This window comes from Ranitomeya imitator, chromosome 3, assembly GCF_032444005.1.
Source record: "Ranitomeya imitator isolate aRanImi1 chromosome 3, aRanImi1.pri, whole genome shotgun sequence".
Taxonomy (NCBI): Eukaryota; Metazoa; Chordata; class Amphibia; order Anura; family Dendrobatidae; genus Ranitomeya; species Ranitomeya imitator.
Window position 1 is genome coordinate 60,726,578 of NC_091284.1, and position 72,089 is coordinate 60,798,666.

The window sequence follows — 72,089 nt, forward strand, 5'->3', positions numbered from 1 at the left end:
GAATTATCTGGGCCTGATGGTCGAGTTCTGGTATAAGGTGTGCTATTCGTTTTAAGTGAGTGTGATGGATTGCTACATCTGGTGTAGGGATTTCAGATCTATTGTCTGGGATCTGGTTACATTCGATGATCGTAGGTAGCGGTAGGCAGAATTGTCCATCTAAAGACTCGATCTGGTAGTCAGTAGCTTTCCTGCCTGCTGTTGTCACAGTACCTGCACACGTCTTTAAGGAGTAGGGAGTGCTTGGCCCTTTGATGTTGAATAGGTCAAAGAACGTTGATCTAGCCAAGGATCGATTACTTTGATCATCCAAGATAGCATACAGTCTTACAGCTTGGTCTCTATGGCCCTTCGGGTATACTTTGACGAGGCATATTTTTGAACAGGACCTACTGTCTGATTGTCATGATCTGTACTTTTTTCCCTGTCCTGTATTTTGTATAATATGTCATGATGTGATGCGACTTCTCTTTCGTTGTATTTACTGTACATTTTGCAATGTCATGGGGTGTATGTAACTAACCTGTCTCCTTCCCCCAATACTTGCTGCCCTGAGCTATAATGTAATTAATTAAGCTTTGTCCACACCACTAGGGAAGGAATAGTCATTCTTCCTCACAGCAGGTGGCTAGTCAAATGCACATAATGAATAGACTAAGTGGAGCCAACCAGTCTAGAATCTTCTGCTGGACCCAACCATTGAATAGAAGGTGTGACCCCTACCCCTTCATGGGCGGATCCCAGGAACTCAGACAATCCATTCTTATTTTTGAGATCAGATGTGAGTTGATCCTTGAAGGAGAAGGAGTGGGGATTCTTAGCTGAGGCAAGACCCCATGTCCATCTGTGATTGCGGAAGCGAATGGGGCGAGACTTGAGCTGAGGACATATCTCGTCGCTCGTGGGATTGTTTTGGGATCCCTTGGACTCGTGTGGACTAATGCTTTGTTAGCTGGCACAAGGATTATCGGGAGGTGCCCCGAACCTGTTCTGTTGGACTAATTGTGGACTCTGTAGATCTACCTGCATGTGTTGTTCCAGCGTTCTTGATAATAAATCTGTTGAATCATCCCTTGGCCTGTTGTCCCTTCTTGCTCTGCCGTACACCCCGTCACACTATTATCCCTTTGCAGACCTCGGTGCATTGTGAAGTGATCTCTGGCGTAGCTGTATCAGTGTTCCTTTCCTCCCCGCCATGCTCACTGTCAGCAGGCGTGTTTTGTGTACTCGATGGAGCTGGGCCAGGGTGTAGAGCGGTGTTATGAACTGTTGTGCCACATTCTGTGCATTTTACACTGACCTTGCAATCCTTGGCGAGATGAGTTGTGGACGAGCAGCACTTGTAGCAGATACCATTTTCTTTCAGGAAGCTTCTGCGATCTGGCATAGATTTTCCTCTGAAGGCCCTGCATTTCAGGAGAGGATGAGGCTTCTGATGAAGTGGGCACTGCTTGTCAGGGTCCTGCACCTTTGTCTCTGATTGGGAGCAGCCAGCAGACCTGTAATTAGAATCTGGAGGAGAAACATAAGTCTTGTGTACTGCCACAGATGTTCTGCGTGGATTTGCAGGTGGTGATGGTGTGGCATATGGTATTGCAAAGTCAAAGCTGGGATCGTTTCTAATTCTCGCTTGTTGGTGTATGAAGTCTTACAAAAACGGAGAAGGGAGGGAATGGAACGCTGTGTTTGTATTTGTACGTGGAACCATGTGTGAGCCACCTCTCCTGTAGATTGTAGGGCAACTTCTGGACTATAGGGTTAACACCTCTGGCTGTGTCGAGAAATGCAAGTCCCTGTAGGTCGTCCTCGTATTTGGCAACTTGGACTTCCTTTAGCAAGTCGCTTAGCTCTCTAAGTTTCTGGAGACCTTTGTTAGATATTTTAGGAAAGTCATCGATCCTTTTGAACAAGGCTCTTTCTATTACTTCTGCTGAGCCGTAACACTCATCCAGCCTTTTCCAGATCTCTTTGAGGCCAGTCTCAGGGCGGTTTATATTAATGTCTCTGATCCTTACTGCGTGTTTGACTGACTCTTCTCCCAGGTATTTGACTAACAGGTCTATCTCTTCCCTGTGTTGTAGCCCCAAGTCTCTAATGACATTTTGGAAGGAAGCTTTCCAAGCTCTGTAACCTTCAGCTCGGTCAGTGAATTTCATGAGTCCCTTGGCAACCAGTTCACGTCGTGTGAAGAACTTGGCAAATTCTGTCGTGAACCAGTTGTCAGCAGAGTATACTGGTGATGGATCGCCCTGATAGTGATGTGAGGTGCGTTCGTACCTGTTAGTGTCCTCATGGTGGCGCCAGCCGGTGTCGTATTGCTTCGGCCTGATGTACGGTGTGTCAGCAGGGTGATCCACGATGGTTACCTGATGAGGGGCAAGGTAGTCATTAGCAGAGTTGTTTTGCCTCACATTTTCAAGTTTGTTTCTGTCCTGAGCCTCGTGACGACTCTCGCTCACTTCGCTGGAGGTGTCGTATTCTGGTTTTGGTACTGGTTCAGGGTTATAGTTTGGATCAGGAAGGTCATTAACATACTGAGATGTGCGTTGTGGTGAGTCTTGCAGTGGAAACTCCAGACTCGACGTACTGCTTTGGCTATGCAGCTTGGGATTTTGTGCGGCTTCTAGCGATTCTGCTTCGGTGAGGGCTGCGGCAGCTTCCCTTTTTGCTGCTAGGCTTTCTAAGGCGGCATCCACACGTGCCTTCTCTAACTGCGACCTTCACTCTTGATCGGCTCTTTCATCATCTATGCGTGCATTTTCTAACTGCAACCTTCTCTCATGATTGGCTCTCTCTAAGCGGGACCTTCTCTCTTCGTCATCTAGGCGTGCTTTTTCTAATTTAAGTTGCATCTCTTGGTCAGCAAAGCTCGCTCGTATTTTGGCGGCTTCAGCATTTGCGCGGGCAATGGCGACAGCGCTGCTGATGGATGTTGTCTTTGAGGAGACGGAAGTAATAGATCTTGTCCTATGCGATTTGTGAGACTTGGTGTCTTGGGAAAGTGCTTGGCTGTGCAGAGATTGCTGTAGCTGTATTTAGACTCTGAGTAGCCGGTGACTTGAATCCCACTAGTTGGATGGCTGCCGTTTCACTGTTCTGTCCTCACTAGCTGAGGCAGGCTCATACGTAGCTATACAGTCAGCTAAACCGCTATACCGGAGTCCAATAAGGAGACTGTGGTTGAGTCTGTGCTTTATTAAACGTAGTGGTATATTGATGCGGTGAAACTGTGAACAATGATATACATAGAATCAGTGCATGGTATAGAACAGATACATACTACACGTGATGTACATTATGCATAACATTTAGAAAGCTAGTAACTGAACTAGGAGTACAACTGGTTAAACTAAGCTAATATAGAGCAGAAATATCTATAGGAAGCATAAAGACATACCGGCAATGCAATCGCAAGGGGGATGAAGTGAAGCGTCTTTCCTTGAAGGCAAACTGAAGAAAGTGAAAGGAAAAATGGAGGGAAATGGAGGCTGAGCTACCATAATGCATTGCAAAGGAGGAGGAGAATCAGACATGGATAATACAAAAACAGAAGATTGAACTGCCAACATAACTCTGACCGCTAGAGGGAGCCAAAGCATCACAAACAAATAAAGATATGAATATCCATACTGAGAAACCTGCAATTATGCAAACAGATAATCAGGGTAACAATATTAGATGGCGGAGACAGAACAACAAATGTAAGGTTGATTGAAGTTACACCAATCCACCTTCTTACCCTTCTTGCTAGTAAGTAAAATTTTTGAGGGCATAATAAGAGATGACCTGACAAATATTTAGCAGGGAATAATATAATCACTAACAAAGAGAATGAACTTAATGAAAGAGAAGTTGTGTCTAACCAACATGCTGTGTTGCAGGAGTCCACACACAAAGACATGCGGGAGTCCAAACACAAGTTCGACACCATTCTCTATATTGTCTGTCTCTGACCCGAATTCGGCCAGGCCATTAGTCTGTGACTGCTGGACTTGAGGCTCGCGAATCTGTAACCTTCCGCTATCCATGATATGGCTCTTGATGCTGGTGATAGACTGGCTAATCAGAAGCCACGCCAGGAATCCTAGAAGGTAAGAAATTCATGAGCTTTCCTTCCAGCGGCCAGTGACTACTATCCTGGCGGGTGGCTCAGAGTTCTGCAAATCGATCTGCTCAACTCTTATTGCATTGGATATCTCCAACAGAAAGCTCAGGTTAGGGTGCAGTGAGCCTGAAAATGTTAAACAAGTAGAAGATACTTCAAGATAATGGCAACAACATGGTACCCTACTTCTAAGTCCCATAAGGGCACCTTCAGGTGATGATGAGGGGCTCTGAAACTCCACAGGTGGATAAATATTGATATTCGCTGAAGAAGATGTTATATTAGGACCTGTGATGAACCGCCAATGACGGCAGATCAAGTGACTGCTATGGGGCGCATGAGCAGGGGGGGGGCAAAGTTAGCGCCTGCACCTGGCCTCCCCAATCCACCCATCACTGCCTGCACTGGGCCCCCACTCTATCTGTCAGTGCGTGCACCGGGCTCCCCAGTTGTCAGCGCAAGCAATGATGATGGAGGAGGGAGCGTCAGCAGATGCTTCCACCCCAACATTCTGCCACAGCGTCTGATGTTTCAGAGTAGCGGGTGTGATGGCATCATTACAGCATGCCCATTATTTTGAAATTTGCTGTGCTTCACACCACACGCTCAGAAGACTGGTTCATCCAGTGGAACGAGAGAGGTGAGTATTGTTTTATTTTGTTTTTTCTTTTTAAATCAGTGACTGGTGGCCATAATAGAGTATGGAAGACAATGGAGGGTTCATTATATTGTATCAAGGACCATTGGGGGTGCATTATATCGTATGGAGGATTTTGGGGGGGTGAATTATATTGTATAGAGGACCATGAGGGGTTCATTATATTGTATGTATGACCATGGGGGGTGCATTATATTGTATAGAGGACCATGAGGGGTGCATTATATTGTATGAAGGCCCATGGGGTGCATTATATTGTATATAGGACCATGATGGATGCATTATATTGTATATAGGACCATGATGGATGCATTATATTGTATGGAGGACCATGGGGTACATTATAATGTATGGAGCACCATGGAGAGTGTATTATATTGTATGGAGGACCATGGGGTGCATTATATTGTATGGAGGGCCATGGGGAGCGGATTATATTGTACAGAGGATCATGCTGAGTGCATTATACTATATGGAGGATTATGGAGGGAAATGATACTATATGGAGGACTATATGGGGCCCATTATACGATATAGAAGGTTATGTGGAGCCATTATAATAATTGAAGGGCTATGTGGGGGCCATTATACTGCATGCAAACAATTATACAGTATGAACATTTGTGTGAGATCCATCATACTGTGTGGAGGGCTGTGTGGGGACAATTATATTGTTTGGAGAGCTAGTGAGGTCCATTATTCAGTGTGGTGAGGTGTGGGGGCCATTTTACTGTATGTAGGCCCATTATACTGGAGGTCTGTGTGGGGGATCACAGTTGGGGTATCATACTGTGTTTGGGTCACCATACTTTGCCTTGTGAGTTGAGGTGGGGTACAGTAGGGTCATTAAACTGTGGATGTGGAGGCTAATTTGGAGGAATTCATCATGGGGGTACCATACTGTGTTTGGGGGCACTTTTGTTGGCATCATACTTTATGGGGGCAGAATCTAGTACTTCAGCAGGAGGAAAGTTACTATGTAAAGGTTGGGAACTTTTAGATTAGAACTTTTTAGAACTTTTAGAACTCTTGCTGTGGGGCCCCATGATTTCTATGTACATCATCATCATCAGGACAATACCAAAACTAGTATTCACAAAGTCATACCTAGAACAAAATACACACAATCATATACTGAGGGGGATCCACAGTTTGAGATGCAGTTTTAATTAAAAACCTTAAAGGGAACCTGTGAGCAAGATTATGCACAGTCTCCTACAGACAGTGATAGGTTGGTGCCATTATACTGATTAAAATGGTACCTTCGTTGGTGAAATCTGTCTTGTGGTTGTTGTTTAATCTTTATTATCAGTTTTGAGTTAATGATATGCTCGTGCTCTGTGGCGGCCTGTGGGGGTCTTCATGTGGTGCTCTGCTTACATATGCACCTGTATGGCTTCTGACAGGTAACTGATCCCTCATTGACCTGCCCCCTATTTTACATAATATACATTCTATATATTGGAAAAAAAACACAGGTTCCCTTTAAGCAAAGGTTATAAGTGGAAAAGGTGAGAGGGTAGGACAGGCTAGTGACACTAGAATCCATGAATACTTAGCTACAAGGAAGCAAAAAGACAGTTGTGTCCTTCATTATAACACTAGGTCAATGAGGGGGGGCAAACAGACCACATATTCATCTAGTGAATACAGAATATGCCCGTATGTGATGTCATACAGATATCATCTCGTGTTTATCCTTCATTTGCAGGTCTTAACTCAAGAATGTCATTGTTGCATGAACTTGTTTTCTTTGTTAAAGTATCTTGATTTTACTTGAATTTTACCTACCTGAGCTGGTGGAAGAAAGTTTTTCTAATTTGGGCTGGAAAACATGATGATGTCTGTAGAAGCCCTCATAACTACAACTTTCCATCAAACTTCAAATAAAAATATTTGTTATAAACTTTTATTGGATTTTAGTGTTTTGTGTGTGTGTTTATATGTAACACCCCAGGGGACCGGATGTTACAGTGATGTTGTCTTCCTTTCGGAGAGGGCGATGTCATGCTTGAAGGCAACGGGGTTCTCTTTTCCAGGTAAGCACACACATGCACCACATTCTGAATCCAGGCCAGAAGGGGGAGCTCTGAACCTGGATTCAGGGGAGCGTCCCCCAACTTTATGTGCTCTGGCCTGGAGGAGGAGTTAGAGAGTTGGTCCAGGGAGACCAAGGAGAGCAGACATCTAGGAGAGACTTGGAGCAGAGAGCCGTGCAGCCAGTGAAATGCTGCAGCTCCAGGAAAGGATAGAGAACCTGAAGGGTGAAGTGCAGTGGAGCACAGAGGAAAGGAGCACAGGAGTGGAACAGGGCTCAGCAGGGGAACAGCGGCAGGACACCCTCAGAGCCAGAGCACAGCAGCTGGGTACCGGGAGCCCAAGGCCTTAGTGGCACTGTAGGACACTTGGCAGAACCAGAGGACTAAGAACTTTATGTGATTGGCCCACACCACACCTGAGACGCAGCAGCACCTGAAGAGCCCGGGGCATGATAGAGTCCCTATAAAACGGCTCAAGCTGCCTGTCGTGCAGGTACCTGACTTAGGACAGGGGAAAAAGAGGACGATGCGAAACGGCTTGAAGCAGCAGGGACCTCATAGGACAGTGCTAGTTGGAAAGGCTTATGGACATCACCTGGGGGAGGGATTCCCCAATTGCCCCCAAGCCGGCTGGACCATAGCTACACCTGTACCTGGTGCCCTGGACTGAGGCCTGCTACATCTTCAGTAAACCAGGTAAAGACTGCAACGCTGTGTCCTTTAGTTATTCACCGGCATACACCATCATCGCCACACACCTTAGGACCCCTGGGGACCCCGCTTCAGCTGTGGGAAGCGTTACCATCATTGCTGCGACAACATCCCCCAGAAGACCCCATTTAAAACAGTGTTGGTCCCCCTACTGACCGAACACCACAGGTGGCGTCATGACAGACTTTATCACAATTCCCTTTAAAGACTGTTCCCCTTTTTACAGTGAGTCTCAGGGCCATGGACCGGGTCTGTTATGAACTGGTGATTCAGAAACACAATGGACCTGGTGGTTAAGAGCACACAAGTGACCTGATAGTTACAAATAACCTAGGAAAAGCTCTGAGACGTGGGAACTCTGCTGACCGCAATACCTAATCCTACCACACCACACTAGAGGTAGCCGTGGAGCGCTCCTGACCAGACCTAGGCGCCTCGGGCACAGCCTGAGAAACTAGCTAGCCCTGAAGATAGAAAAATAAGCCTACTTTGCCTCAGAGAAATTCCCCAAAGGAAAAGGCAGCCCCCCACATATAATGACTGTGAGTAAAGATGAAAACACAAACACAGAGATAAAATAGGTTTTAGCAAAGTGAGGCCCGACTTACTGAATAGACCGAGGATAGGAAAGATAGCTTTGTGGTCAGCACAAAAACCTACAAACAACCACGCAGAGGGCGCAAAAAGACCCTCCGTACCGACTAACGGCACGGAGGTGCTCCCTCTGCGTCCCAGAGCTTCCAGCAAGCAAGAAAAACCAATATAGCAAGCTGGACAGAAAAAATAGCAAACAAAAGTAACACAAGCAGAACTTAGCTTATGCAGGGCAGACAGGCCACAAGAACGATCCAGGAGAGAGCAAGACCAATACTGGAACATTGACTGGAGGCCAGGAACAAAGAACTAGGTGGAGTTAAATAGAGCAGCACCTAACGACTTAACCTCGTCACCTGAGGAAGGAAACTCAGAAGCCGCAGCTCCACTCACATCCACCAGAGGAAGCTCATAGACAGAACCAGCCGAAGTACCACTCATGACCACAGGAGGGAGCTTGACCACAGAATTCACAAGAGTACCCCCCCTTGAGGAGGGGTCACCGAACCCTCACCAGAGCCCCCAGGCCGACCAGGATGAGCCAAATGAAAGGCACGAACCAGATCGGCAGCATGAACATCAGAGACAAAGACCCAGGAATTATCTTCCTGACCATAACCCTTCCACTTAACCAGGTACTGGAGTTTCCGTCTCGAAATACGAGAATCCAAAATCTTTTCCACAATATACTCCAACTCCCCCTCAACCAAAACCGGGGCAGGAGGATCAACGGATGGAACCACCGGTGCCACGTATCTCCGCAACAATGACCTATGGAATACATTATGGATGGAAAAAGAAGCTGGAAGGGTCAAACGAAAAGACACAGGATTAAGAACCTCAGAAATCCTATACGGACCAATGAAACGAGGCTTAAACTTAGGAGAGGAAACTTTCATAGGAATATAACGAGACGACAACCAAACCAAATCCCCAACACGAAGTCGGGGACCCACACAGCATCTGCGGTTAGCGAAACGTTGAGCCTTCTTCTGGGACAATATCAAATTGTCCACTACATGAGTCCAAATCTGCTGCAACCTATCCACCTCAGTATCCACACCAGGACAGTCTGAAGACTCAACCTGCCCTGAAGAGAAACGAGGATGGAAACCAGAATTGCAGAAAAACGGCGAAACCAGAGTAGCCAAGCTGGCCCGATTATTAAGGGCGAACTCAGCCAAAGGCAAAAAGGACACCCAATCATCCTGATCAGCAGAAACAAAACATCTCAGATATGTTTCCAAGGTCTGATTGGTTCGTTCAGTTTGACCATTTGTCTGAGGATGGAAAGCCGAGGAAAAAGACAAATCAATGCCCATCCTAGCACAAAAGGCTCGCCAAAACCTCGAAACAAACTGGGAACCTCTGTCAGAAACAATGTTCTCCGGAATGCCATGCAAACGAACCACATGCTGGAAAAACAATGGCACCAAATCAGAGGAGGAAGGCAATTTAGACAAGGGTACCAAATGGACCATCTTAGAGAAGCGATCACAAACCACCCAAATGACCGACATTTTTTGAGAGACGGGGAGATCCGAAATAAAATCCATAGAGATATGTGTCCAGGGCCCCTTCGGGACCGGCAAGGGCAAAAGCAACCCACTGGCACGAGAACAGCAGGGCTTAGCCCGAGCACAAATCCCACAGGACTGCACAAACGAACGCACATCCCGCGACAGAGACGGCCACCAAAAGGATCTAGCCACCAAATCTCTGGTACCAAAGATTCCAGGATGACCAGCCAACACTGAACAATGAACCTCAGAGATAACTCTACTCGTCCATTTATCAAGGACAAACAGTTTCTCCCCTGGGCAACGGTCAGGTCTATTAGCCTGAAACTTTTGCAGCACCCGCTGCAAATCAGGGGAGATGGCAGACAAAATTACCCCCTCTTTGAGAATACCCGCCGGCTCAGGCAAACCCGGAGAGTCGGGCACAAAACTCCTAGACAGGGCATCCGCCTTCACATTTTTAGAGCCCGGAAGGTACGAAACCACAAAGTCAAAACGGGAGAAAAACAGCGACCAGCGAGCCTGTCTAGGATTCAACTGTTTGGCAGACTCGAGATAAGTCAAATTCTTGTGATCAGTCAAGACCACCACGCGATGCTTAGCTCCTTCAAACCAATGACGCCACTCCTCGAATGCCCACTTCATGGCCAGCAACTCTCGATTGCCAACATCATAATTACGCTCAGCAGGCGAAAACTTCCTGGAAAAGAAGGCACATGGTTTCATCACCGAGCCATCAGAACTTCTTTGCGACAAAACAGCCCCTGCTCCAATCTCAGAAGCATCAACCTCAACCTGGAACGGGAGCGAAACATCTGGTTGGCACAACACCGGGGCAGAAGAAAAACGACGCTTCAACTCCTGAAAAGCTTCCACAGCAGCAGAAGACCAATTGACCACATCAGCACCCTTCTTGGTTAAATCAGTCAACGGTTTGGCAATACTAGAAAAATTATTGATGAAGCGACGATAAAAATTAGCAAAGCCCAGGAACTTTTGCAGACTCTTCAGAGATGTCGGCTGAGTCCAATCATAAATGGCCTGGACTTTAACAGGGTCCATCTCGATAGTAGAAGGGGAAAAACTGAAACCCAAAAATGAAACCTTCTGAACACCAAAGAGACACTTTGACCCCTTCACAAACAAAGAATTCGCACGCAGGACCTGGAACACCATTCTAACCTGCTTCACGTGAGACTCCCAATCATCCGAGAAGACCAAAATATCATCCAAGTATACAATCAGGAATTTATCCAGGTACTCTCGGAAGATGTCATGCATAAAGGACTGAAATACAGATGGAGCATTGGAAAGCCCGGATGGCATAACCAGGTATTCAAAATGGCCCTCGGGCGTATTAAATGCTGTTTTCCATTCATCGCCCTGTTTAATACGCACAAGATTATACGCACCACGAAGATATATCTTGGTGAACCAACTAGCCCCCTTAATCCGAGCAAACAAATCAGACAGCAGCGGCAAGGGGTACTGAAATTTGATTGTGATTTTATTTAGAAGGCGGTAATCAATACAAGGTCTCAACGAACCATCCTTCTTGGCCACAAAAAAGAACCCTGCTCCCAATGGCGACGACGACGGGCGAATATGACCCTTCTCCAAGGATTCCTTTACGTAACTCCGCATAGCGGCGTGCTCAGGCACAGACAAATTAAACAGTCGACCTTTAGGAAACTTACTACCAGGAATCAAATCGATAGCACAATCGCAATCCCTATGCGGAGGTAGAGCACTGGACTTGGGCTCATCAAATACATCCCGGTAATCCGACAAGAACTCTGGGACCTCAGAAGGGGTGGATGATGAAATAGACAGAAATGGAACATCACCATGTACCCCCTGACAACCCCAGCTGGACACAGACATAGACTTCCAATCCAATACTGGGTTATGGACTTGTAGCCATGGCAACCCCAACACGATCACATCATGCAGATTCTGTAACACCAGAAAGCGAATATCCTCCTGATGCGCAGGAGCCATGCACATGGTCAGTTGGGTCCAATACTGAGGCTTATTCTTGGCCAAAGGCGTAGCATCAATTCCTCTCAATGGAATAGGATACTGCAAGGGCTCCAAGAAAAACCCACAGCGCCTAGCAAAGTCCAAGTCCATCAAATTCAGGGCAGCGCCTGAATCCACAAATGCCATGACAGAATAGGATGACAAAGAGCAGATCAAAGTAACGGACAAAAGAAATTTCGACTGTACCATACCAATGGTGGCAGACCTAGCGAACCGCTTAGTGTGCTTAGGACAATCGGAAATAGCATGAGTGGAATCACCACAATAAAAACACAGCCCATTCCGACGTCTGTGTTCTTGCCGTTCAGCTCTGGTCAAAGTCCTATCACATTGCATAGGTTCAGGTTTATACTCAGATAATACCGCCAAATGGTGCACAGTTTTACGCTCACGTAAGCGTCGATCGATCTGAATGGCCAAAGACATAGACTCATTCAGACCAGCAGGCATAGGAAATCCCACCATGACATCCTTAAGGGCTTCAGAGAGACCCTTTCTGAAAATTGCTGCCAGCACACATTCATTCCATTGAGTGAGCACAGACCACTTCCTAAACTTCTGACAATATATCTCTACCTCATCCTGACCCTGACACAGAGCCAGCAAATTTTTCTCTGCCTGATCCACTGAATTAGGTTCATCATAAAGCAATCCGAGCGCCAGAAAAAACGCATCAATATTACATAATGCAGGATCTCCTGGCGCAAGGGAAAATGCCCAGTCTTGAGGGTCGCCACGTAATAAAGAAATAATGATCTTCACTTGTTGTACTGGGTCACCAGAGGAGCGGGGTTTCAAAGCCAGAAACAGTTTGCAATTATTTTTGAAATTCAGAAACTTAGCTCTATCTCCAGAAAATAACTCAGGAATAGGAATTCTAGGTTCTAACATACATTTCTGAACCATAATGTCTTGAATTTTTTGTACTCTTGCAGTGAGATTATCCACACAAGAAGACAGACCTTTAATGTCCATCACTACACCTGTGTCCTGAACCACCCAAATGTCTAGGGGAAAAGAAAGACAAAACACAGTGCAAAGAAAAAAAAAATGGTCTCAGAACTTCTCTTTTCCCTCTATTGAGAAGCATTAGTACTTTGGGCCTCCAGTACTGTTATGAACTGGTGATTCAGAAACACAATGGACCTGGTGGTTAAGAGCACACAAGTGACCTGATAGTTACAAATAACCTAGGACAAGCTCTGAGACGTGGGAACTCTGCTGACCGCAATCCCTAATCCTATCACACCACACTAGAGGTAGCCTTGGAGCGCTCCTGACCAGACCTAGGCGCCTCGGGCACAGCCTGAGAAACTAGCTAGCCCTGAAGATAGAAAAATAAGCCTACTTTGCCTCAAAGAAATTCCCCAAAGGAAAAGGCAGCCCCCCACATATAATGACTGTGAGTAAAGATGAAAACACAAACACAGAGATGAAATAGGTTTTAGCAAAGTGAGGCCCGACTTACTGAAAAGACCGAGGATAGGAAAGATAGCTTTGCGGTCAGCACAAAAACCTACAAACAACCACGCAGAGGGCGCAAAAAGACCCTTCATACCGACTAACGGCACGGAGCTGCTCCCTCTGCGTCCCAGAGCTTCCAGCAAGCAAGAAAAACCAATATAGCAAGCTGGACAGAAAAAATAGCAAACAAAAGTAACACAAGCAGAACTTAGCTTATGCAGGGCAGACAGGCCACAAGAACTATCCAGGAGAGAGCAAGACCAATACTGGAACATTGACTGGAGGCCAGGAACAAAGAACTAGGTGGAGCTAAATAGAGCAGCACCTAACGACTTAACCTCGTCACCTGAGGAAGGAAACTCAGAAGCCGCAGCTCCACTCACATCCACTAGAGGAAGCTCATAGACAGAACCAGCCGAAGTACCACTCATGACCACAGGAGGGAGCTTGACCACAGAATTCACAACACGGGTCACAGCCACCGTGACATCCCCTTTAAGTGACCGGACCCGATGCGAGTACCCCACAGACCCTGGTGGGCAGCTCATTCTTTTCTGGCGCCTCGAACAGGATGGACCGACCCATTGGAATGGGTCCTGTGCACCATGGATTATAATGGACTGTGTAAAATTGATTAATGGCCGCCATTGCTGCACCACGAGGCGGATAAAGGAGGAAGAAGATGTGTTGCCATGGGTGGAGTTCAAGAACCGGCGTGAAAACTGGATCCACCCCCTACAGAGACTGTAATACCAACCAAAGATGTCTGTCACCAGGACGGATCCGCCCTAAGACATGGCTGGCAGGAAAGTGAGGGAGGCACCGCACAGAAAGCCCTGGACGTGTGATGGAGAAAGACACGAGAAAGCATGGCAGCAGCATGGCTGCACTCTACCTGGGCAAGATATTGGCGGACGACAGTGGAGAGCCGCCAGAATCTACTGACACCTGTGGAGTTGTCCCCGGTCCGCAGCGTCATGAAACCTCGGGCCTGAAACCTACCATGGACCCAGAGCTCCTTGCGGAGATGGAGGAGCTGGCCCAGCAACTTCTACTGACCCAGATGACAGCGATAGCCGCCTGGAAAGAATCCCTAGTCCGGAGATTGGCAACTGCCCAGCCGCAAAGACAGTACTCACCAGCCGCACTCCCAGCCCTGGCGGAACCTGCACCTTTGGCCTTGGTGGAGCCGGAAAGCAACGCTCTGCTGGAAAAGGTGACGCTGCCAACGGAGAACCTCGACCTCGTGACTGCAACCCTGATGGAGCCAAAAAGTGAAACACCGCCGGAAAGCGAGACACTGAAAACCGAGACAATGACGCAGCACCAGGCCCTGCAGCCCGTGGACCAGGCGCCGTGAACAGACATCCTGACCCCAGCGGAAGAGGTGGAGCAAGACACCGGCACTGGTGAGACATGTATGCTAACTGCCCCGGTAGCTGCAGACAGAGGTCCTATTAGAACTATTGACCGAACACCACAGGTGGCGTCACAACAGACTTTATTTCAATTACGTTTAAAGACCGTTCCACTTTTTAAGGTGAGTCCCAGGGCCACGGACCGGGTCGCAGCCACCGTGACATCCCCTTTAAGCGACCGGACCCGGTGCCAAGTACCCCAGGGCCTGGTGGGCGACTCATATACAGTGTATATATTATATGTTATAGTGGCTCCAGATTACCCATCCAGACTACTGCTTTCATAGGGGGCTCCAGACTACAATGTCAGACTGCTGTTATAAGAATAACTGCAGACCACACAGCTGGGCTGTTGTAATAGATGTGGGTTCAGACTACACCGTCAGCCATCAGACTGGTGCTGTAGGGAGAACATCAGTCTGCTGTCATAGGCTCTCCCAATTCAGACAACACAATGAGACTGATCTGAAGCCTGGAGTCACACTTAACGTATGGAAAATCAGTCCGAATCTCCCTGCCGAGAGTCGCACGAGTGTTCTCCGTATGGTCATCCATGTGTAATGCGTTTGCAATGCGATGATGTGATTTTCTCGCACCTATGTATCCGTATGACATGTGTATAACTTTACATTTCTCACTGATTTTCCCCATTGAATTTAATGGCTCAATGGGCTGAAATGAGGAAAATGTGTGCATATTTGTCACAAGCTAGACGAATAGTCCGTGTGGTGTCCGAGTTTTTCTCGCGCCCATAGACATGCATCGGTGAGTCTCGGACAATATACGCGTACAATTGCAGCATGCTGTGATTTTACACACGTTGAATGAGAAAAAATACGGTGATGTAAGCTGCCCTATAGATTAACAATGGTCTGAGTGCTATGCGATGTTTTCTCGCATAGCAATCATCCGTATTCTACGGCAGTGTGACTCCGGCCTAGAATGCTATCATAGGAAAAGATGTTGACTACATAACTAGACTGTTGTTCTAGGGGGGAAGATCTGAACAACACATCCAGGATGTTGTTATACATTTCTTCTAGAAAACACAGTAGACCTTTTTTTTCACTTTTCTTATAGGTTTTACTTTTAAGCCCATAGAGCAGGGGTGTCAAACTGCATTCATCGAGGGCTGCAAACAGGTCATGTTTTCAGGAGTTCCTTGTACTGCACAGGTGATAATTTAATCACCTACACACATAATGATTGCAGCACCTTGTGCAATGCTAAGGAAATCTTGAAAACACGCATGGTTTGCGACCCTTGAGGAATGCAGTTTGACACCCCTGCCATAGAGTATATTTCTTAGCTTTTTTTCTACCGTTACCGTTTCGTAATATACCATATCAAAGCCAAAACATTCCGCCCCCTATTTCATGCACATGGAAGTGCTTCGCTACTATCTTGATCAGACAACATCTGCACAAAGCTTGTATCATATTCCCATGTTTTTTGGGATTTCTGTCCTGACTCCAAGATGATGCTTAGGTTAATTAACTTCTTGAACATGTACTTAAGAGGTCTTCAACCTGTGGCCCAAGTTCTTGTGAATCTTTGATTCCCAGCCTGGGACTTGCAGTAGCACATCTGTAGAAACACAGGTTAAAGACCTTTGATGAGTATTTAAGGAGGTCTTGCAGGGCCCCAGCTTTTGAGTCACAGCTGACTTATGTTTAGTCATCGACTTCCCCTGTAGTGGTATTGGGTTGAAAGCAACTGTGCGTATCATGTATCTTGTGCGGTTACTGGCACCAGGTGCTCCACTCCCCGTCAGTCATTTATATTCTGGCGTGAGTGGCCAGGCTTTGCTTCTTTGCTGGCCGCAGTCAGGTTTCATTGATAGATGATTCATCCGATTTCTATTTGCCTCCGGGCTATCAGATGCGGAGATCTGCTCGTGGACATAAAAAGATAAGCTCCCTGCATGTATTTTTAGACAAAGAAGCTATGAGAATCACTTGACTATTAAGTTCCTGAGATTCAACTTTCACCAAGTGTAGGGGCAATGACCCTGGCCTTCGACCTTTGAGATGACATGTGACAGAAGGTCACAATGTGCAGGAGACAGGCTTAGAATAACGCAGACAGAAATACTAGAATTGTCCCTGCTTTTGCATTCCTAAATAAATAGATAGGCGAGAGTTATTCATGTCTCGGCATTACTTGCTTCTGCAATTTCACGATATTGATATTTAATTTCAACTGTAAGTTAAAGAATGCCTTTCATGCACGGTGTTTTTTGTAGCATTTTTCTGCCATTTTTTGCCAAGTTTAACTGGCCCACAAATTTTACAGGCACGTGATTTTTGGGAATCAACAGGATTTTCTTGACTTTTTTATTGAAGCTTTTTTTTAAAAAAAAACAAACGAAAAAACTGTAGCATGACTTAGATAGGGCTTTTTTGGCCCTTTTTGTGCATCTCTCCTCTTTTTAAGAAAAAATAAAGAAACAAATTTGTGGGTTTGTATATTATGATTTTTGTGCATTTTTTGGTGCATTTTTGATATTCCAAATTATCTCGTTCTAGGATTCACCTGATCTGTTATGCTAAAAATTATACTAAAAAGTGTAATCAAAACTTTAAATTTATCACAGTGGCTCATGATGGATGATAAATTTGGCAAACTGATAGACTGTCTAATCTACCGGTAACTTTGTTCCACCTCCTGGTTGACTTGTTAGGGCAGGTGAACACAACCGTATTTTTGATCCAAGTGGGATCGGATAAAACATCTGATCACACTCGTACCAATGTTAGTGTATAGGACCGCACACGTATCTGATTTTTTTCCTCTAACAGAGCATGCTCAATTTGCATCCAATATTCGTATCAAGTCAACCATGCAAGTCAAAGAGTGGATGAGATAAATCCCATAAATATACAGAAAAAGATTTTTAGTGCCACAAATATTCATGTGGCATGTAATAGCACAAAAAAGTGGAGTAAAGTGTCCAACTGTTTTGGCATAATACATTAATGCCATAGCTTACCTAAAGGTTTGTTTAACATCTGCTCCACCTGTTACGGTGGGCTAATTATAATATCAATTTCAATGGGGAAAAATCTGCTACTGTAGGCAGTGGTGTGCTATATTATCCCTGAGAAAAGAAGAATCAAGTACGATAAAATCTAACATGTTGAAACCCTGATATCTGCTGATGAAGTGCCCTGGCTGAAACACTTTACTGCATCCCTAGAAATAAGTGAAAATTATTCCCCTGCTTGTGTGTGGTGTTCCCTCTTGTAGATGTTTCCCCTGGTGGACCTATGTGTCTTGTTCACACCGAACTTGGGAAACTTTGATTACAAAACAACAAAAGAGACTATAATTTACAAAAAAACTTTTTTTTTTACTGTAGAAATGAAATAACAGTTTAAACAAAGAAAACCAGTCTCAGTTCATATTGGTTACATCTTTTGTCACTAGAAGAGTTTCCAACAGAGGTTGTGTGCTCTAAAATGAAAAGTCTGCTGTCACTCTGTGTGAATGCAGACTTTTGATTCCCGCTAGCGCATGCCCGGTAGTCGGCGCTCATAGCAAGTGAGCATTTCTGCTACATATCGCCTGTATGACGATTTAGGACGGCACGCACCATCCCTTTAAGAAGATGGGACTGGGAGCATGTATGCCCTAAACAGTGTCCCCGGGGATCTGCAAGCCATGAACAGACCCTGCGTAGCAGCAGTAGGATGAGGATGAGACACGGGACTGCGGCGGTGAGTATGTCTCCATCACTGCTGGGGGAAAGAGACAAAAGTGCAGAGATGCAAGAACCATAGCAGAAACAGCAAAAGAAGGAGATGGAGGTGCGAGACTGTGGCAGTCAGAGCATCAGCATCTCTGCCGGGGAAGGGAGTGCAGAGACACAAGTTACAAGAGCCTTGTGGTACCCCACTTGAAACATTCTTCCAATTGGATGTTTAACCATTTAATACCACTTTTTGAGTATGATAACTGAGCCAGTTATGAGTTCACCTACCATAGCCTTGTCAATTCCATACTTGATCTTTTTTTTTAATAAGGATAGTATGAGATACTTTATCAAATGATTTTCTGAAGTGGAGATTTCCTGTATCTACCGCATTTCCCTGATCCACCCACTCAGTGATTCCATCATATAAGGAAATTATATTAGTCTGGCATGACTTGTTTGCTACATACCCTTGCTGGCTTTGGTTAATTACTGTATTCTTATGAAAGTACTCCCATACATGCTGTTTAATAATTTGTTCAAAGATCTTTCCTGATATAGAAGTAATGCTCACTGGCCTGATTTCCCTGGCTCCATATTCTTTACTTTTTTGAAGATAGGGACAATATTTGCCATTCCTGGTTTGATGATTTCTTTCAAGCAGACCAATCCAACTACACCCAAAGATCCTCAGACTCAAGATAACTCTTTATCGAGTCTCCCATCTAATAATGTCTCCCACCCTATGACGTGCAGCATCCTTTTCTCTAGCCTGGTGCAGAAGCTAGCAGCTGACATCACATTGCCAGCCATGGGTCGCACATGACATCACTGCCATGGGCTGCCCATCACAGGCACTTCTATGTAGGTTACTGCTCTCTGATTGGTCAGCAGCATGTATTGCAGTGCAGGGAGTCAGCGAGTCTCTGTGCCACAATACATTTCAGCTAAATGTGCATTGTTTGATGCACATCCAGCTAAAATAGGAGCTGGCATCAGCGGACCTCCCTCCTGCATGAGGGCCGGTCATGGTAGCACCCTCTGCAACTGCGATCATTACACCCCTGGGTCTCAACCAGCAGCATGACGGTCCCAGATGTGGGACTATACCCTGCTGATCCATGTATTCGGCTGAATCTCCCTCCCTCATTGCCACCATGCCCCATCTGACATTTTTGCTTGCAAAGGTAGATAGAAATAGTAAATAGGTGTGCCTAGGGGTTGTGATTAGGGGCATGGCCAAAAATTTGTAATGGCGTGCTGCATGCGCTGCATGATTTCTTCCTCTTTCTTTCCTGTACCATTTGGGAGATATCCAGTTACAATGCAGTTAATACAACTCTATAAAACTCAATGTCACATTAGGAGTCAAAGCCAACAAATGCAATGCAATACTTAAATCATCAGCTTTTTGGAGTGCAGATGGTGCAAGTGTCTCACTCCAATCCTGTGAGATTGTCTCCAAATTATATTGTTGTTCAACTCTTAGACAATGTAGAGATTTGGCCAACTTTCATCTAATCTGTTTTCCGAGCCTTAGTCCAGTGGTATAAGGGTGCACATATATCACCAAATCTAATCCCGGGGAAAGTGGGTTCAGCGCTTATTTTGAGCTCAGTTAGCAATTGTCGTTAATATTCATGTTATCTCACATATTTCCTGAAAAGACTTTGCTGAATGTACAACAGTAAATGATTAAAGTACCATACGATCCTGATCTAGTAACTCAGTAAGCAAACAATCAGAAACCTGAGATGACCGGAAGAAATGTATATGATTGCACTGATTATTTTCTGTTACTATATTTGTTCTATGCTTTAGCAGCGTAATAACCTTCCCATCATATAAACACAGCTTGAATGAACAGCATTGCAAACTAATGGCTAAAATCATTTCTATTTTTTCACATCTGTCCAAATGTTGAGTGTAATATCATAACTCAGCCTTCATTAAAGGGGTTGTGCAGGACTGCAATATTGATGATGACCTATCCTTAGATTCGGTGATCAATGTCATGTCAGTGGGGAGAAAGTTTTGGCACCTCTACCAGAAAAGTGGGACAAGTTTTTTCTCACTTGTCAGCTGTGTACAATCTGATTTTTTAATCAGCATCATCATTTACAAGGCCATCTACAGTTCCCTATGCTACAAAACTGTAATGTATCTTTAAAAATCGGATGTTATACTGATGGTCTGTTTGACATTCGATTTTTTTTCTCGCACCCATAGACTTGAATGGGTGAGTCTTATCCGACTTTTGTAGAAAAATTGTGCATGCTTCAATTTTTTTCTGATTCAGATTCAGTAAAAAAAAATCTTTCATCCACACTGCTCAACTGAACAACATTGGACAGTACTCCGACCGAAAATATGGTTGTGTGAACGAGCCCTTAAGATATTTCATTAATGCTGTAGTACTGAATGACCCCCTTAACTTTGTTAACTAGATTTTGTTAATATGTTAGATTTGCCTATATTACTTTGGCAATGAAAATTCTAGGATTCAAAATCATAGATTTTAATACACAATACGTACTGTAAATTTGAAATTAAAGGGGTTGTCCAGGATTGACGGATTCATCTATCTTTTAATAGACCATTAATATTAGATCATTTAAAGTCCGACTCATGACACTCCACCAATCAGCTATTTTCAGTTCTGGCATCTGGGAATTAACAGTGTATAGAACAACACATCTCCATACACAGCGCAGTGACCATTCCCATGTATTGCAGATCAGACGCTCTTCAAGTGAACGTGAACTGTGTTGTTCCAGCTCTGTACACTGGTTTCATCCAGATGCAAAAGCTTATAACAGCCAAATTCTTGAGGTACCAGTTTTCAGACCTCATATTGATGATCTACCCTAAAGATGGGTCACCATTATGTCAGTCCTGGACAATCCCTTTAAGCTTACATATGCAAAAAAAATTATTTGAGGATAGATTAAGTTAAATAAAATTATACCATAAGTTTGATCCTATAATGCCTACGCTGGTTATTTTGTGGATTTTTCTATGTTGGAAGCACCTATTTCCTGTCCATTTAGGTGCATGCTGAGTGCAGCATGGGGATTGTTTCCCCCTGTCGTTTTTAATCTGGCATAATTATTAATAAAGTGTTTTTTCTACATTATACTTGGACTATATGCTGCTTTTTTCTTCTGTTGGTTTTTGGCTTATGTTTTGCAGTTAGTCCGTTATGGTCCTATTTCTGGTCCCACTTTTACTATATAAAAATGTACCCCACCTGGGTCAAATTATAATGTTGGTGACTTGGTATGCGTCCACTATAGTGTTTTGTTTCCTGCACCGATTAAAAGAATTTATCCTTCATATTAAACAGTTCAGGTTTCTGTTAGCAGTTTAGGGGTTAAACTGTTCAGCTTGGAGTCTCTGAAGCTTTCCTGCTTAGATTATCTCAGCTGTTCAATATTGGCCACTCCCCTCTGAATTGCCAGTGTTAGTCTTGTACGGCCTGGTGTAGAGTGGAGGTATCAGTTGTGGCTAATGACGTTTGGAGTGTTGATCCGAAATTGTTGTTTCGGCTGTGTGCAAATCCTCTTCCTCTCCTATTTGGTTTTCAGTTTGCATCTCGGCTTTGGGAAAATGGCCGCCGCGATCTCTTGTGCGCACGCGCGGCATCCCGCGGCCATTTTCCTGAAGCCCCGTGCAGCAGAGCACTACATCTGCGCACGCGCGGCCCCAAGAAGATGGCCGCCCCCACCGATGACAGGGGGTGATAGCGCAGATCGCACGCTCCTTGTTCACGTGCCCACAGTGGATTAGTCACCTCAACGTGCGGACACCACTACGCCACCAACGTAAAGCTGAGGAAGAAACAGCGCTGTGAACACGCCCACCTGACCAGACCAGCCTGATTGACAGGTGAAAACGGCGACTTTGGTAATGTATTGCGCAGCGTAGGTGGGGAATCAGGGTACACTACATACACTATAGTAACGCACAGCGCAGGCCCTATTTAACAGTATTTATATCTCAATCTGAAAAAACGGGGTGACAGGTTCCCTTTAACACTCACTTATATCAGCATGGATCCTAATACTGCTCTGGCTGAGCAACTGCAGCAGCTCAGCCTGGAGGTGTCAGATCTTTGCTCTGTGGTTACACAACACTCAAGCAAGGCTGGTCTGAGGATTGCTACTCTCAGGCAGCACCAGGTGGAGCCCAAGATAGCTTTGCCTGACAGGTTCTCTGTCAGGCAGAGATTGTTATGTGCTAGAGGGCTTACCATCTCCTGTGGTTCTTGGACTACCTTGGCTTATGCTGCACAACCCTGTTGAAGACTGTTGACTCGGGATATTGTGAAATGGAGTGAATATTGCCAAGAACACTGCTTGAGCACCCAGCTAGCCAGGGTGGGTACCCAATCTCTGCCTGAATACCTGTCTTATTTAACCCTTGGACCTCAGTCCAGAGCCTCTCACCTAGCCAAATTAGTTCTCATGCTTCGCACTGATGAGGGCCAACAGCCTGAAACACCGTGTCTGTGAATTGAGATACTTATCTGGCTTTTATCCTAAGTCATATTGCAAAACTCGTTAAAGGGTTGATTGTGACTTGTAGGATCGCTTCTTTTAATAGGTGGTGCTATAGAGTTCAAGTCCTCTTTTTCTCTGAATAGGCAATTTGTATGTCTTACTTTGGTGATTTGTTTCTGGAACAGGAGTGTCAGGAACTTCCTCCACATTGTCCTTAGGATTGTGCTGTTAAATTGATTCCTTGGGCCAAGCTGCCAAACAGCAGGTTGTACAATATCTCTGGTCTAGAGAGGCAGACCAAGAAGAACTATATCGCTGAAAGTCTGGCAAAGAGTCATATCAGACCTTTTTCATCTCCCGTTGTTGCAGGGTTTTTCTTTGTCAAGAAAAAAAAGACAGGTTTTATACCCTTTCCTAGACATTTGCGAACTCAATCGGATTACGGTCCAGGATTCTTAACCCCTCCCTCTTATTACCAAGGCAATTAGAGGACTGGGGGGTCTGCAATACCAAGATAGGTTATTACACTTGGGGCTATTTAGTTTGGAAAAACGAAGGATAAGGGGTGATCTTATTTTAATGTATAAATATATGAGGGGACAGTACAAAAACCTTTCTGATGATCTTTTTAATCATAGACCTGAAACCGGGACAAGGGGGCATCCTCTACGTCTGGAGGAAAGAAGGTTTAGGCATAATAACAGACGCGGGTTCTTTACTGTAAGAGCAGTGAGACTATGGAACTCTCTGCCGTATGATGTTGTAATGAGTGATTCATTACTTAAATTTAAGAGGGGACTGGATACCTTTCTTGAAAAGTATAATGTTGCAGGGTATATATACTAGATTCCCTGATAGGGCGTTGATCCAGGGAACTAGTCTGATTGCCGTATGTGGAGTCGGGAAGGAATTTTTTTCCCCAAAGTGGAGCTTACTATTTGCCACATGGTTTTTTTTGCCTTTCTCTGGATCAACATGTTAGGGCATGTTAGGTTAGGCTATGGGTTGAACTAGATGGACTTAACGTCTTCCTTCAACCTTAATAACTATGTTACTATGTTATCCGGGGCCTCTTTTATCAGATTGTCAGAGCTAAATAATTTTCTAAACTTGATTTCACAGGGGGATTATAAAACATAGTAACATACATAGTAACATAGTTAGTAAGGCCGAAAAAAGACATTTGTCCATCCAGTTCAGCCTATATTCCATCATAATAAATCCCCAGATCTACGTCCTTCTACAGAACCTAATAATTGTATGATACAATATTGTTCTGCTCCAGGAAGACATCCAGGCCTCTCTTGAACCCCTCGACTGAGTTCGCCATCACCACCTCCTCAGGCAAGCAATTCCAGATTCTCACTGCCCTAACAGTAAAGAATCCTCTTCTATGTTGGTGGAAAAACCTTCTCTCCTCCAGACGCAAAGAATGCCCCCTTGTGCCCGTCACCTTCCTTGGTATAAACAGATCCTCAGCGAGATATTTGTATTGTCCCCTTATATACTTATACATGGTTATTAGATCGCCCCTCAGTCGTCTTTTTTCTAGACTAAATAATCCTAATTTCGCTAATCTATCTGGGTATTGTAGTTCTCCCATCCCCTTTATTAATTTTGTTGCCCTCCTTTGTACTCTCTCTAGTTCCATTATATCCTTCCTGAGCACCGGTGCCCAAAACTGGACACAGTACTCCATGTGCGGTCTAACTAGGGATTTGTACAGAGGCAGTATAATGCTCTCATCATGTGTATCCAGACCTCTTTTAATGCACCCCATGATCCTGTTTGCCTTGGCAGCTGCTGCCTGGCACTGGCTGCTCCAGGTAAGTTTATCATTAACTAGGATCCCGAAGTCCTTCTCCCTGTCAGATTTACCCAGTGGTTTCCCGTTCAGTGTGTAATGGTGATATTGATTCCCTCTTCCCATGTGTATAACCTTACATTTATCATTGTTAAACCTCATCTGCCACCTTTCAGCCCAAGTTTCCAACTTATCCAGATCCATCTGTAGCAGAATACTATCTTCTCTTGTATTAACTGCTTTACATAGTTTTGTATCATCTGCAAATATCGATATTTTACTGTGTAAACCTTCTACCAGATCATTAATGAATATGTTGAAGAGAACAGGTCCCAATACTGACCCCTGCGGTACCCCACTGGTCACAGCGACCCAGTTAGAGACTATACCATTTATAACCACCCTCTGCTTTCTATCACTAAGCCAGTTACTAACCCATTTACACACATTTTCCCCCAGACCAGATTATAATCTCATTTGTATCAAATAGGGGGATGAGTAGAGGATAGCCTTCAATATTCCTGAGGGACACTATGAAAACCTCAGGATGCCACTTTGCTAATTACATTTTTAGTCACCTGGCAGGTAGGTTTGTTGTGTTCTACCTTGATGACATTTATTCACTTGACCTCGAGTCACATCATGTGTATATCACGCAAGTGCTTCATATACTCAGGGATAATAAATTATTTGCCAAACCAGAAAAATATTTAGAATTGAGAGTCCTCAATTCTAAATTTTTTTCTATCTACTGGCTAACACGGTACCAAGATATTTATCTTTCCTTGCCAAACCAGAGAAATGCATGTTCTCAGTTCAGGAGATCCCATTTCTAAATTATTTTTTATTGTCCACCAGCTTTCGCATGGATCCTAAAGACCTTATAGAGGTTTTAGGGTTTCGTCAACTACTACCAAAAGTTCTTCAAAAACTTTTCGCTAGTGGCCAAACTGATTGGATATGACCAGGAAAGGGACGAACTTTTCCAAATGGTCCAGTCCCTTCTGGGAATCATTTGACACCTTGAAAAGATGCTTTGCAGCTGCGTCTATTTTTATACAGCATGATGTCACTCAACCAATTATCGTAGAAGTTGATGCATCTGAAGTGGGGGTGGAGGCTGTATTTTCGCAAGGTGCCTTTCCTAGTAAATTGCGTCCGTGTGCATATTTTTTTAAGAAACTATTGCCGCTGATAAAAACTATGACATTCATTATCGTGAACTGTTGACAATTAAGTGGGCTTTTGAAGAGTGGTGTCATTTTCTGAAATGGGCAATTCATCTGGTCATGGTAATCACTAATCAAAAAAATATTTTATATATAGAATCAGCAAAGCGTCTGATGCCTGGACAGACAAGGTGGTCTTTGTTCTTTCCCAGATTCAACTTTTTTGTTACATATAGGCCGGGGAATAGGAATGTTAAGGCGGATGCCTTATCCCGTTGTTTCCCTGGGGGTGGAGATCATTGTGAACATGGTGTCTTCACCATCAAAAGTAATCCTGGTAGCAGGTATAGCTAAGGCGCCCTAGTGTTATGGACAGGGAAGGAGCCTCTGGCCCCCGGTATTCCAACAACAGAGTTGTGACACTCTGATTCAGAATTTTGACCATATGAGGCTCATAAAGGCCTGAATAATACTAATTAGAGGATGTTTAATATTAGGGCTTGCTTCAAATAAAATGTTAAAATTTATTTCCAGTAAAATATTTTCCATTTATCACAAAGCCTCATTAGTTATTATATTCATAGATTTTTCCAAGAAAGGCTTAATTTTTATTTGAGACTTATTTTGCATTTTCAGAATGAATTGAAGACGTTGAAGAAAGCCTACTTGTAAAAGGCCACACAGAGATGATTAGATGCTTTCCATTCATATCCATAAGCCAATGACTTTATATAGTATACAGAAGATTGACAAGGAGGAAGCATTCCAAATCTGTAGCATCTCCACTGCCATGCACACGCCAGGGAAAGTCCTAAATAGATGGCATTGCAAACATGTCCCTCGCTAATGATGTCAGATTGTCTGTTGACAAGTTCAGAACAAGGTCGAGTGGATCACTCCCAGTATGTAACAGATGTCTTTTGCCGTCCTTAAGACATTGATTTCGTGTTGCCATTCATCAAGGAAACATGAATTAAAATTTGAAAAGCACATGATGAAGGATAAACAATATTAATTATACATGATGGAGCAATATATGGCTATGTTCTGTTTTTATCACTGGTCAAGCTGATACTACCTTCTTACTTATATTTGAATGTATGTAACAGTAGATCTATTAGCCTGCTATCACTAGTCTGTACTATGAGGACCAGTGTAATGTGAGATCACGACACTTTGGAAGGTTAACTCTTACTTTATTGAGCTTTGCAACAAATGGCTTGAAGGGAACCAGTCTGTACATATTTACTGTACATATGAAAGTAGTAGTATGGCTGCCCAATGATTTTTTAAATTTTTTATAGAGATCCAATGTGCCAGTCAAGAAAAATGGTCATAGAAATCCTATGCAATCAGGCCGAACGTGCCCTTGGGGAGTGTTAACGAACTTGGGCAAAGCTGTCAAAATGCATTTTCATGTTCACAATGCTCTTCTAGCATAATTTGCATCTGGTTTCTACACTATCATTCTCAAGACTGGCACAGGAGATATCTAGAAGAAAAGGTATCATATTAACTGGGGAACAAGAACTTACCCAGCCACACCACTACTTCTATTTGTAAAAACATGGCCAATGGTTCTTTTTCAATGGTAAATATGGGGAAATGAAAAAAGCGCACCCATGTGGATAGGATTGATTATATTAAATTATCCAATCTCAGAGAAAGAACCGCTGATGTGTGATGTCCCAGGTACTGACCACCATTGTACAAAGTATTATAATCCATATAATGTCATACAGTAGCTGCAGGGCATTTTGGGGAAGGCCACGCGACCATGCAAACAGACATTAACCCACTTGTTGATGCTTCAGCATATTGTGAAATGCTTACTTCTGTGCCTTTATCTGCCTCTGCTGACATTTGTTGCAATTTCGGTGCACCCTTGTCTTCACCGCAAGAGAGCTGTGCAGATCCCAGCTACCTGATAGAACTTGTAGTGAATCCTTCTTGCAGAAGCCTCCTGCAATAATACTTGTAGGTACAACATCATTTATGAACTTAATTGACCATGTCCCTTCATCTTCTGGAATCTGCCATCAAACTATCTGTCACTTCTATTTCTCTCTCTTCTGCTCAGTGATGATGCAGACTGACTGACCACGGGACCACTGCCAACAACTGACTGCAGGACTGCGCCAACTACTGAGCTCTGCCCTCTTCTCATCTTCCTCAAAAGCTGTTCCAGGAAAATTGTCCTGAGTCTAAGGTATATCCTTCTTTGTGTTACGTATTTAATAAAAGATATGTCAAAATAAAGTACTGTTGGGTTATCCATAAAACTATCTGTATATTTTAGATAAATTTTGTCTGGTGTCCCACCTGCCAACTGCTGCTATCTCAACTTAGCTGTCCCTTCAAAATCAGGTTCTGAAAACTTCCATCACATGCAGTGGCATAACTAGAGTCCTATAGTACCTGGTGCAAGATTTGGACCTACCTCTACATGTTGGTCAGATGTATAGGTCTATGTAGAGTTCTAAATCCTATAAGGACAGGTACAACTCCTCCTCCATTATATAATAACTAGATGGTGGCCCAATTATAACGCATCGTGTATTCTATAATATATTCATGTCCACGTAGTATATTGCCCAGTCACGTAGTATATTGCCCAGTCACGTAGTATATTGCCCAGTCACATAGTATATTGCCCAGTCACGTAGTATATTGCCCAGCCACGTAGTATATTGCACAGCAACGGAGTATACAGCACAGAGCCATGTAGTATACAGATTTAAAATAAAAAATAAACATATACTCACCCTCCGTTAAAGTCCTGGCCCTGTGTGTGGTGCACGTGGCAGCTTCCGGTCCCAGGGTTGGTATGGGTGCAGGACCTGTGATGACGTCATAGGCAGCATCAATAGTAAAAAAGTTGGTCACACAGGGTTAATAGCAGCGTTAATGGAGTGCGTTACACCACGGCATAACGCGGTCCATTAGTGCTGCCATTAACCCTGTTTGAGCGCTGACTGGAGGGGAGTACAGAGCGGGCACTGACTGCGGGGAGGAAGGAGCGGCCATGTTGCCGCTGGACTGCGCCCGTCGCTGATTGGTCGTGGCAATGGTCGTCGGCAGTATGCCACGACCAATCAGCGACTTGGATTACATGACAGAGAGAGGCCGCGACCAATGAATACCCGTGACAGAAAGAAAGACAGAAGGACAGACGGAAGTGACCCTTAGACAATAATATAGTAGATGTCCCCCATCTTGGGCTCCTCCTGGTACATATGTCTCTCATCCTTGCCCCATCCTGGTGTATATGTTCCTTCCCATTCTTGGCCCCATTCTGATATTTATATTCCCCATCCTGGTATATATGTACCTTATCCTTGGCCCCATCCTGGTACATATGTCTCTTATCCAGACGTCCCGTTGACAGCGCTGCAGACATTAAGGGAGCTCAGCAGCACTGAGCTATCAACTCACGCAGAGCTGCAGAGCTCAATTATTGGCTGCAGTGCTGTCGACGTAATGGGAAATGGGAAACTATATGAACATGCCAGTGTGAACATGCTCATATATTTTGTATGCATAGCAACTTATGCTTCAGTTCATTTTTTTCTGTTAAGTTTCAGATTTCTGCACTCAATGCATGTAAGGGTGCGGTCTCCTTTTCTCTGAGCTGGACATTATATTTATATAGCTTGCCATTGCTGGATGACTATATTAGGGTCCAGGTTCTGCTCGGCCCTTATTCACATTAACGCCACTTTGACACAATGTTAAAGTTTTAATACTAGAAGTTAGGACCATCCTGAGTTGGGTACACCTTGATGCTGGTTGGATGGATTTTATTATTTTTTTGGTCAAAAACAGCATTTCCTAAGTTCCCTCTTTTATTTATATGCACTATTCCTTTTACTTCTTTACTTCCAGCAGGATACAGTTGTGCTCAAAAGTTTACATACCATGGCAGAATTTTTGCTTTCTTGGCCTTTTTTCAGAGAATATGAAAGATAACACCAAAACTTTTTCTCCACTAATGGTTAGTGGTTGGGTGAAGCCATTTATTATCTAACTACTGTGTTTTCTCTTTTTAAATCATAATGACAACCCTAAATATCCAAATGACCCTGATCAAAAGTTCACATGCTCCATTTCTTAATACAGTGTATTGCCCCCTGTAACATCACTGACAGCTTGAAGTCTTTTGTGGTAGTTGTGGATGAGGTTCTTTATTTCCTCAGATGGTAAAGCTGCCACTCTTTATGGCAAAAAAACTCCAGGTCCTGTTAATTCCTGAGCTGTCTAGCATGAACTGCGCGCTTGAGATCTCCCCAGAGTGCCTCAATGACATTGAGGTCAGGAGACTGAGATGGCCTCTCCAGAACCTTCACTTTGACAGGTTGACTTGGCCTTATATTTTGGATCATTGTCATGTTGGAACGTCCAAGTACATCCTATGCGCAGCTTACGGGCTAATTTGCAAATTTGCCTCCAGTATTTGCTGATAACATGCTGCATTCATCTTTCCTTCAACTTTAACCCCTTCCCGACCTTTGACGCAGCGTATGCGTCATGAAAACCCGTGCCAATCTGACCTGTGACGCAGCATATGCGTCATGGCCGGATTGGGCTCCTGCTGGCCGGGTGAAAGGGTTAACTCCAATTTCACCTGTCCTGCAGGGACAGGGGGAGTGGTAGTTTAGCCCAGGGGGGGTGGCTTCACCCCCCCGTGGCTACGATTGCTCTGATTGGCTGTTGAAAGTGAAACTGCCAATCAGAACGATTTGTAATATTTCACCTAAAAAACTGGTGAAATATTACAATCCAGCCATGGCCGATGCTGCAATATCATCGGCCATGGCTAGAAACACTTTTGTGCCCCCACCTCACCCCACCGATCGCCCCCCCAGCCCCCCGATCTGTGGTCCGCTCCCCTCCGTCCTGTGCTCCGCTCCCCCGTCCTCCTGTCCGCTCCCCCCGTGCTACAATCCCACCTCCCGTGCTCCAATCCACCCCCCTGCACACCGATCCACCCCCCCGCACACTGATCCACCCCCCACACACCAATCCACCCCCCCCACACACCGATCCACCCCCCCGCACACCGACCCACCCGCCCGCACACCGATCCACCCCCCCATGCTCTGATCCACCCCCCTGTGCTCTGACGCCCCCCCGTGCCCTGATCTCCCCCCCTTATACTTACCTGGCCTCCCGGGGTCCATCCGTCTTCTTTCCTGGGCGCCGCCATGTTCCAAAATGGCAGGCGCATGCGCAGTGCGCCCGCCGAATCTGCCTACCGGCAGATTCGTTCCAATGTGAATTTTGATCACTGTGATTAAAACCTATCACAGTGATCAAAATAAAAAAACAGTAAATGACCCCCCCCCCTTGTCCCCCATAGGTAGGGACAATAATAAAATAAAGAATTTTTTTTTTTAAACTAAGGTTGGAGTTAGAACTAGGGTTAGGGGTAGGGTTAGGGGTAGGGTTAGGGTTAGGGTAGGGTTAGGGGTAGGGGTAGGGTTAGGGTTAGGGGTAGGGTTAGGGTTAGGGTTAGGGTACGGTATGTGCACACGTATTCTGGTCCTCTGCGGATTTTTCCGCAGCGGATTTCATAAATCCGCAGTGCTAAACCGCTGTGGATTTATCGTGGATTTACCGCGGTTTTTCTGCGCATTTCACTGCGGTTTTACAACTGCGATTTTCTATTGGAGCAGTTGTAAAACCGCTGTGGAATCCGCAGAAAGAAGTGACATGCTGCGGAATGTAAACCCCTGCGTTTCCGTGCAGTTTTTCCGCAGCATGTGTACAGCGATTTTTGTTTCCCATAGGTTTACATTGAAATGTAAACTCATGGGAAACTGCTGCGGATCCGCAGCGTTTTCCGCAGCGTGTGCACATACCTTTAGAATTAGGCTATATGCACACGGTGCGGATTTGGCTGCGGATCCGCAGCAGTGTTCCATCAGGTTTACAGTACCATGTAAACATATGGAAAACCAAATCCGCTGTGCCCATGGTGCGTAAAATACCGCGCGGAAACGCTGCGTTGTATTTTCCGCAGCATGTCAATTCTTTGTGCGGATTCCGCAGCGTTTTACACCTGATCCTCAATAGGAATCCGCAGGTGAAATCCGCACAAAAAACACTGGAAATCCGCGGTAAATCCGCAGGTAAAACGTAGTGCCTTTTACCCGCGGATTTTTCAAAAATGGTGCGGAAAAATCTCACACAAATCCGCAACGTGGGCACATAGCCTTAGGGTTAGGGTTGGGTTGGAATTAGGGTTGTGGTTAGGGTTAGGGGTGTGTTGGGGTAGGGTTGTGGTTAGGATTACGGCTACAGTTGGGATAAGGGTTAGGGGTGTGTTGGCGTTAGAATTGAGGGGTTTCCACTGTTTAGGCACATCAGGGGGTCTCCAAACGCAACATGGCGCCACCATTGATTTCAGCCAATCTTTTATTCAAAAAGTCAAATGGTGCTCCCTCCCTTCCGAGCCCCGACGTGTGCCCCACATATGGGGTACCAGCATAGTCAGGACAAACTGTGCAACAATTACTGGGGTCCAATTTCTCCTGTTACCCTTGAGAAAATAAAAAATTGCTTGCTAAAACATCATTTTTGAGGAAAGAAAAATGATTTTTTATTTTCACGGCTCTGCGTTGTAAACGTCTGTGAAGCACTTGGGGGTTCAAAGTGCTCACTACATATCTAGATAAGTTCCTTGGGGGGTCTAGTTTCCAAAATGGGGTCACTTGTGGGGGGTTTCTACTGTTTAGGCACACCAGGGGCTCTGCAAACGCAACGTGACGCCCGCAAGACCATTCCATCAAAGTCTGCATTTCAAAAGTCACTACTTCCCTTCTGAGCCCCGACGTGTGCCCAAACAATGGTGTACCTCCACACATGGGGTATCAGCGTGCTCAGGAGAAACTGGACAACAACTTTTGGGGTCCAATTTCTCCTGTAGCCCTTGGGAAAATAAAAAATTCTGGGCTAAAAAATTATTTTTGAGGAAAGAAAACGTATTTATTATTTTCACGGCTCTGCGTTAAAAACTTCTGTGAAGCACTTGGGGGTTGAAAGTGCTCACCACATATCTAGATTAGTTCCTTTCGGGGTCTAGTTTCCAAAATGGGGTCACTTGTGGGGGGTTTCTACTGTTTAGCCACATCAGGGGCTCTGCAAACGCAACGTGATGCCCATAGAGCATTCCATCAAAGTCTGCATTTCAAAACTTCACTACTTCACTTCTGAGCCCCGGCATGTGCCCAAACAGTAGTTTACCCCCACATATGGGGTATCTCCGTACTCAGGAGAAACTGGACAACAAATATTGGGGTCAAATTTCTCCTGTTACCCTTGGGAAAATAAAAAATTGCGGGCTAAAAAATCATTTTTGAGAAAAGAAATTTTTTTTTTTATTTTCATGGCTCTGCGTTATAAACTTCTGTGAAGCACTTGAGGGTTGAAAGTGCTCACCACACATCTAGATTAGTTCCTTTGGGGGTCTAGTTTCCAAAATGGGGTCATTTGTGGGGGATCTCCAATGTTTAGGCACACAGGGGCTCTCCAAATGCGACATGGTGTCCGCTAATGATTGGAGCTAATTTTCCATTTAAAAAGCCAAATGGCGTGCCTTCCCTTCCGAGCCCTGCCGTGCGCCCAAACAGTGGTTTACCCCCACATATGGGGTATCTGCATACTCAAGACAAACTGGACAACAACATTTATGGTCCAATTTCTCCTATTACCGTTGGCAAAATAGGACATTCCAGGCTAAAAAATCATTTTTGAGGAAAGAAAAATTATTTTTTATTTTCATGGCTCTGCGTTATAAACTTCTGTGAAGCACCTGGGGGTTTAAAGTGCTCAGTATGCATCTAGATAAGTTCCTTGGGGGGTCTAGTTTCCAAAATGGGGTCACTCGTGGGGGAGCTCCAATGCATAGGCACACAGGGGCTCTACAAACGCGACATGGTGTCCGCTAACGATGGAGATAATTTTTCATTCAAAAAGTCAAATGGCGCTCCTTCCCTTCCGAGCCTTACCATGTGCCCAAACAGTGGTTTACCCCCACATGTGAAGTATCGGTGTACTCAGGAGAAATTGCCCAACAAATTTTAGGATCAATTTTATCCTGTTGCCCATGTGAAAATGAAAAAATTGAGGCTAAAATAATTTTTTTGTGAAAAAAAAGTACTTTTTCATTTTTACGGATCAATTTGTGAAGCACCTGGGGGTTTAAAGTGCTCACTAGGCATCTAGATAAGTTTCTTGGGGGGTCCAGTTTCCAAAATGGGGTCACTTGTGGGGGAGATCCAATGTTTAGGCACACAGGGTCTCTCCAAACGCGACATGGTGTCCGCTAACGATGGAGATAATTTTTCATTCAAAAAGTCAAATGGCGCTCCTTCCCTTCCGAGCCTTACCATGTGCCCAAACAGTGGTTTACCCCCACATGTGAAGTATCGGTGTACTCAGGAGAAATTGCCCAACAAATTTTAGGATCAATTTTATCCTGTTGCCCATGTGAAAATGAAAAAATTGAGGCTAAAATAATTTTTTTGTGAAAAAAAAGTACTTTTTCATTTTTACGGATCAATTTGTGAAGCACCTGGGGGTTTAAAGTGCTCACTATGCATCTAGATAAGTTCCTTGGGGCGTCTAGTTTCCAAAATGGGGTCACTTGTGGGGGAGCTCCAATTTTTAGGCACACGGGGGCTCTCCAAATGTGACATCGTGTCCGCTAAAGAGTGCAGCCAATTTTTCATTCAAAAAGTCAATTGGCGCTCCTTCCCTTCCAAGCCCTGCCGTGCGCCCAAACAGTGGTTTACCCCCACATATGAGGTATCAGCGTACTCAGGACAAATTGGACAACAACTTTCGTGGTTCAGTTTCTCCTTTTACCATTGGGAAAATAAAAAAATTGTTGCTGAAAGATCATTTTTGTGACTAAAAAGTTAAATGTTCATTTTTTCCTTCCATGTTGCTTCTGCTGCTGTGAAGCACCTGAAGGGTTAATAAACTTCTTGAATGTGGTTTTGTGCACTTTAAGGGGTGTAGTTTTTAGAATGGTGTCACTTTTGGGTATTTTCAGCCATATAGACCCCTCAATCTGACTTCAAATGTGAGGTGGTCCCTAAAAAAAATGGTTTTGTAAATTTCGTTGTAAAAATGAGAAATCGCTGGTCAAATTTTAACCCTTATAACTTCCTAGCAAAAAAAAATTTTGTTTCCAAAATTGTGCTGATGTAAAGTATACATGTGGGAAATGTTATTTATTAACTATTTTGTGTCACATAACTCTCTGGTTTAACAGAATAAAAATTAAAAATGTGAAAATTGCGAAAATTTCGAAATTTTCGCCAAATTTCCGTTTTTATCACAAATAAACACAGAATTTATTGACCTAAATTTACCACTAACATGAAGCCCAATATGTCACGAAAAAACAATCTCAGAACCGCTAGGATCCATTGAAGCGTTCCTGAGTTATTACCTCATAAAGGGACACTGGTCAGAATTGCAAAAAACGGCCAGGTCTTTAAGGTCAAAATAGGCTGGGTCATGAAGGGGTTAACCAAGTTTCCTTAGCCTTTGTGGCTCACACATCCCCAAAACATCAGCGATCCACCTCCGTGCAGTAAGAATAGTGTTCCTTTAATCATAGGCCTTGTTGACCGCTCTCCAAATGTAACGTTTATGGTTGTGGCCAAAAAGTTACATTTTGGTCTCATCACTCTAAATTACCTTGTTCCAGAAGTTTTGAGGCTTGTCTCTGTGCTCTTTTGCGCATTGTAGGCGAGATACTTTGTGGCATTTGCTCAGTAATGACTTTCTTCTGGCGACTCGACTTTGAAGCCCATTTTCCTTCAAGTGCCTCCTTATGTCCATCTTGAAACAGCCATACCGCTAGTTTTCAGAGAGTCCTGTATTTCAGCTAATGTTATTTGTGGGTTTTTCTTTGCATCCTGAACAATTTTCCTGGCAGTTGTGGACAACAATTTTGTTGGTCTACCTGACCGTGGTTTTGTTTTTACAGAGCCCCTGATTTTCCATTTGTTGATCACAGTTTGAATGCTGCTGACTGGCATTGTCAATTCCTTGGATATCTTTTTGCATTCCTTTCCTGTTCTATACAGTTCAACTACCTTTTCCTGTAGATCCGTTGACAATTCTTTTGCTCTCCCCATGACTCACAACAGAAACATCAGTGGCTGGATGAAAGATGCAAGAGTCTGTCTGTATCCCAAAAGCTCACTCGGCTTTTATGAACACACTGATAGGTCAGAGGTGAGGATGTTGCCTTTAGTAGCCATGCAAACCCATTTGTGTCAATTTCTGTGCATGTTATCAAGCAAAAATCACCAGGATATGTGAACTTTTGATCAGGGTCATTTGGATGTGTTGGGTTGTCATTATGATTTAAAAAGAGAAAACACAGTAGTTTGACAATAAATGGCTTCACCCAATAACTAAAATGCATCCTGTGTGAACAGAGGCCACAGTGTACAGAACAATTCGGGCCCAGCTGCACCCTGCAAAAAATATACGTGCAAAAAAACATATAAATATATGTAAGGTCTTAGTTGATATTAGGGCCATAATATGGAAGCTGGCAACCCACGCCAAGGGTCCTTACGTATTGCCAGTCCTACTCTAACATGAAAAACACCAAAAAAGGACACATTCAAGAAAAAACACCAAAAACAGGCAAAGATGTATTGAGGCCTGTTTAGACAGGTAAGCATCTTTGCCTGTTTTTGGTGTTTTTTCTTGAATGTGTCCTTTTTTGGTGTTTTTCATGTTAGAGTAGGACTGGCAATACGTAAGGACCCTTGGCGTGGGTTGCCAGCTTCCATATTATGGCCCTAATATCAACTAAGACCTTACATATATTTATATGTTTTTTTGCACGTATATTTTTTGCAGGGTGCAGCTGGGCCCGAATTGTTCTGTACACTGTGGCCTCTGTTCACACAGGATGCATTTTAGCACTGGGCAGCCCGCCATATGGCGTCATTAATAGGCTGCAGCCAGACGCTTTGTATTCCTTGTGTGAACACGCCACATACAGAGTATTTTATCTTAGTGCATTGGTGTACCACACGGCCAAACCCTTATTGAAGGCTGGCTGTTTCATTAGGTATCGCACCTGTGCATTTGCTATTTTGTTTGGGTCCGCTGCACCCTGCTTGTGCATTTGTATTGAGGCCTGTTTAGACAGGTAAGCATCTTTGCCTGTTTTTGGTGTTTTTTCTTGAATGTGTCCTTTTTTGGTGTTTTTCATGTTAGAGTAGGACTGGCAATACGTAAGGACCCTTGGCGTGGGTTGCCAGCTTCCATATTATGGCCCTAATATCAACTAAGACCTTACATATATTTATATGTTTTTTTGCACGTATATTTTTTGCAGGGTGCAGCTGGGCCCGAATTGTTCTGTACACTGTGGCCTCTGTTCACACAGGATGCATTTTAGCACTGGGCAGCCCGCCATATGGCGTCATTAATAGGCTGCAGCCAGACGCTTTGTATTCCTTGTGTGAACACGCCACATACAGAGTATTTTATCTTAGTGCATTGGTGTACCACACGGCCAAACCCTTATTGAAGGCTGGCTGTTTCATTAGGTATCGCACCTGTGCATTTGCTATTTTGTTTGGGTCCGCTGCACCCTGCTTGTGCATTTGTATTGAGGCCTGTTTAGACAGGTAAGCATCTTTGCCTGTTTTTGGTGTTTTTTCTTGAATGTGTCCTTTTTTGGTGTTTTTCATGTTAGAGTAGGACTGGCAATACGTAAGGACCCTTGGCGTGGGTTGCCAGCTTCCATATTATGGCCCTAATATCAACTAAGACCTTACATATATTTATATGTTTTTTTGCACGTATATTTTTTGCAGGGTGCAGCTGGGCCCGAATTGTTCTGTACACTGTGGCCTCTGTTCACACAGGATGCATTTTAGCACTGGGCAGCCCGCCATATGGCGTCATTAATAGGCTGCAGCCAGACGCTTTGTATTCCTTGTGTGAACACGCCACATACAGAGTATTTTATCTTAGTGCATTGGTGTACCACACGGCCAAACCCTTATTGAAGGCTGGCTGTTTCATTAGGTATCGCACCTGTGCATTTGCTATTTTGTTTGGGTCCGCTGCACCCTGCTTGTGCATTTGTATTGAGGCCTGTTTAGACAGGTAAGCATCTTTGCCTGTTTTTGGTGTTTTTTCTTGAATGTGTCCTTTTTTGGTGTTTTTCATGTTAGAGTAGGACTGGCAATACGTAAGGACCCTTGGCGTGGGTTGCCAGCTTCCATATTATGGCCCTAATATCAACTAAGACCTTACATATATTTATATGTTTTTTTGCACGTATATTTTTTGCAGGGTGCAGCTGGGCCCGAATTGTTCTGTACACTGTGGCCTCTGTTCACACAGGATGCATTTTAGCACTGGGCAGCCCGCCATATGGCGTCATTAATAGGCTGCAGCCAGACGCTTTGTATTCCTTGTGTGAACACGCCACATACAGAGTATTTTATCTTAGTGCATTGGTGTACCACACGGCCAAACCCTTATTGAAGGCTGGCTGTTTCATTAGGTATCGCACCTGTGCATTTGCTATTTTGTTTGGGTCCGCTGCACCCTGCTTGTGCATTTGTATTGAGGCCTGTTTAGACAGGTAAGCATCTTTGCCTGTTTTTGGTGTTTTTTCTTGAATGTGTCCTTTTTTGGTGTTTTTCATGTTAGAGTAGGACTGGCAATACGTAAGGACCCTTGGCGTGGGTTGCCAGCTTCCATATTATGGCCCTAATATCAACTAAGACCTTACATATATTTATATGTTTTTTTGCACGTATATTTTTTGCAGGGTGCAGCTGGGCCCGAATTGTTCTGTACACTGTGGCCTCTGTTCACACAGGATGCATTTTAGCACTGGGCAGCCCGCCATATGGCGTCATTAATAGGCTGCAGCCAGACGCTTTGTATTCCTTGTGTGAACACGCCACATACAGAGTATTTTATCTTAGTGCATTGGTGTACCACACGGCCAAACCCTTATTGAAGGCTGGCTGTTTCATTAGGTATCGCACCTGTGCATTTGCTATTTTGTTTGGGTCCGCTGCACCCTGCTTGTGCATTTGTATTGAGGCCTGTTTAGACAGGTAAGCATCTTTGCCTGTTTTTGGTGTTTTTTCTTGAATGTGTCCTTTTTTGGTGTTTTTCATGTTAGAGTAGGACTGGCAATACGTAAGGACCCTTGGCGTGGGTTGCCAGCTTCCATATTATGGCCCTAATATCAACTAAGACCTTACATATATTTATATGTTTTTTTGCACGTATATTTTTTGCAGGGTGCAGCTGGGCCCGAATTGTTCTGTACACTGTGGCCTCTGTTCACACAGGATGCATTTTAGCACTGGGCAGCCCGCCATATGGCGTCATTAATAGGCTGCAGCCAGACGCTTTGTATTCCTTGTGTGAACACGCCACATACAGAGTATTTTATCTTAGTGCATTGGTGTACCACACGGCCAAACCCTTATTGAAGGCTGGCTGTTTCATTAGGTATCGCACCTGTGCATTTGCTATTTTGTTTGGGTCCGCTGCACCCTGCTTGTGCATTTGTATTGAGGCCTGTTTAGACAGGTAAGCATCTTTGCCTGTTTTTGGTGTTTTTTCTTGAATGTGTCCTTTTTTGGTGTTTTTCATGTTAGAGTAGGACTGGCAATACGTAAGGACCCTTGGCGTGGGTTGCCAGCTTCCATATTATGGCCCTAATATCAACTAAGACCTTACATATATTTATATGTTTTTTTGCACGTATATTTTTTGCAGGGTGCAGCTGGGCCCGAATTGTTCTGTACACTGTGGCCTCTGTTCACACAGGATGCATTTTAGCACTGGGCAGCCCGCCATATGGCGTCATTAATAGGCTGCAGCCAGACGCTTTGTATTCCTTGTGTGAACACGCCACATACAGAGTATTTTATCTTAGTGCATTGGTGTACCACACGGCCAAACCCTTATTGAAGGCTGGCTGTTTCATTAGGTATCGCACCTGTGCATTTGCTATTTTGTTTGGGTCCGCTGCACCCTGCTTGTGCATTTGTATTGAGGCCTGTTTAGACAGGTAAGCATCTTTGCCTGTTTTTGGTGTTTTTTCTTGAATGTGTCCTTTTTTGGTGTTTTTCACCCAATAACTAACCATGAGTGGAGAAAAAGTTTTGGTGCTATCATTCATATTCTCTGAAAAAAAAGGCCAAGAAAGCAAAAATTCTGCTGTGGTATGCAATCTTTTGAGCACAACTGTATATGCTCATTTTGTTTCTGTCTTAGGTTTTGTAGTGCATATTAGTTTAATAAATGACCTATAAAACACATCATTTCCGCTATCACTTAGCAAATAATGAATATAGTCAATACACAGAAAAATGAGCTCTTCCGCCTTAAATATGTTTTTTTTTTTAATGTATGAACATTTATAAGCAAATGGTCTTTAAACCAGCTTAACACTAAATTTCCTCATTGACATATGGGTGATATATGATGTTCACTAATGGACGTGCTGATACTAGGGCTCTGGAAGATTTATGTGTTGAAACAGGATGATGTATTTGTTGACTTTATTTGACAGCTGTGAAACTCTAAGTATTGGAAGCAACATATAGTAACTTTAGACTTCAGCCTGTAAAACATCGGGGCGGTGTATGGCAATACGGCTTTCTGCTATACTAACATGAGGCTGTTTTTAGGACTAGCATGAATGGATATGTTAGACACATGGCAACATTTTACTGAATCTAAATTATAGATTTATTTTGGAACTAGATGGTAGCCCGATTCTAACGCATTGGGTATTCTAGAATATGTATGTAGTTTATTTATGAAGATTTTAGAATAATACATTGGATACACAGGATTCGGACGGCCACGACCAATTAGCGAAGCATGGTTCAAATCCCGTGCCAATTCGCGGCCGGACTGCGCCTTTCGCTGATTGTTCGCGGCTGACCGCGTAGTATATAGCACGGCCACATAGTATATTGCACAACCACATAGTATAAAGCACATCCATGTAGTATATAGCACAGCCACGTAGTATATAGCATAGCCCACGGAGTATATAGCACAGCCCATGGAGTATATAGCACAGCCCACGGAGTATATAGCACAGCCCATGGAGTATATAGCACAGCCCACGGAGTATATAGCACAGCCCACAGAGTACATAGCACAGCCCACGGAGTATGTAGCACAGCCCGTGTAGTATATTGCACAGCCCGCATAGTATGTTTCACAGCCCGCGTAGTATATCGCACAGCCCGCGCAGTACCATGCATGCAGTATATAACACAGGCCACGTAGTGTATAACACAGGCCACGTAGTGTATAGCACAGCCCACGAAGTACATTGCACAGCCCGCGCAGTACATTACACAGCGTATATTGCACAGCCCACGTAGTACATTGCACAGCCCACGTAGTATATAGCACAGCCCACGCAGTATATAGCACAGCCTACGTAGTATATTGCCCAGCCCACGTAATATATTGCACAGCCCACGCAGTATATAGCAATGTGGGCACCATATCCCTGTTAAAAAAAAAAGAATTGAAATAAAAAATAGTTATATACTCACCCTCCGTTGGCCCCCGGATCGAAGCAGTTACCGACGCTCCTCGCGCGCTCCGGTCTGAAGAGTGCATTGCGGTCTCGCGAGATGATGATGTAGCGGTCTCGCGAGAACGCAACGTCATCATCTCGCGAGACAGCAATGCATGGAGCGGTCACCGGGGCGTCACGAGGAGCGGGAAAGGCCGGTTCCCGATCCGAGGGGCCGACGGACTGTGATTATATAACGATTTTTAATTTTTTTTATTATTTTTAAAATTAGATCTTTTTACTATTGATGCTGCATAGGCAGCATGAATAGTAAAAAGTTGGTCACACAGGGTTAATAGCAGCGTTAACCGAGTGCCTTACACTGTGTTCAACGCTGCCATTAACCCTGTGTGAGCGCTGACTGGAGGGGAGTACGGAGCGGGCATTGACTGCGGGGAGGAAGGAGCGGCTATGTTGCCGCTGGACTGTGCCCGTCGCTGATTGGTCGTGGCTGTTTTGCCACGACCAATCAGCGACTTGGATTTCAATGACAGACAGAGGCCGCGACCAATGAATATCTGTGACAGACAGAAAGACGGAAGTGACCCTTAGACAATTATATAGTAGATTATACGGGCAGCACGATGGCTGCAGCCTTACAGTGCTGGGGTCCTGGGTTCAAATCCCACCAAGGACAACATCTGCAAGGAGTTTGTATGTTCTCCCCGTGTTTGTGTGGGTTTCCTCTGGTTTCTCTGGTTTTCTCCCACATTCTAAAGACATACTGGTAGGGAACTTAGATTGTGAGCCCCAATTGGGACAGTGCCAATAATGTGTGTAAAGCCATTTAGATTTAATGGCCCTATATAAATGAGTAAAATAAATAAATAAGGGAATTGCCTAACAAGAATTTCTCTCTCTTATATAAAAATAATACTATTGACATAAAATAACAAAGTGGCTGCATGTTATTGGGCTGTACAAGAAAAAGTTGCCAAAAAATCCCCTTCTCTGACATCATTTTCTGTTCGACCTCTATTGACTTAAGCTACACCTCCCAGTCCTCCTGCCGTACCCGCCCCATACTACATTTCTCACTTAATACTGACAATACTAAGTGCTCTCTGCTGTATTTCACCTGATTCCTCTTTACAAAACAGCAGTATGTTTTTAATATTTTATAGCTATTAAGACTGTCTTTCCAACTCATGAGACAACTCTCTCTCTGACTGACCCAGACAAATGGATGCTCAGTTTGGTTTAGCGTTCATGTGTATTCAATACTGACACTAAGGACTGGGAGGTTAAATTTAAACTGTCTAATTCTTCTTTATCTCAACACCACCACTATGATGGGGGACATTATTACTGGAATGGGCCCAGGATGGAGGGCATTGTACGAAGAAGTGGCCCAGGATGGGGCATTATACCAGGAAAGGGCCCTGGATGGGGGGCTTATTTTCCTGGAAGGGGCCAGAATGTGGACGTTACACCAAGATGGGGAGCATTATTACTGTGGTGGAAGGGAGAGACATGAGACTCCACACATTAGATGGCAGAAGGAAATCAGAAAGTTATCCTGACTTTGAAATAATGTGTGTAGGACCCAACAGTCTTCTTTTTCTTCCTTAATAAAAAAAGAGAGAGACCACAACTTAACAATTGTGATTTATTCATCTTGCCATGGTCCAACATATGTAATCTTGTTTCCCTACCATCCACCACAATGAGACACTTTAGGTAGCTGATAGAAATCCAAGAAGATGGCACATCGCATGCCTAGAACATCAAACACAAGTCTAAAGTCTCCTATACACATTCTAAAGTTGACAACCAACAGCTTTGTTGCCAACTCTGCCATGATGAGGAACACTCTGTTGAGCGTTCCTGTGTTCTCTATGGGAGAGACGCTGCCAGACATTCCTGGCAGCAGCTTTTTCTCCATGAGAATAAAATGATTTTATACTGACACTGATTTAACAGGTGGGACCTTTCTCTCCCCAGACACCATCCTTTGGAGAGAATCTGGAGGTCCCCATAGATAGTATTCTGTTGGATGATCCTGTCAATATCTGCGGGTTCAGCCAGCTTTATTCTAATATGTATGGAGGCCTAAAGTGCCAGTTATAAGTGTTATCTTTCTGGTTAGTCTTGTATATTCAACTTTAAGTTTATTTAACCCAACTTTTTGACTTCCCTTTTACATTGGGCTTGCTGGATCGCCATTAATTAACCCTAACCCTTGGCTCATTAGACTGCCCATCATTATGATGCAGTACTCCCTGCTCTGTTCAGCTTCCGATATCAGACTTTTTGCTCCATCCATAATTGCCCTATAAATTATCCAAGGAGTAAATCTCTGGCTCGCAAAAGGCAGTTGAGTATTGGGGTCATTTGAATACCTCATCCTCAAACAGAGATGCAGAAAGGGGATGCAATATGTGAAATGCTAGTGCCCAGTTAGAAATGTCCACGGATGTCATAAGGTATCGGACCGTTATAATATTGTTTTCTAAGTACCTCTATAGACCTTTAGTCGGCCACCCTGATAACACATTTTAAAGGTTGCATATTTGAAAAAAAAAGAATGCGAAAAAAAACCTCATATAGACTATAAAATAGTCTTTCGGTGATTTTTTGATTAAGTTCTCGGCAAGAAAGCTTCATAAGGTGTCGAGAACAACGGCAGAGTCCTTATTTGATTTAAGGGAAAGATAGGATCTATATTGTAATTAAGATAAAGTAAAAAAGAACATAATGTTTAACTTTCTCTGTTAGAACAAAAATACTATAATGCAAACCTGGCAAGTCGATGTTACCTGCAATTCTTCTTCTCCTTATCTCCCAGCCCAGATAACGAAAGGTACCTGAACATATAAAATGAATTTCTTACAGAAATAGTTTCCCTTTATTACGCTTGACCAATTAATATCAGGTAATTCATATTTCATTAGCTTTGCACATGATATTAAACCGAGTTCTCATCATCTTTTAACAGATATCTCAAAAATAGCCGAATAGAAGAGTTTTGTCTTGAAATGCAGTCACTTTAGCAGCCTAATGTACTTATTTTAAAGGATAGACTTATAATTAACTTCTCTGGTGTCTATTATATTTTTCATAAAAGGTGCGACTACCACTGATATAAAAAATGAGCAGATTCCAGACCCCAGATTTAGAAAAGAGACTAAATCTATTTAATAATGTATGCAGTTTGTATTGTGGAATCAGATGATGGATCTAATTTTAACAAGTGCTTGTCCGACAGCTTTTACCCCTACATGACCTCTTGGCTCAATTTTCAATGGAGAGAGGAAAGTAAGCCTCTACTGACCGCATCGGGAGAGCAACTAACTGATCGTCATCTCCCCCAACATCATTTTTGAGGAAACAGTAAGGAGAACCCCATATTTCTTACATGTTGGGCCGGTTAGGCACACAAGTGTAATACTGCAACCTTTAATTTATTTGGAGCTGTAATATGTTTCCTAAGGTAAGGAGCAGATTCAGACAGAAGAGGGTCCCGGGCAAGAACAATATATGGGCCGTTAGCAGTTCAGTTGCTCATCATAATGCACAATTCCACCTGCTTTGAGGGTAGAAATTAACCCCCTTTCCCCGTTGGGCCCTTATGTGACTGTATAGGTTGCACTAATGGTATGTACTGTATATCCACCCCTGTTATGAACTGGTGGTTTAGGAGCAACATGGGACGAGCTCTGAAGGAAGTGGTACCTGTACTGACCGCAGTCCCTAAGCTCAACACAACACTAGAAGTAGCCGTGGGATGCTCCTGTCACTCCCTAGGCACCTCGTCACAGCCTGAGAACTAACTACCCCTAAAGATAGAAACAGGAAAACTATCTTGCCTCAGAGAAAAATCCCCAAAGGATAGATAGCCCCTACAAGTAATGGCTGTGAGTAGAGAGGGTAAAGACATACACAGAATGAAACCAGGATGTAGCACAGGAGGCCAGTCTAGCTAGATAGATAGGACAGGATGGAATACTGTGCGGTCAGTATTAAAAACTACAAAAAATCCACACAGAGTTTACAAAAATCTCCACACTTGACTAAAGGTGTGGAGGGTAAATCTGCTTCCCAGAGCTTCCAGCTTCACTGAATTAATTCATACTGACAAGCTGGACAAAACATAGAAAGCACAGAACGGATAAGTCCACAACCTGTGGACAGAAAAGAGCAAGCAAGGACTTAACTTTGCTGAATTGGTCAGGATAACAGGGAAATCCAAGAGAGATGTTAATCCAACCAGGAACCATTGACAAGTGGCACTGGCTGAAGGGAAGAGCCAGGCAAAAATAGCCAAGCAGAAAGACAATCAGTGGAAGCAGCTGCAGACTGCTAAATCCAAGGAGCAGCCATACCACTTAAAACCACCAGAGGGAGCCCAAGAGCAGAACTCACAAAAGTACCACTTACAACCACCGGAGGGAGCCCAAGAGCGGAATTCACAACACACCCCTGCCTAAACTCCCTACTATATGTGTTAGGAGTCGAGTTTCCTCTGCTGCACAGGGGGAATCTCGATCCGTCTCCGCTGCGGTCTCCCATTCTCCTCCAGCCGCAGTGGAGTCTGCTCAGCAGGGACGTCGATCCCAGCGTCTCGCTCAGTCTGACTCTGTGCGAAGAGTTGCTGCTGCTTCTCCAGTCTCTGCCATTAAAGTCAGTGCTGGTCAGCAGCAAGCGGACTTCTCTGGGACTAAGTCCTTGTCTGCACGTACTGAGCATGCCCAGGGTAAGATCTCCCGTTGGAGATCGAGGGTCATGTGCTCAGGCTCTGCAGCACATTCCATTGGTCCTCTTGGCAGGTCTTGGAAGGGCAAAAGTGCTGTAGCCACTTCCTGTGCTGCAACTATATTAACTGTGCATGACCGCACGGCCATGCGCTAGTATTGTCTTGTAAATATGTGTGTGTGTTGTGAGTGAAAGTCGCTCTTTAAATAACCCTCCCTATTGAATGTCTGTTCGCGGAAGGTGTATGTTTGCTATCTAGCGCCCGACTTGTCCAACAGCACGAAACACACATTGCAGCGTCCTCTTGCTGTGTCCGCCTGTACGGCGCCGTGCGCTTGCCTTGCGCTTTCCATACCCAAGCCAGTGTGGTTGGTGGCGTCCGTCAGTGCGGCATTGCTCGCACTCCTGTGCATTTATATATTTATTCTTAGTTTCCTTACACACCCAGTTGTGGTGTAGTGCCAGCGAGGGTCTAATCGGACTTCAATCCCAGTTGGGGTTAAGTACGCTGACTGCTCGCTCGCGCTTTAGGTGCGGTGCCGCGATCCTGTGACGCAGCAGGATTGCTCCCTTCACGCTGGGTGAGGTTGAACCCACGTGTATATACTTTAGTGTACCGCCATATAGTCTGTATTTACTAGCAGCAGGTTTTCACCTGCACGGTGGACCCCGGACTGCGAACGCATCTATATCACCTTTCTTGGTGCGTTCCGCCAGTCCTAACAATATGTGTGCCTAATATTTAACATTTTACACATAAGCATGAAGACTACTCTTCTGTCACATCTCCAATAATTTCACTGGGAAAAAAGTGTGGCGTGCTGTATGTCTCAATTAATTTTGTAATGTGGCACAGCGTGGAGCAAAAAAATTGCACATTGCTTTGCTGCATGCTTGTGGCCCAAGGCTTTGCTTACGTTCATCTGGTATATTCCATTTTTCAGTTCCTTGATAGACTGAGAAAAATGTGATTTTTGTATATAAAGTATATATACAGGTCCTTCTCAAAAAATTAGCATATAGTGTTAAATTTCATTATTTACCATAATGTAATGATTACAATTAAACTTTCATATATTATAGATTCATTATCCACCAACTGAAATTTGTCAGGTCTTTTATTGTTTTAATACTGATGATTTTGGCATACAACTCCTGATAACCCAAAAAACCTGTCTCAATAAATTAGCATATCAAGAAAAGGTTCTCTAAACGACCTATTACCCTAATCTTCTGAATCAACTAATTAACTCTAAACACATGCAAAAGATACCTGAGGCTTTTATAAACTCCCTGCCTGGTTCATTACTCAAAACCCCCATCATGGGTAAGACTAGCGACCTGACAGATGTCAAGAAGGCCATCATTGACACCCTCAAGCAAGAGGGTAAGACCCAGAAAGAAATTTCTCAACAAATAGGCTGTTCCCAGAGTGCTGTATCAAGGCACCTCAATGGTAAGTCTGTTGGAAGGAAACAATGTGGCAGAAAACGCTGTACAACGAGAAGAGGAGACCGGACCCTGAGGAAGATTGTGGAGAAGGACCGATTCCAGACCTTGGGGAACCTGAGGAAGCAGTGGACTGAGTCTGGTGTGGAAACATCCAGAGCCACCGTGCACAGGCGTGTGCAGGAAATGGGCTACAGGTGCCGCATTCCCCAGGTAAAGCCACTTTTGAACCATAAACAGCGGCAGAGGCGCCTGACCTGGGCTACAGAGAAGCAGCACTGGACTGTTGCTAAGTGGTCCCAAGTACTTTTTTCTGATGAAAGCAAATTTTGCATGTCATTCGGAAATCAAGGTGCCAGAGTCTGGAGGAAGACTGGGGAGAAGGAAATGCCAAAATGCCTGAAGTCCAGTGTCAAGTACCCACAGTCAGTGATGGTGTGGGGTGCCATGTCAGCTGCTGGTGTTGGTCCACTGTGTTTCATCAAGGGCAGGGTCAATGCAGCTAGCTATCAGGAGATTTTGGAGCACTTAATGCTTCCATCGGCTGAAATGCTTTATGGAGATGAAGATTTCATTTTTCAGCACGACCTGGCACCTGCTCACAGTGCCAAAACCACTGGTAAATGGTTTACTGACCATGGTATTACTGTGCTCAATTGGCCTGCCAACTCTCCTGACCTGAACCCCATAGAGAATCTGTGGGATATTGTGAAGAGAAAGTTGAGAGACGCAAGACCCAACACTCTGGATGAGCTTAAGGCCGCTATTGAAGCATCCTGGGCCTCCATAACATCTCAGCAGTGTCACAGGCTGATTGCCTCCATGCCACGCCGCATTGAAGCAGTCATTTCTGCCAAAGGATTCCCGACCAAGTATTGAGTGCATAACTGAACATTATTATTTGATGGTTTTTTTGTTTGTTATTAAAAAACACTTTTATTTGATTGGATGGGTGAAATATGCTAATTTATTGAGACAGGTTTTTTGGGTTATCAGGAGTTGTATGCCAAAATCATCAGTATTAAAACAATAAAAGACCTGACAAATTTCAGTTGGTGGATAATGAATCTATAATATATGAAAGTTTAATTGTAATCATTACATTATGGTAAATAATGAAATTTAACACTATATGCTAATTTTTTGAGAAGGACCTGTATACACAGAACACAGGCTGTAGGCCCCCAAGGGGGCTAGAAAGAAAAGTAAAGAGAAAAGTGTTTTTAAAAATATATAGCAAAATATAAATGTTTTAATAATTCTCCTTTTCACTGTTGAGAGATAAATATGAACCTATTTGGTATTACTGTGTCTCTACACAACACAATCTATGAAAATAATTAATCTGTACAGTAAATGCTGTGAAGAGAAAAGAAAAATTGAAATAATAGAATTGCTATTTTGTAATTGTCGCTCCTCCATCAGCAAATATAGTAAAACACCTTATGTACCTCAAAGTGACTTCAATAAAAGCATCAGCTCGCAATGCAAAAAGTAAACCCTTGGACGTGATCATTGACATAAAATGTAAAAAAAACTTTGCATTTCTCAGAAAAAAATTTGACACAAATACAAAATTATTTTTGCAAGTTACTAAGATATTTAAAAAAATCATATTTGCTTTTATATAAATTCTCAGTTAGATCTTCTTTGTGGGATACAAGTGATAAGGGCCTGCATCACCGCCCGGCATAGCTGGACATTTGCCAGTGCCCTGGACAGACCGAGGGAAGGGGGTCCCATTCGCTGTCAGCAGAGGTGTAACTACTGATGACAACAAGGAACATGTAGGACTATGGGGGTGTTATATATTATATAGAGGACTTTGGGCTGTGCATTATACTATATGGAAGACTATGGGTTGTGCATTATACTAAATGAAGGACTATAGAGTGTACATTATACTATGTGGAGGATTATAAGCTGTTTTTTATACTATATGGAGGACTCTAGGGTGTTCATTATACTATAAGGAGGACTATAGGGTGTTCATTATACTATAAGGAGGACTATAGGGTGTTCATTATACTATATGGAGGACTCTGGGTTGTGCATTATAGTTTATGGAGGACTATAGGCTGTGCATTATACTATATGGAGGCCTATGTGGAGTGCATTGCATGATATGGAGGACTATGGGCTGTGCATTATACTATATGGAGGACTATAGGGTGTGTATTATACTACAGTATATGGACGACTATGGGCTGTGCATTATACTATATGGAGGACTATGGGCTGAGCATTATACTATATGGAGGACTATAGGGTGTGCAATATACTATATGGAGGACTATGGGCTGAGCATTATACTATATGGAGGACTCTAGGGTGTGCAATATACTATATGGAGGAGTATGGGCTGTGTGTTATACTATATGGAGACCTATGGGGAGTGTATTATACTATATGGAGGACTATGGGTTGTGCATTATACTATATCTATTGTATTGTAGAATTTACAATAGTTATCACTCATGTAATATAAGTAAGTAAAAGGTTTGGCACTGTACTATATCTATATTTCTCTGCTGTATCTGTGCAGAATCATGGTATGTGTTAAAGGGGCCCACTGAGACCCTTTTGCCTGGGGTGCACAAAGCCTGGAGCCAGCCTTGTTGATGCTTCACATCATTAAAAGTTAATTACCTACATTAGCTTTTGGGATAGTGTGGCCATTTTTTATTAAGAAAATAATCTATTATTTTTTGTATAAAATAGAATGTACGATTACTAGGCTAAATCTGAAATCAGTCTGGAAGGGTAAGACAATGCCAGTGTTGGGTCATAGTTTATACTCCATAAAGTAAGTACTCGTTACACAATGCCATCCCTTGAAAAACAATTTATCCCTTGAATAGCAATAAGTAAAATTGTAGATGTGCCTGAAAGTAACAAATAGAAAATATTTCCAGCTTTTTGGCTTGGGTTCAGGGCCTGCTGCTTTTCTCCCTTTTCTTAATATACTAAAATTTAATTAATTCTTCTAATTTGTTTTTATTAAGTGTGCAGGGAATGCAAAGTGCACCGACGACTTTGCACATTCAAGGTCATTGCAAACTAATAGGAGCAGTTCTAATGAGAAATAAAATGAGTTTCAGTTATATAAGTTAGTAAGAAATGATAACTCTCAAGTTACTGATTCATGGAAATACTGTGCAAAAATTACCTATTTAGGGAACTTCTTTATGACAGTCTTTTATAAGTTCTAGTAAACATTCACGTATTTTCCTCTGGCAAAAATGATCCGCAGTTAAAATTCTAAAAGCTCACCCCTTCTATCCCCCGACATCATATGTCAGGAAAGAGATGGGAAGCTCCCATACATGTTAGCTGTTCAGCTGGTCCTATCAAAATTTGAGATTGTCCGACATTTATCTAATGTGTAAAGGGCAAAAGCTAAGATAGAAACAAAATGAACATATACCCTACTGTAAGTAAATAAAAAGCAAAATTGCATATAAATAACATAGAGGACTTAGTAAACATTGTTGTTAATTTTTTAAAAAAAAGCGTAAGAGCCATCCCACAACGACAAGGTGTGCCCCAATTGAGATGATCCTATTTAATATTAGAGGACAGGACCATCCCGATTTGAGTACATCTTGACGCTGAGGGGATGGCTTTTATGCTTTTTTTAAATCAAAAACAGTATTTACTAAGTCCCCTATGTTATTTATATGCACCTTTGTTTTTTACTTACAGCGGGGTATATGCTCATTTTGTTTCTATCTTTGGTTGTTTCTATCTTAGGACTTTTTAATGGCTAGTGTGAACATGCTCTTATGATTTGCATCCATACCAATTTATATCCCAAGCCATTTTTGGGGATTTTTTTAATGTGTAAAGTGGCCTTAAGTTGTGATCTGTATAGTATTATGCGTCCACTTTACCTATTACAAAATATTAATCAATAAAGATGATTATTTGACTCTTAAAGGATATGGACATCTTTGAGATCATTGTTTTATATAAATACATTTATTTGTGTCTTTAAAATATTTTCGAAATGGGGTTTCACTAAATATGTCAGACTTTTTATCTTCTACAGCCTCTAAGTATCACTGTACATACATACTGTAGATCCAGACTTAGTAATTAATTAACTGTCTGATGGTTCTTGTCTCTCTTCTCCTGAACTTTTGAATTATGATCAAATCAGTTCAACTTTTATCTGGTTATAAATTCTATAATCTGCTATGTACTGTGATGCACAACACACAAAGGCGGAAGAAGCCAAATGTTCCAACATTTTTTAATGAAACCCTATTGTAAAAATGTTTTACAGGCAGAAATACATGCATTGAAATATATAAATACCTCTGAGGGTATGCATATCCTTTATGGGGAGTCTGTCACTTCAGAATGACTGTTCAAACCAACTACAGGTACTCAGTGCACCCATGGCTTGGCAAAATATTTAAGTGGATCTTCCCACCTACTTGTTTTCCCTCCTACTCTACCCCCTCCCATTTTCTTAGATTGACAGCTCTGGCTTTATAGAGCCAGAGAAAGGTGGAGACAGAGTGAAAACAAGTGGATGGGAAGATGCACTTAAATGTTTGGCCACGCCAAGGCTGCACCAAACACTTGTACTTGGTTTGAACAGTCATTCTGTGCTGATAGACTCCCTTTAAAAAGGATCTGTCATAAAAGAACAAATGATTTTAGTAATGTTTCACTTTATTTCATTATTTGGACACTTTAGGTACCAGATCCAGACTTTTTAAAGTTAGGTGTACAGCTGAGCATAGATGTACGATATATACAGTACATACAAATAAACTTCCCCTATAAATAAGTATACCCCAAGAAAGTTTCCATTGGCATTTCTTTAATATGAAAGATCAATTGACAGACTGTCAAGAAGCCTCATGTATTGTAACATCTGTGCAGGTTCCTGTCCCTTTGTAACGGAGCTCAGCACGATAGCCGTGGGTGAGGAATCATTTTCTGCACCCTGGCCCAGAAAAACAGGGTCCGCTTTCAGTATGTGTGTGTGAACAGGTTACCAAAAATGTACACCTGCCATCTCTTCTGGTCTGCCACATATTGCACAGCTCCCCACGACCCAATGAATTGGAAACCACACCAGTCCATAAAACCAAAATCCTCTTTCCTGACAGCTTGGCTAACGCACAAAGCACATCAGGAGATGCCGATGTCTTTCTCTTGGTAACAACATATTGGCATGTCTTCAATAAGCATTTATAGTGACACAGTTGGCGACCGCTATCCTTCAGATCACTTTTCGAGAACCATGTAATGATGCATCTGTGGCTGTCACGTTACTGAGTCCGCCACCAGTCTTGCTGACTCGTCTCTTCTCAGACCCGTAGCTTCTAAGACCTGACTGACACTTTTCCATACCCCAGAGACCCTTAAGGACTCTACAAAGTTTCCTGTCTGTACATCCACTTCACCAACTCAACATGCTAAGAGTATTCCACTGCCACCGATGGAGTTTTTCTTAGAAGATTCCCCTCTCTCTGCTTATCTTCTCTCTTTGTCCACAGACACACTCCAGGTGAAGATCACCTTAACTAGAGGGTGTCCTTACATCTTCCTCTCCTTTTTCTGATCTTAAACAGAAACTGCAGCCGCAGGAGGATAACAATAAAATGCAGTACAGTAAAATACATTCTCATACATTAAATGTCAGGAGTTGCCAGAGGAGTGGAATGCCATCATCTCAACCTTCACACCTTGTTTTCCTCCTTTGGACGCTTAATAGTGCTGAGTAGGGCCGGACTGGGACTAAAATTCAGCCCTGGCATTTGAAGTTACACAGGCCCACTTGTCACATGGTGACTGTATAATATCTTTGTACACTTGTAGGCAGGGCCGGTTTTAGGCAAAGTGGGGCCCTAGGCAAAGTTTAAAATGGGGCCCCAAATGCTAACATATTGCACATCACACTAAAGCATTTCGGTTGTATTTACATGCGCTGATCTCAGGCCGCTAAATGAGTTTGATCGACAATACTGAAGTTGTTCAACGTTTGTTTCCCGGCCTCTTTCCACCAGCTGAGGAATAATGATGGGACAGAACGATCACTAATAGATCACTAACAGATTACCATACAGTATCATATTATCAGCAGCACATCTACAGTTTACACAGCGATGTGCTGATGGGAACAATGATTTTTGTTCCGGCAAAAACAATCTGAATATGCAGCATTTTGCTTGTTTAGTAAAATACACCCCATACTCCTCCATATATTATAATGTGTACCACAGTCCTCCATATGGTATAATACACTGCTCAGTCCTCCATATATTAAAATACACTGCTCAGTCCTCCATATAGCAAAACACACTCCTCATAGTGCTCCATATAGTATAATGCACTCCTCATAGTGCTCCATATAGTATAATGCACCGCCATAGTCATCCATGTAGTACAATTCACTTCCCATAGTATAATGCACCCCATAGTTCTTCATATAGTATAATGTATTCCCCATAGTCCTCAATACAATATAATTCAGCCCACATATAGTATAATGCAGCCACCACCCTACAGAATATAATGCAGCCACCCCAGAGTATAATGCAGCCAAGCCAGAGTATAATGCAGCCACCCCATACAATGTAATGTAGCCCCGAATAGAATATAATACAGTCCACATCCCGACAGAATATAATGCAGCCCCATCAAAGAGTATGATGCAATCATCCCTCATAAAATCTAATACAGCCCCCCATAGAATATAATACAGCCCACCTCCCCATAATATATAATGTAGCCCCCATAGAAAATAATGCAGCCCCCCATAGTATATAACACAGCCTCACCCATAGAATATAATGTACCCCCATAGTATATAACACAGCCTCCCCCATAGAATATAATATACCCCCATAGAATATAGCAAAGCCCGCATAGTATATAGCACAACTCGTATAGTATATAGCAAAGCCTGCATAGTATATAGCTCAACCAGCATAGTATATAGCACAACCCGCATAGTATATAGCACAACCCGCATAGTATATAGCACAACCCGCATAGTAGATAACAGAGACCACGTAGTAGTATACAGCACAGCCCACACAGTAGTATACAGCACAGCCCATACAGTAGTATACAGCACAGCCCACACAGTAGTATACAGCACAGCCAACGTAGCAGTATACAGCATAAACCATGTAGCAGTATACAGCAGAGCCCACGTAGCAGTATACAGCACAGCCCATGTAGTAGTATACAGCACAGCCCATGTAGTAGTACACAGCACAGCCCACACAGTAGTATATAGAACAGCCCACATCATAGTATACAGCCCAGCCTACATAGTAGTATATAGCATAGCCCACATAGTAGTATATAGCACAGCCCACACAGTAGTATACAGCACTGCCCACACAGTAGTATACAGCACTGCCCACACAGTAGCATACAGCACAGCCCACACAGTAGTATACAGCACAGCCCACATAGTAGTATATAGCACAGCCCACATTGTAGTATATAGCACTGCCCACACATTAGTATATAGCACAGCCCATATAGTAGTATACAGCACAGCCCACATAGTAGTATATAGCACAGCCCACATAGTAGTATATAGCACAGCCCACATAGTAGTATACAGCACAGCCCACATAGTAGTATATAGCACAGCCCACATAGTAGTATACAGCACAGCCCGCATCTCACCTCCCCCGCCCCGAGACTGGCCCACAGTCCAGTAAACGAAAAACCAACAAACTCCTCACCTCTCCTCGTGCCCGCGTTGCTCCCTGCTCCTGTCTTGGCGGCTGCCGCTGCATTGCCTGGTGCATTGCCTGGCACACAGTGAGTGCGCGTGCACCCGCAGTGTCAGAGTCAGAGCGGGGAATGATGGGAGAGGGAGCGACAGCAGACGCTCTCTCCTCCATCATTGCATTCAACTGTACCGGCGTCATAGATACCAGTATAGTTGAATGCGGTGGCAGCGGCGCTGGTGGGGGATGGGGGTGTGAGTCAGCACGCAGGGGCCCACTACTGGCACCGGCCCTTCTGGAATTTGCCAGTACTGCCCGATGGCCAGTCCGGCCCTGGTGCTGAGCCTTTTTGATGGTGACAGCATTGGTTCATTTAACGCCTAGGGTTTTTTGATTACTCCTTTCTGAGAGCATTGGGTAGGGCTGCCTGCTATTTTAACTCCTCGGTCTCTAACTTCCACTGCTAGACAATTCGTTTTGCAACATGGCTTGTGCTTTTGTCCTTGCTTTTGCTGGTTTCTTTATTTCTCCTGTTTGTTAGCATCAGTATGAATTTTGACCATCCTCTTGTATTACGATTCAGTACCTGACGTGGCCTCATGACTCTGATGCTGCTTGGCCACTCCTCCTGCCAATGGATCGCTCCTTTGAACTACAGTCCTTCCATAGAAGCAATCCACTGGATCCTGTTGTAAGACCAGATCTCTGGATAGGGGTTAAAGAGTGAAAGTCGTGGTACCTCTGGAATCTGCCTGAATCGCTTGTGCCAAGTCTGTCCAAGGCAGCCTAGTTGAGCCTGTGGTCTCTTAAATTCGTGATGCATATTTGTTAGATCATACATCTATGAATTTTTCATCTTCAGTCTTTTTCACAGAGCACAAAAGCAAAAAGTAACACCTCAGAAAAGTCAGTCATTATCAACAGTGGTGCCAAAAGATTCAGAGATTGTTTTCTTCAAATTAGGTCTTTTATAAGTGATGGAGAAAAGAGCTCTCATTTTCCAAATTACTCATATACTTTATTGCTTTATTGTTAGAGATAGGTGAAACTTTGAAATATCCCAAATAATTCTACAAAATGTGAATCGCTTTATGGAGTGAATTTCGAACTTTGGTGATTAATCATGCCTTCACAATTCATACTATTCCATCGGATAGGTAATAAATATATTATCATCTTGGGATCTAATCCACTTGAACCTTAATGAGAAGGGAGATCCAAAATATTCCCTGTGTTAGACAATATGAAGCTGTGGTCACCACCATTCTTGGAATCAGTGGGGGTTTCATCATCTATACTGTTGAAAATGGTAAGTTTGGTTTATCAGACAATCCCTTAAAGTGACAGATCTTCTTAATAATATACAATATATTCTGAATTGCTACAGTAAGACCTTATTCCTTCTCATGGATGAACACAAATGGGTCAGACCCTCTATATTTTTATAGAATAGAATTTTTGTTGCTATCCTATATTCTCTTCTGTTAGATCTTTTCCAGTCTTTTTCTCTATACTTTTGCCATTTTAATTAAAATCTTATTTTCTTTTGGTTGCAGTCCGACACATATCAGGGAGAATGACATTCAATCCTTGTATAAATTCAATAATGCTGTAATATGATTGGATTTTCCTCCATAATTTCCGTGCTCTCCTAAAATTAGTTTCGCATTAAAGATTTTTATTGTTTACCATATCCCAGAATCCATATCTATAAATGCTATTGATTTGTAAAGATGTATTAAACAAAACTACACTTGGCAATGGAAGAGTAATGGGATTTATAATGCAATCAAAACTATAAAATCTAAAGGTTTACCAGAGTGGAAAACTTCTAGCAAGTTATAATACTTTATAAGAGACATATGGGAGCCTGAGCGTAGTCTCAAATTTTCAGTTTTAATATTGGCATTGCATTGAGATCTGGTTTTATAGGTTTAAAGGAGCAGTCCACAATTTTTGTTTAAAAAAAGAACATTGGAAACCTTAAAATAAAATGATAATAACCAAAAAGATGCCTACTGATCTCATGCCATTCTTCATCACTGCAGCCCATGCTTCTGTGTTGCTCTTCTGGCGTGGAGATGTCACGTGACTGATTGGTTCCAGTATGAGCTAGAAAAGAGAGACTATCTCTTATGGGTTGGACAAAATTTCACCATTGAAGCCAATGATCTTCACCACAACCGCAAGCGAGGAGCTTGGTGAGAAACATAAGTAGCCGTTCAAAGGAGCAAGGTTTTGGTAGCTGGGTATAATTTTTTTCTTCACTTTCAAACCACCGAAAGAGTTATTTTTAAAATAGAAAATAATAGCGGACAACCTTTAAACTTTATATGTTCTGTTTGAAAACCCAGTTGATTGGTGAAGGTCTGGGTCATTAGACCCCCATTGATCTCTCAAACCACTTTGCAGAAACACTCAGATTCTACATGAGCGTGCACACAGTGATGCACAAAGCTATAGACTTTCTATTGAGCCCATACACCATGATTCATTAGGTGAGCGCTTCTGCTCTGTGGTTTTAGTGATAGGTATGGATGTAAGGACCCAAAACCCCACCAATTAAGTCTGTATTCAGAGACAAAGAGGAAAGAGGAAATTAGGAGCCCATCGACATCCTGGGAACCAGCAGCTGTGGCGGTAAGTGATCGTGAAAATGTAAAAAGGGGTAGAAGAAGACACTGAGTCAAGAAGAGTTAAATGATATACTATTATTTTTTTTTACATTGTAATGTTATTATTGTTTTATATAAATTGCATTTTATTCTTATGGCCGGTTTGTGTCTCGGTTTTCCTGGAGGTTCTACCTCAAGGCCGTCCACGAGGATTGGGGAGGTCTGTCCATAGGAAAACCATTACGAGGCATAGGGATATATTTGCAGCACTTTGGGTAAGACATACAGTAGTTAACAGATTGGTATAAGCCCATATATGGGGAGGGGTTAGATCTGATAAAAAGGAGTAGTGAGGGAAGAGTAGAGTGAGGGGGTAGGAAGTCTCTGACAGTGTGAGATGCTACAGGCTCAAGGTTAGCAGGTGTAGAGGCGGCAAAGTGTCCTGTCAGTGCAAAGTCTCCAATACAGCATGTGAATACAACTTAAGTTGCGTGCAGATCCATGGGTGGTCTAGAGATTAAGAATCAGAGGAGGCATCGGTATCCATGACTCTTTTTTCCTTAGGTGGAAGAGGCCAGTCGAGTCACATCAAGAGGGAAAGATGGTGGGCCTCAGGAATGGTGTAATGCCAGATAGGAAGCTCCTGGAACAAACAGAAGCTGTTGACGTGGGGGCAGGTCAGGCAAAATGGAGGTTAAAACTAATAGCATACCAGGCAAAGGGAAGACCAACCGGTACTCTTTCTCATACTGTATGCCCAGCTCCGGCCCACAGCGCCAAGCCCTTTGCCCTTCAACAGCAGCACCTTTCCCATAGTAATGTCATGCACTTTGACAACATATGAAATCTTGAATCTTGGTCATTTACTTTAACCCTGACAAGACTTATTGCTTAGTGGTGCATATTAAAAATCTTACTTTGTTCTTTTGACATCACCAAATTCATTTATTACTGCAATTTGATTTCTTGCTTATGATTTCTGGCCAGAAATGTCTGCTCTTCAGCTTACATCTAGGGTTGCACTGGTCGTTTACTTCCGATCACCTTCTTTTTGCCTACAGTATTCCACGTTTTGGTCTGACTATCTCCTGTCCTAGTCTTAACTGTGACTATTCCATTTGTTATTGAGATAATTGTAATAATCGGATGATTACAAACTGTACCTTATATCCATGTCTATTAGAACTTGTTGGGAACAAGCTGAATGTTGGTTTTCACGATAGGCATCAGCTCAGTGCTGGTTCTAAAGTGCATGATAACCTACAGTGGATATAAAATGTCTACACACATCTGTTAAAATGCCAGGTTTTTGTAAAAAAAAAATCAAACCAAGAAGAATAATTTCAGAACATTTTACATTGAGGCTTGCTCTATTGTTATGATCATTAGGTTAACTTATAATAATATCAATGAGAAAAATTGTCAGTGGAGATTACAGGTCCTAGGCTTATATGCTGCCTCAGGCAAAAAAAAGAAACCAAAGTGACCCTTGTGTTGTGAGCAGCACCTGTCATGCATTCAATGCCTCAAGCAAAAGCATCAATTCGAGATAACAAACTATTGGCCAAATTCCAGATGGCCAACTGGAATTAACACTCAAAGAGCACCACATATCAAAGCCCATACTAATCAGTTCTAACTATTGAAGTTGAAATGAGAAGAAACCATTAAGCAACTAAACTCCACTGATGTCCACAAGTGCTGCAATGTATGAAAATATTGGAACACCTATACTGTACAGCTACAGGAAATTTTATGACTTCCCATTTTAAATCCTTGGGCATTAATAAGGAATCGGTTCCTACTTTGCAGGTTTAACAGCTTCTACTCTTCTGCAAAGATTTTGAAGTGCATGTGTAGGAATTTTTTTTATAACTTCAAAAGGTGCAACACAGACAGGATTTGCCACCCAGTGTGCAACTGTAAGGAGGTGACCCGGTTCGTCATGTGCCTTCCCTCCCTTGGACACTGTACACATATATCATGTGCGGCACCTTTATGTTCATTAATGTAAATGTATTTGTTATGTGACATGTACTGTAATGTGAATGTCTTTAATATGTTTTCTGTATAGAATTAGGGCCAAGATAGGTTCTTCGGTAGTATAGGACAGTAGGGGGATTAGTGGGGGCTTCATAGAATAGGATAGAATAGACAGCATAGGGGTTTAGCACTTGGGAGGAGCTATAGGGCAGTGCAGTGCAGAGCAAGGGATATATGACAGACACTTCCTGATTAGAGGGCAGAGCCCGGGCAGCCTTGCCCAGGACAAAGTGCATGCAGGAGTGAGATCGGACAGTTCTACAGCCGTGGGGATAGAGCTGCTACGGCAGGAAGGGGCCCCAGGCTGGGAGTCGTGCAGGCGGTGACCAGCAGGAAAACAGACCAACCCAAAGAGGTTCTGGAGTCTATGACCAGGGCAGATGGATCAGGTTACTTGGGGGTTTCCACTGTTTATGTAGATCAGGGGCTCTCCAATTGCGACATTGGGTCCGCAATCTATTCTATTTTTGGCTCCAAAAGTCAAATAGTGCTCCTTCCTTTCCAAACCCTTCCTAGCACCCAAATAGTAGTTTCCTCACACATATGGGGAATCAGTGTACTCAGGAGAAATTTCTAGTTTCTCCTGTTACCCTTATGAAGATGAAAACAATTAGGGCAAAAACAACATTTTTGCTGGAAAAAGTACAATTTTCTATTTTTCCACCCACACTGCTTTAATTTATGTGACACACCTAAAGGATTTAAAAAACTTCTTGAATGTGTAGTTTTGAGCACTTTGAAGGGTGCAGCCTTTAAAATGGTGTCACTTTTGGGTATTTTCTGTCATGCAGGCTCGCAAAGTCATCTCAAATGTGATATGGTCCCTAAAAAAATTTGTTTCGTAAATTTTGTTGGAAAAATGAAGAATTGCTGATTGAGCTTCAATATTATACCAATAGGAACCCTTTATGTACTAAAGATAACGCAGATAAAATATAGCTTTTAATTAATATACCAATTAAAACCATGCCACAAATACAACCAGATAAACACATAAAACACACAACCGTGCACTCTGGGATAACCCTGCCAAACAATACCTCTTAGTACTGCCTACGTATCAGTGGAGGTTGGCACCCTAAACACAGATACGAGATTGGCGCCCCCACTCACCGTCGGCTGTCCCTATGTCTCCTAGTATGGATCCTAATATAGGTGTCACATACAGATCAGCACTTACACTAGACAGGAAAAAGATAGGCAGACTAACTGGCTGATTGTATATATATATATTTATGAAATAATCATATATATAAACTAGGTTTGTGACAGGGTGAGATACACGGACTAAAGACCAACAATGTGCATAACAAAAAAGTGCTCGTGTATTAAAAATAGGCCTCACTACCTCTGTCCCCTACTGCTGTGCAGCCTGCCTAGCTGTGGAGGTTGGCACCCTACTGGTCAGCGGAATGGCGCCCCCACTCAGCGACGACTGGCCCTGGGAAGCCCTAATATCAAATCCCAGCCTGATAATGATCAGACACAGATGTGTAAATACACAAAAATGGCAAGGCGCAAAAACATATATAGCTGCAGGGAGGAAAAAAACAAACAAAAAAAAACCCCTTATCTTCAGCCGAAGATAGCCTAGTGCTTAGATATATGCATGGTAAACAGAGGGTGAGACCGATACTTATCAGTGTTGATATTTCATACGCCTCTACGCGTTTCACCCCAGCGGATCATCAGGAGGCCTTGATATGTAGATGCTGCATGGAATCATGCTTGGTGCACTTATATACATGTCTTAATGAGCTTACTAATAATGGGGCGGTGTGAGCATACCAAACACCAGAGCATGGGACAACGCCATTTTGGAGTAGTCCTAATATGATAGAGGGATACCTAGCGCCTATAGACTAATTGATGGCCGCTGCCTGTCATTGCAGACATGTTAGGGAGCGCGCTATAGTGTGTAAATTAGCCCCTACCATAGCGTTCTGTTCCGTACAGGCAGGAAGTCCCTGTGTGCATTGCAAAAAAAAGGAAAAAAGGGGAAAAAGGAAGGAAAAAAAAACAAACCAAAAAAAAAAAAAATTAGCACACCAAGCACTCAGACTCACAGGGAGGAGGGGTGTGTGTGCTATCACATATGTCACCGGCGCCTGCGCACAGGACCCCGAAGTCAACAAATTACACTCACCAGCGCCGAACAGCGACGTCACCCGGCCATCCCACCACGAGCCCACACATCCGCTAATGCGCAGATGGGGACAAACCAGCGTGACCGCGCACCCCCGCACCAGCGGCATGCGCATGAGCATGACCGTGTCCACAGTGCATGCGCCAGGCACCCCCAGACACGGGATTGATGCCCGAAGCATACTATACAAATGCGCCACCACGCACGCGCGGACAGCGCAAAGCCAAAACCATGGCAACGGCACCACATCTGCCGCGCACTCGCCTACCGCTACGTGTCTCAAAATGGTGCAAGCATAGCTCATAGGTCCTGCCAGTGCAGCATACTGTGTGCACAGAAACAGCCAATGGCCGCATTGCTGATAAAGACAGCCATACTACTGAAGATATAGCATACCCCACATAGGGGGAGGAAAAGAAAGGGTTAAAGGCAATACGCTAATACCTATCACTTTATTATATATGGACGTATTCCTACCAAAAAGATAATGTACAGCTGCTTTAGTTGTGGGACAGTTGTAATTATATACACCGCCAAAGATCAAGCATTTACATGACCGGAATATTCAGCCCTTATGCTGCACCACCATGTATATAGTATATATCAATACAATGTATATCATATCAGATACTATACCCACATGACAACACATGGGATTTGATATATATTAGATGGCCACAGTCAATCCTGTCTATCCCTGTGAACTCACAGGGTGTATAGTGGTGGCATGGTCAGCCACGATTTAGTTTGTCGGTGCCCAAAGACTTAGAAAACGAAAGACACCAATACTAGAGTCTCACACAACTAAAGGGAAAGAGAGCATGGGTATATCAGGGCATAGGAAGCATGTATATGAGACATATTCATTGAGGCCTAATGGGGCCAAACAGTTGACCCGATGGATCCAGGCACATTCTTTCTGTAATAGAAATCGGTCGAAGTCACCACCTCTAGGGTTCGGTGTATATACCTCAATGATGCTGAAAGTTATTTCATGGACATTACCACCATGTTGGTCATTCATGTGTCTTGCTACCGGGGTGTCACGTTTGTGCTTGATATCGCCTATGTGCTCCCCTACACGCCTCCTAAACTCCCTCCTCGTCTTACCAACATAGTCCATAGGACAACTGCATGTAGCCATGTAGATGAGCCCACTTGTCTTACAGTTAGCAAAGTTACGTAGATAGAATTTTTTGCCAGTTACGGAACTAGTCACAAATTTCCCTGGTTTCATAAATTTACAGTTAACACATGCTCCACATTTGAAAAAACCACACGTCCTACGGTCCAGCCAGGTACCTTCTGGGGTAGATCTCTTAAAGTGGCTATGAACCAGATCATCCTTCAGAGACCTACCTCTCCTGTAGGTGATCAGAGGCCTGGGACCCACCCATTTGTTCAAATCAGGGTCAGATGTCAAAACGTCCCAGTGTTTAGCCAACACTTTGACCACTCTCTCATTCTGACTGTCAGAGGTCCCTATGTGTTAGGGGTCGAGTTCCTGCCTCTGCACAGGGGGAATCTCGGGCCATCTCCGCTGCGGTCTCCCATTCTTCTCCTGCCGCAGTGTAGCCTGCTCAGCGGAGACGTCGATCCCAGCGTCTCGCTCAGTCTGACTCTGTGCTAAGAGTTACTGCTGCGTTTCCTGCTTCTCCCATTGAAGTCAGTGCTGGGCAGCAGCGAGCGGACGCTTCTGGGGCTAAGTCCTGCTTTTCACATTCTGAGCATGCCCTGAGTAAGATCTCTCAGTGGAGATCGAGGGTCACATGATCAGATACTGCAGCTAAGGTCCTTGTAGCTGCTAGGACTAAATCCTGCTTTGCACTCTGAGCATGCCCAGGGCGAGATCTCTCAGTGGAGATCCAGGGTCACATGCTCAGGTGCTGCAGCACTCCATTGGTCCTTCTTTGTAAGGTCCTAAACATGCTGCAACTATGTAAGGCTCGCATGGCCGCACGGCCATGCGCTAGTATCAAGTCATATGTGCTTTGCGCCAGTGTGGTTATGCATAAGTGTGTTCAGGGACCCGGCTGAAATAAGCCCCTAGAATACCGGCACCTCCGGTGAGGAGATTGTATGAGAGTGTCCGACTCCCATGAGGCCATGGAGGTCTCTCGAGCGGGACCTAAGTCTCGGACCGCTCGAGTACCTGTGGTTTGCAGAAATTGCCAACAAGAGGGACATTATGCCAATAAATGTCCACGGCAGTTGGGTAAACGATCGCGTCTAGTGACCCTTGGAGGAGGTTCTCTAGACACAGCGGCTTTTTCCTCCAAGCTGTCCTTCAAGGGGACAATCATATTAGGCTCTCACTCTCTGACAGTCGAGCTTTGTGTGGACTCCGGAGCTGAGGGGAATTTCATGTCCTCGGCTTTTGCTCTGCGCCATGCAATACCTCTGGTGATGCTCGCCAAACCAGTGACTGTCAGAGTAGTGAACGGGTCAACACTTCCATCTCAGATCACACACCAGACTGTCCCTTTCACGTTAGCTATGTCCCCATCCCACCAGGAGATAGTTTCCCTTCTTGTCCTTCCCGAGGGAATGGATGAGATTCTGCTGGGAATACCCTGGCTCCGTTTCCACTCCCCACATATTGAGTGGTCCTCTGGGAGGATATTGGGTTGGAGTGAATCCTGTAAGGGCAGATGTGTGAAAGAGTGCGTTCAGGTTTCCACCACTGAGATACCCGCAGATCTCTCTTCTCTCCCCAAATACTATTGGTCCTATGCAGACGTCTTCTCCAAAAAGGCTGCGGAGACCCTTCCACCTCACCGCCCCTATGACTGTCCTATAGATCTCTTGCCTGGAGCAGAACCTCCTCGGGGACGTGTCTATCCCCTCTCTCTTCCGGAAACGGAGGCCATCTCCCAATACATCCAGGAGAATTTGGCAAGAGGGTTCATTAGGAAGTCAGTGTCACCAGCAGGGGCAGGGTTCTTCTTAGTGCAGAAGAAGAATGGAGAATTACGTCCTTGCATAGATTACAGGGGTGCACATCGGCGCCCCGCTCCGACCTTTGCTCCTGGCGACTTGGTGTGGCTCTCCGCCCGTAACATCAGGCTGCGAGTTGAGTCCACTAAGTTTGCTCCTCGCTACTTGGGTCCATTCAAGGTCCTCGAACAGGTTAATCCTGTGGTCTATTGTTTGGCCCTTCCGCCACGCCTGGGTATCACCGACACCTTTCATGTGTCCCTCTTGAAACCCGTGTATATGTCCCGGTTTTCCGAGTCATCTGCTGGGACATCGGGTTCGTCTACGGACGATTACGAGGTAAACGCTATTTTGGGGTGCAAGGTGGTACGTGGCAAAAAATTTTATTTGGTGGACTGGAAGGGTTACGGCCCTGAGGATAGGTCCTGGGAGCCTGCTGAGCAGATTCGGGCTCCGCAGCTCATTGCTGCCTTCGAACGTAGCGAGGCCCAAGGAGGGGGGGCCCTAGGGCGGGGAGTAATGTTAGGGGTCGAGTTCCTGCCTCTGCACAGGGGGAATCTCGGGCCATCTCCATTGCGGTCTCCCATTCTTCTCCTGCCGCAGTGGAGCCTGCTCAGCGGAGACATCGATCCCAGCGTCTCGCTCAGTCTGACTCTGTGCTAAGAGTTACTGCTGCATTTCATGCTTCTCCCATTGAAGTCAGTGCTGGGCAGCAGCGAGCGGACACTTCTGGGGCTAAGTCCTGCTTTTCACATTCTGAGCATGCCCTGAGTAAGATCTCTCAGTGGAGATCGAGGGTCACATGATCAGATACTGCAGCTAAGGTCCTTGTAGCTGCTAGGACTAAATCCTGCTTTGCACTCTGAGCATGCCCAGGGCGAGATCTCTCAGTGGAAATCCAGGGTCACATGCTCAGGTGCTGCAGCACTCCATTGGTCCTTCTTTGTAAGGTCCTAAACATGCTGCAACTATTTAAGGCTCGCATGGCCGCACGGCCATGCGCTAGTATCAAGTCATATGTGCTTTGCGCCAGTGTGGTTATGCATAAGTGTGTTCAGGGACCCGGCTGAAATAAGCCCCTAGAATACCGGCACCTCCGGTGAGGAGATTGTATGAGAGTGTTCAGGGACCCGGCTGAAATAAGCCCCTAGAATACCGGCTTCTCCGGTGAGGAGATTGCATGTTGTATAACCACAGACTGCTATCAGCTTGGCAGTAAGCTTGTGCTCCTGTGAGGCTAACAGGGCGCAGTGCTTTCCTCTCGCGGCTGCTCTGTGAGGTAACAGAGCTAGTCTATACCGCCAAACAGTGCCACCATTCACTAGCAGCAGGTTCTCCCTGCACGGTGGACCCCGGGCTGCGAACGCACCATTTATAATAAATATCTATTTCTACTCGGTGCGTTCCGCTAGCCCTAACACTATGATTCTAGTCTGGTCAGGATCACTGGCTGCGGGTCTACTGCATGATTGTAAGAGAGTACTTCTATCCAGAGAAAGGGCATGTTTGTATGCCGCTTCAATAACCCCTCTGGGGTAACCCTTTTCCAGAAATCTCATCTTCATATCTCCTGATTGTTGGATGAACGTTCCTATCTCCGAGCAGTTTTTTTTTTTTTTCCTCCCTGCAGCTATATATGTTTTTGTGCCTTGCCATTTTTGAGTATTTACACATCTGTGTCTGATCATTATCAGGCTGGGATTTAATATTAGGGCTTCCCAGGGCCAGTCGTCGCTGAGTGGGGGCGCCATTCCGCTGACCAGTAAGGTGCCAACCTCCACAGCTAGGCAGGCTGCACAGCAGTAGGGGACAGAGGTAGTGAGGCCTATTTTTAATACACGAGCACTTTTTTGTTATGCACATTGTTGGTCTTTAGTCCGTGTATCTCACCCTGTCACAAACCTAGTTTATATATATGATTATTCATAAATATATATATACAATCAGCCAGTTAGTCTGCCTATCTTTTTCCTGTCTAGTGTAAGTGCTGGTCTGTATGTGACACCTATATTAGGATCCATACTAGGAGACATAGGGACAGCCGACGGTGAGTGGGGGCGCCAATCTCGTATCTGTGTTTAGGGTGCCAACCTCCACTGATACGTAGGCAGTACTAAGAGGTATTGTTTGGCAGGGTTATCCCAGAGTGCACGGTTGTGTGTTTTATGTGTTTATCTGGTTGTATTTGTGGCATGGTTTTAATTGGTATATTAATTAAAAGCTATATTTTATCTGTGTTATCTTTAGTACATAAAGGGTTCCTATTGGTATAATATAGATTGTCGTTGACCTTTAAGTAGCTGCTAAGACAGCTCCAAGTGGTGTTGATTCTGATTGAGCTTCAACCCTTCTAACTCATTAATAGTAAAATAATTTGTTTAAAAAATGATGCTGATGCAAAGTAGACATGTGGCAAGTGTTATTTATTATCTATTTAGTGTGATATAACTATTTGGTTTAAAAGATAAAAGTTTGAAAATGATCAAATTTTCACATTTTCTGTCAAATTTCCGATATTTTCATAAATAATTGCAAATTGTATTGACCAAAATTTATGACTAAGATGAAGTACCGTATATACTCGAGTATAAGCTGAGATTTTCAGCCCAAATTTTTGGGCTGAAAGTGCCCCTCTCGGCTTATACTCGAGTCAAGGTGGGTGGCAGGGTCGGCGGGTGAGGGGGTGAGGGCGCTGAGGCATACTTACCTGCTTCCAGCGATCCTGACGCTCCCCCTGCAGTCCCACGGTCTTCGGTGCTGCAGTTCTTCCTCTATCAGCGGTCACGTGTGACCGCTCATTAGAGAAATGAATAGGCGGCTCCACCTCCCATAGGGGTGGAGCCGCCTATTCATTTCCCTAATCAGCAGTAACGGTGACCGCTGATAGAGGAAGAAGCTGCGGCACCGAAGACAGCTGTGCGGGAGAAGGAGCCGGACGCCAGGACCAGGTAAGTATCGCATAGTCACCTGTCCACGTTCCAGCCGCCGGGCGCCGCTCCATCTTCCCGGCGTCTCTGCGCTCTGACTGTGCAGGTCAGAGGGCGCGATGACGCATATAGTGTGCGCGGCGCCCTCTGTCTGATCAGTCAGTGCAGAGACGCCGGGACGAGACGCCGGGACCGGACGCCGGGAGCTGCAAGCAAGAGAGGTGAGTATGTGTTTTTTTTTTTTTTTTACTGCAGCAGCAGCAGCAACAATGGCACAGCTTTCTATGGGGAAATATGAACGGTGCAGAGCACTATATGGGGCACAGCTATTGGGCAATAATGAACGGTGCAAGAGCACTATATGGGGCAGAGCTTTCTATGGGGAAATATGAACGGTGCAGAGCACTGTATGGGGCACAGCTATAGGGCAATAATGAACGGCGCAAGAGCACTATATGGGGCAGAGCTTTCTATGGGGAAATATGAACGGTGCAGAGCACTATATGGGGCAGAGCTTTCTATGGAGCAATATGAACGATGCAGAGCACTATATGGGGCAGAGCTATAGGGCAATAATGAACGGTGCAGAGCACTATATGGGGCACAGCTATGGGGCAATAATGAACGGTGCAGAGCACTATATGGGGCACAGCTATGGGGAAATAATGAACGGTGCAGAGCACTATATGGGGCACAGCTATAGGGCAATAATGAACGGTGCAGAGCACTATATGGGGCACAGCTATGGGGCAATAATGAACGGTGCAGAGCACTATATGGGGCAGAGCTATAGGGCAATAATGAACGGTGCAGAGCACTATATGGGGCACAGCTATAGGGAACTATGAACGGTGCAGAGCACTATATGGGGCACAGCTATAGGGCAATAATGAACGGTGCAGAGCACTATATGGGGCACAGCTATGGGGCAATAATGAACGGTGCAGAGCACTATATGGGGCACAGCTATGGGGAAATAATGAACGGTGCAGAGCACTATATGGGGCACAGCTATGGGGAAATAATGAACGGTGCAGAGCACTATATGGGGCACAGCTATGGGGAAATAATGAACGGTGCAGAGCACTATATGGGGCACAGCTATAGGGCAATAATGAACGGCGCAGAGCACTATGGGGCAGAGCTATAGGGCAATAATGAACGGTGCAGAGCACTATATGGGGCACAGCTATGGGGAAATAATGAACGGTGCAGAGCACTATATGGGGCACAGCTATAGGGCAATAATGAACGGCGCAGAGCACTATATGGGGCAGAGCTATAGGGCAATAATGAACGGCGCAGAGCACTATATGGGGCACATCTATGGGGCAATAATGAACGGTGCAGAGCACTATATGGGGCAGAGCTGTAGGGCAATAATGAACGGCGCAGAGCACTATATGGGGCACATCTATGGGGCAATAATGAACGGTGCAGAGCACTATATGGGGCACAGCTATAGGGAACTATGAACGGTGCAGAGCACTATATGGGGCACAGCTATAGGGCAATAATGAACGGTGCAGAGCACTATATGGGGCACAGCTATGGGGCAATAATGAACGGTGCAGAGCACTATATGGGGCACAGCTATGGGGAAATAATGAACGGTGCAGAGCACTATATGGGGCACAGCTATGGGGAAATAATGAACGGTGCAGAGCACTATATGGGGCACAGCTATGGGGAAATAATGAACGGTGCAGAGCACTATATGGGGCACAGCTATAGGGCAATAATGAACGGCGCAGAGCACTATGGGGCAGAGCTATAGGGCAATAATGAACGGTGCAGAGCACTATATGGGGCACAGCTATGGGGAAATAATGAACGGTGCAGAGCACTATATGGGGCACAGCTATAGGGCAATAATGAACGGCGCAGAGCACTATATGGGGCAGAGCTATAGGGCAATAATGAACGGCGCAGAGCACTATATGGGGCACATCTATGGGGCAATAATGAACGGTGCAGAGCACTATATGGGGCAGAGCTGTAGGGCAATAATGAACGGCGCAGAGCACTATATGGGGCACATCTATGGGGCAATAATGAACGGTGCAGAGCACTATATGGGGCACAGCTATAGGGCAATAATGAACGGTGCAGAGCACTATATGGGGCACAGCTATAGGGCAATAATGAACGGTGCAGAGCACTATATGGGGCAGAGCTATAGGGCAATAATGAACGGTGCAGAGCACTATATGGGGCACAGCTATGGGGAAATAATGAACGGTGCAGAGCACTATATGGGGCACAGCTATAGGGCAATAATGAACGGCGCAGAGCACTATATGGGGCAGAGCTATAGGGCAATAATGAACGGCGCAGAGCACTATATGGGGCACATCTATGGGGCAATAATGAACGGTGCAGAGCACTATATGGGGCAGAGCTGTAGGGCAATAATGAACGGCGCAGAGCACTATATGGGGCAGAGCTATAGGGTAATAATTAATGGTGCAGAGCACTATATGAGGCACATCTATGGGGCAATAATGAACGGTGCAGAGCACTATATGGGGCACAGCTATAGGGCAATAATGAACGGCGCAGAGCACTATATGGGGCACAGCTATGGGGCAATAATGAACGGTGCAGAGCTTTATATGGGGCACAGCTATAGGGCAATAATGAACGGTGCAGAGCACTATATGGGGCACAGCTATAGGGAACTATGAACGGTGCAGAGCACTATATGGGGCACAGCTATAGGGCAATAATGAACGGTGCAGAGCACTATATGGGGCACAGCTATGGGGCAATAATGAACGGTGCAGAGCACTATATGGGGCACAGCTATGGGGAAATAATGAACGGTGCAGAGCACTATATGGGGCACAGCTATGGGGAAATAATGAACGGTGCAGAGCACTATATGGGGCACAGCTATGGGGAAATAATGAACGGTGCAGAGCACTATATGGGGCACAGCTATAGGGCAATAATGAACGGCGCAGAGCACTATGGGGCAGAGCTATAGGGCAATAATGAACGGTGCAGAGCACTATATGGGGCACAGCTATGGGGAAATAATGAACGGTGCAGAGCACTATATGGGGCACAGCTATAGGGCAATAATGAACGGCGCAGAGCACTATATGGGGCAGAGCTATAGGGCAATAATGAACGGCGCAGAGCACTATATGGGGCACATCTATGGGGCAATAATGAACGGTGCAGAGCACTATATGGGGCAGAGCTGTAGGGCAATAATGAACGGCGCAGAGCACTATATGGGGCACATCTATGGGGCAATAATGAACGGTGCAGAGCACTATATGGGGCACAGCTATAGGGCAATAATGAACGGTGCAGAGCACTATATGGGGCACAGCTATAGGGCAATAATGAACGGTGCAGAGCACTATATGGGGCAGAGCTATAGGGCAATAATGAACGGTGCAGAGCACTATATGGGGCACAGCTATGGGGAAATAATGAACGGTGCAGAGCACTATATGGGGCACAGCTATAGGGCAATAATGAACGGCGCAGAGCACTATATGGGGCAGAGCTATAGGGCAATAATGAACGGCGCAGAGCACTATATGGGGCACATCTATGGGGCAATAATGAACGGTGCAGAGCACTATATGGGGCAGAGCTGTAGGGCAATAATGAACGGCGCAGAGCACTATATGGGGCAGAGCTATAGGGCAATAATTAATGGTGCAGAGCACTATATGAGGCACATCTATGGGGCAATAATGAACGGTGCAGAGCACTATATGGGGCACAGCTATAGGGCAATAATGAACGGCGCAGAGCACTATATGGGGCACAGCTATGGGGCAATAATGAACGGTGCAGAGCTTTATATGGGGCACAGCTATAGGGCAATAATGAACGGTGCAGAGCACTATATGGGGCACAGCTATAGGGCAATAATGAACGGTGCAGAGCACTATATGGCACAGCTATTGGGAAGTAATGAACGGTGCAGAGCACTTTATGGGGCAATAATGAACGGTGCAGAGCACTATATGGCACAGCTATGGGGAAATAATGAACGGTGCAGAGCACTACATGGCACAGCTATGGGGAAATAATGAACGGTGCAGAGCACTATATGGCACAGCTATGGGGAAATAATGATCTATTTTTATTATTTAAATTCACCGGTAAATGCTGCATTTCCACCCTAGGCTTATACTCGAGTCAATAAGTTTTCCCAGTTTTTTGTGGCAAAATTAGGGGGGTCGGCTTATAC